This window comes from Anabrus simplex, chromosome 3 (genome assembly GCF_040414725.1).
Source record: "Anabrus simplex isolate iqAnaSimp1 chromosome 3, ASM4041472v1, whole genome shotgun sequence".
Classification (NCBI taxonomy): domain Eukaryota; kingdom Metazoa; phylum Arthropoda; class Insecta; order Orthoptera; family Tettigoniidae; genus Anabrus; species Anabrus simplex.
This window is the reverse complement of record NC_090267.1, coordinates 302,202,748-302,274,836: the sequence shown is the minus strand read 5'-3', so window position 1 is coordinate 302,274,836 and position 72,089 is coordinate 302,202,748. Positions and strand designations below refer to the sequence as shown.

At 41.2% G+C, this 72,089-nt stretch overlaps 1 non-coding gene across 1 annotated transcript; it reads left to right on the top strand.

Moving 5' to 3' along the window:
- Positions 1–28,244: 28,244 nt before the first annotated feature.
- Positions 28,245–28,318, top strand: TRNAP-CGG (transfer RNA proline (anticodon CGG)). Its single transcript has one exon. It is a non-coding gene; the product is annotated as a tRNA-Pro (tRNA).
- The last annotated feature ends 43,771 nt before the right edge of the window (positions 28,319–72,089 follow it).

Below are 72,089 nucleotides of genomic sequence, written 5' to 3'. Positions count from 1 at the left end.
CAGCTGCTTTAGCAGCAGGTAGGTGATAGTTAGTATCATCGAACCCTAACTAGAAAATGGCTTTCTTACATACAGTGATCGAAATAACTTTGCTGCTTGGTATTGATTGCTAATTAGTTAGTATTAATTATAAATATTATAGGTCAATTAACTTAGTGAGGAAGTTTGTATTGCCAGTTTTCACTTACAAGGAAACCCTTCCATGTGCTAATTTCCGATCTGATTGAGGTTTGATACAAGAACTTCAGTAGGAATGTTTTATTCAGTACCTGTTTTGGGGTGTCAAAGTTTGTTCATTTAAGCACCGCATAAACAAGAGTTCTTTTGAAATGAAGACTGCTAAAAAACCTTGATTAATTATGTTTCAATGGACCATGTTATTGTAATATCGAATAAATAGTATCTATGAATGGAACCGACATTTTGAAACGAAATCTTCGAACTTGTAGCTCATATGTTGACCGTCTGAACGAGCTAATCTGATTCAGTGAGCTTCCGGTCGCCCAGAGTGGAAGACACTTCAGGCCGGTTGACAGCAGCCTGCTGTTGACGAGAGTGGACGGAGGTTGCTCCACACGAAGTGTCTCGTGTGAATGCTACCGGCCTTTCTCTACACCTCTGGTGGAGTGGAGTGGCGTGGAAAGCAGTGGATCGTGTGAAAGGGCCCTAATTAAAGCCACAGCCACTTCCTTCCCAATCCTAAGGGCCCTTTCACACTGTCCACATGCTTTCCACGTCACGCCACGCCACTCCACTCCACTTCTCAGACACTTGCTGTCCACTTCCGTCAACTTGCCGGCAATTTCTCGTCCCCACCACATATTTTGCGTTTCGGTTTGAATCTGGTCCATGGACGCGCAAGTTATCCTTGGGATTTTTATTCTTACGAAAAGAAGTTTGAGGTGAAAGAAAAGTACTCAGGTTCATTGGGTCCATCCATCGAATTCATATCACCTAGAACGAGGAGCTCATCGTTCTTCTAGATGGACGTACCAGTGATCTAAAAATGTTCCTTAATTACTTTAGTATGAGTGGGAATTTGTTTGAATTGTTGTCAATCATTGATGCAAGTTTACAGCGTCAGGGCACCAACATGAGAAAATGAATTCCGCCGATATTTTGAAACAAAAACTTCAAACTTGTGACGCACACAATGTTGACCGTTTGAACGACTGATTTAGTGAGCTAGCAGTATGGCCTTGTTACCTACACCTACCTTCTGTAAATAAAACACTGGTAGTTCTCACGAATAAGATTGTTTTTTTTTTTACAAGTTGCTGTACGTCGCACTACACAGATAGGTCTTATGGCGACGATGGGACAGGAAAGGGCTAGGAGTGGGAAGGAATCGGCCGTGGCCATAATTAAGGTACAGTCTCAGCGTTTGCCTGGTGTGTAAATGGGAAACCACGGAAAACTGTCTTCAGGGCTGCCGACAGTTGGGTTCGAACCCACTATCTCCTGAATACTGGATAATGGCCACACACAAGCTACTGAAGCTACTGCAGCTATCGTATTCGGTCCGAATAAGAACATGTTATTACGTAATTTAATTGGAAGCAGTTCTTTTGAAATGAAGACTGCTAAAAAACCTTGATTAATTATTTTTGAATGACCCATGTTATTGTATTATCGAATAAATAGTTAACATTTAACACATATAGCCTATTACTGTAGTTATAAACTTCTCTCTATTTGGAGTTGTCCAGTTCGGCAAAAAGTGGAATCACTTCATGGGAAACTTCATTCCACATTTGAAGCCTTTTATTCGTTAATCCCACTGACAAGGACGATTTGGTATTTCTATTATTAACTTTGCAGTATCTGTGAATGGAGCCGACATTTTGAAACGAAATCTTCGAACTTGTAGCTCATATGTTGACCGTCTGAAAGAGCTAATCTGATTTAGTGAGCTTCCGGTCGCACAGAGTGGAAGGCACTTCAGGCCGGTTGACAGCAGCCTGCTGTTGAGAGTGGACGGAGGTTGCGCCACACGAAGTGTCTCGTGTGAACGCTACCCGTTCTCTACACCTCTGATGGAGTGGAGTGGAGTGGAGTGGCGTGGAAAGCAGTGGATCGTGTGAAAGGGCCCTAACGCCTTCCTATCCTTGCACAGCAAAAAACCTTCTATGTATCAATGCGACGTTAATCCACCATTAAAAACGTTTTCTACGGCAATAATTGTTGTTTTCCTTACCCGGTAGTGTGTCGGTGTTTACATACTATGTATATACTTATGTACGCAGGACCACGCGGTCCCATTCACCGCAGCGCCAGTGATTGCCGAGGCTAGGGAAGTAATGTTTATGTGTGAGAGAACGTGAAAGCTTGACACATGAACCGGCCGGCCGCCCCGCCGCTACTCCTGTCTATGCGGTGCTTAAATGAGCACAATTTGACACCCCGAAACCGGTGCTAAATATACGACTGGGCATCTGATTTTAATTTCATTGAATAAAACATTCCTACTGAAGTCGTTGTACCAAATCTTAATCACATCGGAGATTAACAAATGGAAGGGTTTCCTTGTTAGTTTTAATAATAATAATAATAATAATAATAATAATAATAATAATAATAATAATAATAATAATAATAATAATACACATAAAATTTAATCTTTTGGGATTTTGCCTTGTCAAAGAAAACAAAGGGAATATTTTACGTTTCGCGGAGACATTGCTCCACGTGTTCAGAAGAAGAAACATGCCTGTCCTCGAGGAATACTCTTTTACCATGACGGTTTGAACTTGACAGTACTTGACCGTTGGTCTAGTGGTACTCTCTTTCGTCGCCTGGTGACTCACTGTGTACTAGCCTTCCGAGTGGGAAGCGATGACTCCATCCTAACTCAAAATAAGATGTTTCCTGTTCAGTACGTATTTGTGTTGCAAAATAGACAGCAAAGTCGTCAGATTAATCAAAGACGATGGAGCAACAGCATGGTAGAAGAATTAAAATAAAATAACGTGCAACACGATACTGACAAGGACAAAAGAATAGAATAGAGATGAAGATGAAGATGAAAAGAAAAATGAGTAAAGAAGGAAAACAGAGAAACAAGTGTGTGGGAGTCGGGGATGGGGAGGAGGGGGTGACTTACTGCAGCAAAATTGAAGGAACGAGAGTAAAAAGAAGTAAGAAATTAGACAGTAGCAGATGCACACATTTTATGAAAGTATAACTCGTTATCAACAGCGATGCGATGTTATGCGTCAGACGTTGATCGAAACAGCCCTGTCATACACTAAACCATCTGAGATAAACATTGTGATGGGCGATTTCAATGTTAAAGTTGGCCATGGCCGACGGCCTGATATAGTCCGTGACTACGCATTAGGAGCAAGTAATCCCTGAGGTGATCGACTGGTCCAAGTGTGCCAGGAGGAGGGCCTCGTTATAGCAAACACATATTTCCAACCACTTCCACGTCGCCTCTATACGTGGACCTCAAATGCTGACAGCAGTATTAGGAACCAGATTGATTATATCACAATTAACAAGCGGTTCAGAAATTCTATCGGATGTGTGAAAACATACCCTGGAGACGATATCAACTCAGAACATAGCCTACTGTTTGCTTCTATGAATCTCAGGCTGAAGAAATGCCATTTACAGGGGAGGTTTGGTCGGAATGAGACTCAGAAACTTCAAGATCAAGCACTGAAGGATGAAGTTCGGTCAGCCCTATGTGTAAAACTTGCGGAAGTTCAAAACAGCAATGATGTTGAAGTCATTTGGAATCGCATCAAATGTGCAATTAACGACAAATGTCAAGTAAAATTAAGAGATGCTGGAAGAAGGAAAAGCAAGCTGTGGATGACAGAAGAAATTCTGAAGCTGATAGACCAGAGAAGGTTTTTTAAGAACAAAGATCCTGTAAAGTACAAAAGTTTGCAAAAGTTAATACGACAAAAAATAAGAAATGCGAAAGAACAACAACTCTCTGAGGGATGCATCGAAGTAGAATTACAGAATTCAAAACATGATTTTTTTCAACATGTACAACTAAGTGAAACAAGTAACCGGTGCATACAACAAGAAGGGTAGTGGAGTTCTCCTTAATAAGAATGGTGACATCTTAGCGAGCACAGAAGAGAAAGTAAAGGAATCGATGGAATATGTATAAAATCTCTTCTTAGACAGTAGAAATGAGGATTATGGTGTCTGGACAGACGATGGTGTGGATATCACACCTGCAGAAGTAAAATATGTCGTAAGAACAGCGAAGAATGGGAAGGCTCCAGGCCCTGATGAGATGTATGCTGAGATACTGAAACTGCTTGAGAAAGAAAAATCCCTTTCATTATTATTTGACCTATTCAACGGTATTCACCGCAGTGGAACCATTCCTCGCGACTGGCTCAAATCAATTTTCGTATTATTGCTTAAGAAAACCAATGCAAAATTCTGCAATGAATATAGAACAATTAATTTGATGAGCCATGTTCTGAAAGTATCTAAATATCTTGCATTCGAGAATTTATCATAAATGTGAGGAGGACATCGGAACCTCACAGTTTGGCTGCAGACATGGTTTTGGTACTAGAGAGGCATTATTCAGTCTGCAGGTATTAGTCCAACGGTGCCGAGATGTCAATGTCGATGTTTTTGCTTGTTTCATCGTCTACGAAAAAGCCATCGATACAGTCTGCCATGACGAACTTATGAACATTCTTCGAGAATTAGGACTTGATGGGCGGGAAATCCGTATTATTGGTAACCTCTACTGGAACCAGAGGGCTGGCATAAGAGTTAATGGTCATGTCCCGGAAGAAGACTCAATTATTAAGAGAGTTCGCCAAGGCTGTATCCTTTCACCCGTGCTTTTCAACATCTATTCAGAAAAGACTTTTCGAGATGCTCTTTACGGAAAGACTCAACGAGTTGTGGTTAATGGTTTCCCCATAAATAACATCAGGTATGGCAATGACACTGTGCTACCCACCAATCTCCAGGATCTACAGGAACTATTTAATGCTGTCAATGAAGCCAGCAGTGTCATGAGCTTGAGGCTTAATGTAAAGAAGACCAAGTGGAAAGTTATAAGCAGGAAAGAAAATGGCATTCGAGGTAATCTCACAGCAGCAAAGGACCAGATCGCAAGAGTGGCAACTTTTAAATACCTGGAATGTCACATCAATGATGACTGGGACCTTGCTCATGAGATCCGATGCAGAATTGAGCAAGCCAGAACTTCCTTTCAGTGACTTAAAAAACTTTCGACAAGCAGTGACCATTCCATTACACTACAGACACGACTACTCCGGTGCTACGTTTTCAGCATTCTGTTATACGGCGTTGAGGCATGGACACTAACTGAGACCATGTGCAAGGAGGTGCAAGCATTTGAAATGTGGACGTACCGAAGGATGCTGAAGATATCTTGGACAGCTAAAATGACCAATATAGAAGTTTTGCACCGTATGAACGAAGAACCAGAAATTCTCACTACCATCAAGACAAGGAAGCTAGAATACTTTGGTCATATGATGCGGAACAGTAAATACCACCTTCTGCAAGTAAGACTCCAAGGGAAAATTAATGGAAAACGTGATACTGGGAGAAGTAGGACATCGTGGCTCGGAACTTGAGCCAGTGGTGACAAAGTTTAACTCTGTTCAGAACAGCTATGAACAAACAACAGATCGATGCTACTGATCGCCAACGTTCTGCGAGCACATGGCACATGACGAAGAGGAGCAGCGAACCATGTAGTGATGATGAAAGTAAGAATTTGGAAAATCCAAAGTAATGACAGTCAAGGGCAGGGAAGAGAACTGCCAACGTAAATCGTTAATAAATGGCAACCACGCATTGCTCAATTGGTAGCCAGTGTCCCTGTTGAAAGTATTAGGACTTGTATGTATTTCCACCGCTTCCAATATAAACACAGATCTATAGTATTTTGTGTGAGTACGAGTTCCAACATCTGGGAAAACGACATCATGACCCAACAATAAGGCGTGCTCAGCTATTGCTGTCTTGTCTGGCTGACGGAGACGGATATTTCTTTACTTTTCCTTCATACTGGTACCAATGGATTTGTATATTTGGCCAATGTATACCCTGCCGCCAAGTACAAGGAACTGCGTACACTGCAATTTTCCTTGCCTTCAGCAGAACTCAGACCAATTTTTGTGACGGTGCCAAACACGGTTTTTAAATTGTGATGGCGAAGGATCTTGGCAATTCGGTCTTCGGTATTGTGGATAAAAGGAAGGTAGGCAGTTTCTTTCACTTTTTGTTTATTTGATGTTTGTTTAGTCGTCCCTCTGGGGTGCAGGACTCTATAAATCTGTACATCGTTGTAAGAATTACCCTAAAACATGACTTTGGATGTGTCTGTTTCTACCTGGACAGTTGATGCCTCACAAATTCGGTTTTCCCTCGTGGTGAATGTTGTGAAAATACTCTGGGTTTTTTTTGTGCTGGATGGTGATGAGAATCTGTGTGGAAATAGCAATTTGTGTGAGTAGGCTTACGATAGACGGTGTGCCCTTGGAAGCCGTCTGCTCTCTTTCTCACTAGAACATCCAAGAAAGAAAGATATCCGTCCGACTCCATCTCCATGGTGAAATTAATTAAAGGATACTGCTGATTTAGGTGGTCTAAAAAGTGAAGTTTCTCGGGACCATCTGCCCAGACCACTTTAATAGATAAGGACTCCATCTCAAGATTCACAAGAAGTGCACTGGGCCTGTCATATTTGTTATTATATAAACATGTATAATTACTGCTGTGGGGAGGTAAAATTGGTACAATAAACATTTATTTCAGATGAAATTTCCATTGATTTTATACTTATTAACAGCCAGGCACTACGCGAATGTTTCTTGTACGTAGGCACAGAATCTAAGATATTTTCAGTTACAGCTTACTTAAGTGAACTTTATACCTCTACTTGAATAACGTGGAGTTATTCATGTGCTAAAACAGTGATGGGCATATAATCAGAAAGAAGAGTTTCCCAGAGCTTACACACAACACACATCAAGCTGACTGGCCTCTAATTATCCGCTTTAAGTTCAGCACCCTTTCTTTTGTACAATGGGGCTGCTACAGCAACTGTCCATTTATTTGGTGTAGCTCCTTCGTGTAAATAGTAATGAAATATTTCAGATATGACACTAAAACTATCCCAACCCATGACCTTTAGTACATCCGCAGAAATTGCATCAGTCCCACGTGTTTTTCTAGCTTTCAATTTTTATATTTTTTGTAAATGTCTTGATCATCATAGGTAATTTTCAGTACTTCGTTAGTATTATTCACCTTTTCTACATGGACATTACCCTTATGTCTATCTTTACATACTGCTGACTGAATACTTCTGCCTTCTGTAAATACATATACACTCCCCTTGTTCATTAATGATAATTGAAATGTCCTACCTGGAACTGTTTCTGCCTTAAAGTACCTGTACGTATCCTTCGATTTTTTCCTTTAAAATCCATGTGACTGTCAATTATGTTTGCCATCATCTTATCATTAGATTAATATTTTGCTAAATGCAATTTCCTAAGTTCCTTCAGTCTTTTCTCTACTTCCACAAGGATTCCTAACTGTATTTCCTTCTAACCTTCATCTCCTCCTCAATCCCTTTTTTCTCTTTTATAATATAAGGGATCTTTACCATTTATTACCACCTTTAAAAGGAACATGTCCGTTTTCACATTCCTCAACAAGTGTCTATGACATTAGAAAGATGGTCATAACATCATTTACTTGAAGTTCAAACGCAAAATAACTACAAAAGTATTTCAATGTGGATCAGATTTGATATTTGAATTCATCTCACATCCAATATTATGTTATTCACCGCACAAGCTAAAAATTGGACACGTATATCTTACACAAAATTCAATCTTAACTATTCATACATATCTCTTACTCAAGTCCCAGGTTACTCGTTGTTTGCTATTTGTTTTAAGTCGCACCTACTCAGGTAGATGTTATGGTCAAGACGGAATAGGACAGGGCTAGGAGTAGAAGGAAAGCAATCGTGGTCTTAATTTAAGCATTAGCCTGGTTTGAAAATGGGAAACCACCGAAAACCACCTTCAGTGCTTCCGACAGCCCGGTTCGAACCCACGGTGACTCAAATGCAAATTAGCTGCTAGACGCCACGAACTCGTTCGGCATTATTCATTACATGTAGTATGTTGACGAAGACCAGCGTGTAGAAAGCGAAAGTGATCTCTGTTTTTCTACTAACACGTGATTTACTCTATAACAAAAATGGGCTGAACTTTCAGGTTATCATGGCCTTTGTAGCTCCACCTCAATTGTCTATGACGTAATCGCTTTTTGCGGTGCTATCCACGTCTCTCGAAGCGAAAAGAGAATTCGTCTCTCAAACGGATGTGAAAACAGGGGAAGCATTCTTCGATTATTTGGAAGTTTAAGACATCCCTCAGTTCTAGCTTACATATACACCCAGGTACACCAAAAATAAATCACCTGAATACCTTTGATAACAGTTGAACAGTAATATAACAATACTACAATCTCGGTTATTTTTTTGTTTATGTTCCAAGGTGGTCTACCACGATTGGTGGTATAATTTTAGTCTCATTCAGAGGCAAAAGAGGAATTTATTTAATTTCCATTTATTTATTTATTTATTTATTTATTTATTTATTTATTTATTTATTTATTTATTTATTTATGTAAACAAGCTTGTATTTTTACGTAGCTGTTGATATCGTGGGTCAGCCCCGTGGTACAGGAGTAGCGTACCTGCCTCTTACCTCTTTTTTTTTTCTTGCTATGGGCTTTACGTCGCACCGACACAGATAGGTCTTATGGCGACGATGGGATAGGAATGGCCTAGGAGTTGGAAGGAAGCGGCCGTAGCCTTAATTAAGGTACAGCCCCAGCATTTGCCTGGTGTGAAAATGGGAAACTACGGAAAACCATTTTCAGGGCTGCCGACAGTGGGATTCGAACCCCCTATCTCCCGGATGCAAGCTCACAGCCACGCGCCTCTACGCGCACGGCCAACTCGCCCGGTGCCTCTTACCTGAAAGCCTCAGTTTCTATTCTGGAACTGAGGACTGGACCAATTGAGGAGCTTTCTGATACGAGAGTCAGCGGACCTGGTCGTGAAAGCGACGTAATTCGGCCGAGGCTGTTGTGACGCTGACCACAGGGCAAGCCAGTACCTGCAGCAGTCGTCTTAGCAGGCCAAGTCCTTTAATAGGCTGTTGCGCCACAGATTTTTTGTACTGCTTTTGTTGTTGTTGATATCGTGGTCATAGTCACGGGACCTCCAGTTTTACGCGGAATGTGAACTGCAGGGACGTGACTCCTTATTTCAAAGATTCCGCACGCATTGTGCAGGATTCAAACACCGACAGTTTGGGTGGAAAGTAAGCTACTATGCCACTCGTCTAACACGCCCTTCCCAATTTTCTGTTTCATATCAGAAACAAAAAGTGATCGATTTTCGTTAACAACTGTCCATTCCTCTCCCTGTGTATGGGGGCGGTAGAGTGCACCTACGGTATCTCCGACCTGTCGTAAGAGGTTAATGAATCGAATATCCAGGGGCTCTCAACCTAGAGCGGGAGTAGTGACCACGAATTCATTAGCTGAGTCTGACATTGTTTCCATTTGCATGTGCCAGAACCCTGACTTTCATCTTTCTTGTCTGACCTCCCTTGGTGAACTCTTGATCCCTCTCAACCCGGCGATATTAAGTTTCCAATGCCTAAGGAATCCTTCATTTTCTCGCCCTTCGTTGCCCGTTTTTTTTTTTTTTTTTTTTTTTTTTTTTTTTTTTTTTTTTTTTTTTTTTTTTTTGATACTTTTATTCCTCGAAGTATCGGATCTCTTTCACTTTTCCTCCGATTAGTGTCAAAAGAGGATGATTGCCCTGTTAGACTTCCTCTTACAACAGCTATCACTAACCCCACTAATGCGACAATTTCGCGCCGTTGGCGTCCGGTATGTTAAAGGACTTCCTATGGGACAATTTCCGACATCTTAAAAAGTATAGCAATTGAAAGAACGTTATTAGTATATATGTAACATCAATCGTGGACTGTCATCGTCCAATGTGCAACTTATTCACTGCTATCACTCACCAATAGTTTAAGATAATATTTTCATGTTCCAGCAAGAGTAGCAATTTTAATGGTTGTGCTAATTTCCATGAAACTGCACGATTGAGGTATTGAAAATGAATATACACATTTTTTACTAATAGATTTTGTTACTGTTGCCAACTGCATTTTCAGTACATACATTTTCTTTATGTCAATCACTTGTTCAATTTCAGTCAAACTTAGTTTTGAACCTCCATGATGTACGCCAGCCTGCGTCGCTCAGACGGTAGAGCGCTGGCCTCCTCAGCTCAATTACATCAATCCCAACTCATGTTGGTGGTATCTGACCATGTTCAAGTACGTCGGCCTCGTGTCGGTAGATTTATGGCACGGAAAAGAACTCCTTTGTTAAATTCCAGCAACTCCGCATCTTCGAAAACCATAAAAGTAATAGTTAAGGAGGCGTAAAGTCAACAAAATGAGTATTATTATTATTATTATTATTATTATTATTATTATTATTATTATTATTATTATTATTATTATTATTTCGTATGGCAAAGAAAAGGACACGTTAATAATAATTATACCCATGCTTAAACAACAAAAACTACAGTCAGCAAATGTTCAAAGCCGCACATCCAGTGAGGATATCCAGTTCACAGGTTCGTCGGTGGCTTTGTGTAACTTCTGTATGGTCCCATTGAACTTACGTAAACCGAGCTCGATAGCTGCAGTCGCTTAAGTGCGGCCAGTATCCAGTATTCGGGAGATAGTGGGTTCGAACCCCACTGTCGGCAGCCCTGAAGATGGTTTTCCGTGGTTTCCCATTTTCACACCAGGCAATTTCTGAGGCTGTACCTTAATTAAGGCCACGGCCGCTTCCTTCGCACTACTAGCCCTTTCCTGTCCCATCGTCGCCATAAGACCTATCTGGGTCGGTGCGACGTAAAGCAACTTGAAAAAAAAAAAGAAACACTTACATAACGGACATTTCATTGCCACAAAACATATAATTCTGTGCCGTATTCCCACACTCGTCCGCCTCTGTGGTGTAGTGGTTGGTGTAATTAGCTGCCACCCCCGGAGGTCCTGGTTCGATTCCCGGCTCTGCCACGAAATTTGAAAAGTGGTACGAGGGCTGGAACGGGGTCCACTCACACTCGGGAGGTCAACTGAGTATAGGGGGGTTCGATTCCCACCTCAGCCATCCTCGAAGTGGTTTTCCGTAGTTTCCCCACTTCTCCTCCAGGCAAATGCCGGGATGCTACCTTAACTTAAGGCCACGGCCAATTCCGTCCCTTTTCTTTGTCTATCCCTTCCTATCTTCCCATCCTCCCCCGCAAGGCACCTATTCAGCATAGCAGGTGAGGCCACTTGGGTGAGGTACTGAGCATCCTCCTCAGTTTTATCTCCCGACCCAAAGTCGCACGCTCCAGGACACTGCCCTTGAGGCGGTAGAGGTGGGATCCCTCGCTGAGTCCGAGGGAAAAACCAATCCTGGAGGGTAAACGGATTAAGAAAAAGGAAGGAAGAAAGAAAGAAAGATTCCCACACTCACAATAGGGATGATCGGCTGTATTCCAGTTACGAAGCCAGAATTCTGACCTGCCATGATTTGTCCCTATTCATTTGAGGGAAGGTCAGGTTCTCCTAGGTAGATATATAGGCTGTACATTATTTGATTAATATACAGTGACGTAGCAATAATTTACGGTCCAAAACAAAAAATGTCAAATGTCTCCGTTAATATTAGCTGTATCGAAAAACTATGCATTATAAAATTTGTGAACTATAATTACCGATATTTTATAGTTTATGTACTTTTACCTTTCGAATAATAATTACACATAATTTCGTGATTATTATATTTACCGATACAAACTTTCAAGTATCTCCGGAAATATTTGTTCTATCTGAAACCTGTACTTGATAAAAGTTACAGAACTGCAACTAGTTAAATAGCTATGACAGTAGTTGTTGTTGTCGTGATTGTTTTCACAACATACAAAACCGCTTGATCATCAACCCAAATTGGTGAGGAAGATAATTAATATAACAACAAAGGAGATGGAAAACGAAGAGAAAAATACGAGAAAAGGGAGTCGTGACAGGAGGAAATGAAAGACTTCCAGACCTCGGATGCCCTAATATCGCCGAGCCGGAAGAAAACAAATGCGGTAATCTACATTTCCTAAGCACATAAAACTGAATAACATGGCACTGGCTGTTGTTGATTTGAGATGTGCTCTCTGCCTTCGGTTGCCATTCATCTCCTCTAGATCGCATGATCGTAGCAATTGCATAGAAACTAACGCGTCAATGACAGGTTCAACAGCCAGTTATCTATAAGAATATGTTTGTAACCATCGTATTATACTCATTATTGCCAACAACACGTGTTACGGCAATTTAATTTCATGTTCCACATAATGTAGTTTCTCATTTGATTTTGCTTTACGTCGCACCGACACAGATAGGTCTTATGGCGACGATGGGATAGGAAAGGCCTAGGAGTTGGAAGGAAGCGGCCGTGGCCTTAATTAAGGTACAGCCCCAGCATTTGCCTGGTGTGAAAATGGGAAACCACGGAAAACCATCTTCAGGGCTGCCGATAGTGGGGCTCGAACCCACGATCTCCCGGATGCAAGCTCACAGCCGCGCGCCTCTACGCGCACGGCCAACTCGTCCGGTAATGTAGTTTCTCGAAGTTTGTTTTAATTGCTAAGTAACTTTATATGTTGAATCGTTCACGGTTCCCAGAACCTATGCGGAAGGAAGCTGTCTGTATGTGTCTATATGTGGTTGTTAATGCATATGCAGTTTGTCTGAAATTATTTAAGAACTTATAACTTAATGTGGTATCAGATGAAACAGAAAAACAGAATATGTGTACCACTGTGTTGATTTAGAACTGAAATACAAAACAAATGGTAAGTAGCCAAAATATACCAACCCTTGTCCAATATTCTCCGACGGGTTTAGAAAATTTAAACCTAAATGTGCCCGATAATTGTAGTCCTTGGGTAAATGGTCAGCGTAGTGGCCTTCAGTTCAGAGGGCCCTAGGTTTGACTCTTGACCGGGTCTGGGATTTTAACGGCATATATCTATAGTTAAATCCTTGCACTCAGGGGCTAGGTGATTGTGCGTACCATAATTTACATCGCGTTACAAATCAGCAAAGAAACGCGCAATAGTGAATGCATTCCTTCATATAGGGTTGGCGTTGGGAAAGGCATCTGACCGTAAAACGATGTCAGTAGTTTAAACTACTGCAAGTGCATACCACGCATAAAACATGCATACATACGTTACAGAGAAATGAGACAGAAGTACTTCATACTGCTTCCTTTACCACATACTTTAACTTCAATAATATTTAAGATTCTATACACTAAACGAGAAGTAAGTGCATTTAAACAAAGGTAAACTGTGTGTACGAAGAATACCCTATTCTCATTTTCTGCGAATCTTGATTATTTTTTATTTATCCAAAAGAGAACGGTGCCTGCTTTGCATATAAGGGGATCATGGATTCCAGGATGACGATAGACGATAAAGAGTAAGTTAAAAGAAAACAGTTCCCAACCACATACATCGACAGGTCAATAAATTCACGCTATTGTTATACAAATGATTATGCACGATATTCACAGAATCCTACAAAATTCCCTTTATACTTTCCTTATATTGCTAGCCACAGAAGAACCCAGTCTTTGAAGCTGCTCCGTCTACAAAAAGGATGTCCCATGTGCACTCGAGAGGATGCCCCTTACCTTCTGTGCTTTATACAGTATCTCTCATTTAGCTGAGCAGAACGCGGAAGACAAATGGTCCGTTTCTCATTATCTGCTTCTGTAGCCTGCTGAACGCTCGTTTCGAACCGAAAAGTGGGGTCTAGAATTCCCTGCAACGAACATTCGCAGATGTTAAAGGTAGATTTGAAGCTATAAGTTCTATTAATAAAATCCTGAAACAATGAAGTAATATACTTGGAAATAAATTTCACTGATGAATAGTTCAACGACAGGGTATTTCGTACATAAAGTCAGATTAGAGAGCATTAAAGAGGAACATTAAATTTTAGTCACCTTACAAACGGGTATATGTTACTCCACTGCTATCTCCATCTTGCCCATCCACGAACAAGAACAGTTCTGCAGTTAGGCATTAGACAACAACGTGGCAACTATCGATGTTTTCTGATGGTTTAGCGTCGCATTAACTCAGATACGTTTTCGGCAACAATAGAATAGGAAAGAATGAGGTCAGAGAAGGAAGCAGTTTGGCATAAAATAACACACAGCCCAGCATTTTTATGGTGTGGAAGTGAGAAACAATGGACAACAAGTTTTAGGGCTGCGGATGATGGAGTTCGAACCCACCAACTCCCGAATGTAAGCTCACAGATAAGCAGTCTGTCCACACAGCCAGCTCGTTCAGTAACGATCTATCTACTTAAAAGATAAGAGGGGATTTGATTTCGACTCTATTTGCATTTCCGCTGCAGAACAAAAGGCAAAGATGGTACACTTCTGAGGACTATGACGGTCTCTAACTCAAGCGCAATTGTATTTACACACATGTCTGTCTGTTAGGTCATCAGCCCAGAGGCTGGTTGGATCCTCAAATAGCACCACCAAAGGTTATGCGGTTATAAGGAAACCCCAAAAACCAACGGCAGCGCCAAAATGAGGCGTACTAGGCAAGATGAGGAGTGAGGTAGTTTGCCTTTGCTTTCCTCACTGGGTCAGAAAGTACTATTGCAGCATGACTGACCCTATGAGCAGCACCTTTCATAACACTCAGATGCACTAGTCATGCTCTGAACGTCATTACTCAGCACTACCCATACCCCAGCAACTTCCATATTGTCACAGCCATACCCATCAGAATTCCGCCTGTTGCCATTTCTTGATGGATGCAGTACTTTAGTATATCACTTGGCACAGGCCAGAACAAAGTGTAGCTTACCACCGAAGTCCTAGTCTCATCCATGGCTTTGACAAGTCTGAGTAATCAAGGTCACGGCCGCTTCCTTCCACTTCCTAGGCCTTTCCTATCCCACCGTCGCCATAAGACATATCTGTGTCGGTGCGACGTAAAGCAAATAGAAAAAAAAAGTCTGAGTGTTATGAAAAGTGCAACTCATAGGGCCAGTCAACCTGCAAGAGCTCTTTCTGGCCTATTCAGTTAAGCAGAGAGAAACTACCTCACTCGCTTTTTGTAGTATAGCTAATTCTGGCGTGCCATCATTTTTTTGCGGTTTCCCTATAACCACATAACCTTTGGTGATGCTGTTTGAGGATCCAACCAGTCTCTGGGCTGATAACAAACAGACAGAATCAGTATAAAAATATACTTCTCAGGAACACGACGCTAATGTTCCTTTGGGATTTTGCTGTGCCAAAGAAGATTTTGTTCCGCGTCTCCAGAAGAGAAACACGTCTGTCCACGACTACGCAGTGAAACTTAATGTCTACACTTTGTTTCCTTTAGCACGTTAAAATCCCGAACGATCATCATATCTATTAGTTATTATTGTTATAAGAGGAAGAACAACTGCTAAACCATCCTCCCCTAGTACTAATCAGATAAAAGTGTAAGAAGAACCCTTCGAAGAATGAAGGTATTGCTGAAAGAAAGGGGAAGGTGAAAAATGAGACTCCTCAGGTTATGGTGGTGGTGATAATTGTTTTAAGAGGAAGTACAACTAGGCAACCATCCTCTATACAACACTAACCAGAGAGAAAAAATGGAAGGAATCCGACACTTCGAAAAATGAAGATATAAGCCAAAGAAAGACAAGGGACACGAAGGGAGTGAAAATTAAAGACCCCATAGCCCTCGGAAACCTAATATCGTCGGAGTCGAAAAAAAACAAGAGTTGACCAAGGAAGGTTGGGTAGGCTAGATGAAAGTGAGGAGCCTGGCACAAGTAGTGGAAGCAATGCCAGGACTAAGCTAAGTGCCCCTTGGTCGCCAATTCACGCTCCAAAGGTCAAAGCCCCTTGTGGATCTTTTAGTCGCCTCTTAGGATAGGCAGGGGATACCAACCCACAAGGAGAGACTCCTCAAGTCTCAAAAACCAAATACCGTCAGGGTCGGAGGAGAACAAAATTTGACAAAGGGAGGTCAGAATGGAAAGCTGAAATGAAGGAGAATAACACAAGTGAATTGAAGCAATAACAGGCACAGCCACGGGCCCCGTGGCCGCCAATCCACGCTTTCCAAACTGAAAGCCAGTGAGGAGTCCCTCTCTCAGTCTCCTCTTGCGTCAGACAGAGGATGTCGCGGATGTATTCTACTGCCCTCACACATAGGGGGAAATCCTGAGTGAAACAACACTCAGCACTAAACAGATTCAGTCTAAGCTGACGCACTGGAACCTGCTGTGGAATACACAAGGTAACTTCTACCGAAACGACTGTCTAGAAGGGATAACGAACTTCCTCTTTTTTCCCGCGCTGGTCCTCTTTTATGGGGCAAAAAGGAACATACAGGTCGGATTTTAGAACATTTCAGTTCCTTTATTAGCATGGGTGCATAATTTTAATTTAAATCGCGAACTTTGCCTCCCACCATCGATATATCGATATATCACAAGCACCAAATGTAGGAAAAGAAAATTCTATCATGGTTAGAGACGTTAGTATGCTCTTTGGTCATAGGGTAATACCGCTTTTAGTCTTCTAAAATCTTTGAAACAAATGGCAAAATATTCATAAATGATGTTTGGTGCAATTACTTAGCTTATCTGCTGTCTTCAGAGCTGGATGGCTGAGGTTCAAAACCCGGGTTGGAACTTTCATTTTAAAAAATCACGTGTTGTCAGGAAGGGCATCCGATCTTAAACCCCCGGCCAAAAATAAAAACCAGCCTGGGTGGCTACAGCGACCCCAGGAATGACTGGGATTAGCTAAATAAAGGAGACTAATAATTCTCGAGAAATATTGAAAATTGCAAATTTCTGTCAATGTAAGTATGGAAATGCAGTTTTCTTTAGTTATTATCCAATGGAGAAAGGAAAACAAACAAAACAATCAATAATAAGCTAACCGGACAAAAAACGTGTCACCCTATTGCGGACACACAGATGGATCGTTCAGCCAGTAAGGATGGCGCAGCGAACGAGTCCCCTGCTCATCCGCAAGCGCACTGCCTCTGCGTGAGCATAAGGCAGTAGTGATCAGTGAGAAATTGCTGTTTCAAGCGGACAGTGTATTTCAACATGGGTAGATGTAAGGATGCAACAAAGTGGCAAAAAGGGGCAATCGACTTTGGCCGTGCCCATGGTCATACGATGCGTGAAGTTACTGGATTCCACGAACCTATTACGCTGGCGTTGCAGGGGGAGATGTTATACTCCCACGTGGCGCGGCCCAGGTGGCGGATAGGGGGTTCCTAACCGGCTCGCCGGCGGACTTGAGGGAAATCAAATACCTCTCGCGGACCAAACACACAACCCCCTGTGGGTGGGGGACGCAAACGAAGAATACACCCACAGTATCCCCTGACTGTAGTAAGAGGCGACTAAAAGGGGCGACCAAGGGATGATTGGATTAGAACCATGAAACTACTTGTTATTAGTACCACCACGTGGGGAACACCATGGGTCGCTATTACTTGCGCGAAGTACCACTATGTTAGGTACCAAATAGGTTTTTGATTAGTAGCAATCAGGAGCACCACGCGGTCAGGCTTTTACGGTACCTGTAATAAGTAGCACTATATGAGCGACACCAGGATTCTCGCTTGCCTATGATTAGTACCCACTATATTAGGAACACCACGGGATAGTTCCCTGTGGTTAGTACACTTATCTGATGAAAACCATAGGTTTGCGTTGCCTGTGGCGCCGCTATGTGTGAAACACCATAGGTCTGTATTACTTGTGCGAATTGCATTACCTGTAAGTAGTACCATAATGTGTGGAATACCGCGAGTCTACGATACTTTTGATTAGTACCGCACCATGTCAAATACCATGGTTCTACTTTCCAAGTGATAAGTACCATTATGAGAGGCCGATGACCTATATTTTGGACACCTTTAGCTTGCAAGCATCATCGATTCAATATTTAGCTATAGAAGCAATCCCTTGGTCAGTATTACTATTGTTTTCCGTCAGTTTCTGAGACTGAGGCATTGCGGGTCGTCTCCACTGATTGTTTTAACTTCATATCCTTCCGTTCATTTTTCGTCCTCACGTTTTGAATTCTGGTCAGTGGAGAATTTTGGATTTTTATTTCCTCATTGCACTTCGTCTCATTTCGTACCATCAGGGGCCGAAGACCTAGATGTTAGGCCCGTTAAAACAACAAGCATCATCATCAAGTTACTGGATTCCGGACTCTTCAACGTGTCTATAAGCAGTGGTGTAGTACACGTGGCTACAGAATTGAGGTCGGATAAAGATCATGACAGAGAGGGATCGGAGACGCGTTTCACGGTTTATGAATCAAAATCGCTTCCAAACCCGACAGGAATTGCTACAGTCAGTGAATGAAGGTCCATCCCAACCTGTTAGCGAGAGAACATTGCGACGGGAACTGCATGCGTTGAACATTTTGAGCCGGTCACCTCGCAAGAAGCCATTGCTCACATAGAGACATAAAACTGCGCGTTTTCAATGGACTAGAAATCATCGAATGTGGACAGTAGCTGACTGGCGCAACGTAATTTTGTCTGACGAATCACGTTTTTTGCCTGTATTCCAATGACGCACATCGTCGAGTGCACCGAAGGCCAAATGAAGTATTTCATCCTGGATGTGTGCAAGACGGAGGTGGCTCTGTGATGTTTCGGGAGTGTTTTTCGTATCATGGATTGGGCTCGCTCACTGAGGTGACCATCAGCATGAACCAGCATGTTTAACATTCTGGATGATCAGGCGTTGCCTTTCAGTCAATAACTCCATGATAAGCATGCTATTGATATTGTGCCCTACAGGACCCTATGGTTCCGGCCAGGCGAAAGCCGGTCTCGAACCCAGAGTACAGTAGTGAAAGAACTCTCACAAACGTGAGCTTGTGCACATAGTCTTACCTGAACACATATCCATGCTCGGCCGCACAATAGCGCACTTCTCAGAGATAACATGGGTGAACAAAAGGCAATATTACGATAAAACACTAGGATATGTGACTAATCAGGTAAGAATCAGCTAAAATAAAAAAAAATCTAACAGAAAACATCGCTGCATTCAAAGTTTTACAATCAGGGATTTATTACATAAAAGAATACTATTTACAAATATAAGAGCTTTCAAATATGATTGGGGTAAAGATAATGTTGAGCCGATGACAACCAGTTCACTGCCTTCACGAAACAGCTGTGCTGTAACAAGCATGTTACAATTGTGTAAGTAATGAAATCTAGAAAAATGGATATCTGCTGAAACACACATCTAACAGTAATTTCCATAAACTTTACTATGCCTCGTACCATCGAACCCCGGTGCAAACAAATATAAACACATAATGTACCGTGTCCTGACTCGGTCTCGAACCCTGGTCCCATGAAGAGTAAGGCGTAGAATATTCATATACAAACAATATAAAAAACCACAACCCACATGTCCAAGGGGTCAATATCAAACGGGCCAGTGCTAAAATTAAAGTAGAACAAACAGAACAAAATCTCTCCCTGCGTTCAAAACATCAAGGTCGTTTTCTCCCCCTAACACACTCGACAAGCTGCAGACAGCCATATAACCAAGTTTCAAGACTGTGACGTCAGGCACAATAACCCTCACCAGTCGAACACTTGACAAGCGGCAGCCCACACAATTTATGAGTCCAGCTGACTGACAAGTCGTTGAGTTCTAAGAAACTTCGCCTTTCAAAACACCTCACATAATCTGGCTGCTAAAAGCACTCTTTAAAATACACATGGGCTATATGCCCTCATCTCAATATCACCAGCAATATAACAAATCTTATTTCCGCCTCCCATGGGCTCAACCTTGATAATACAAAGGCACAAATCAGTAAGCTATAGTCATCTGGCCATAATAAGGCGTCTCAAATGCATCCAATACACTCTCAAACTGTGCTGGGGCTTTCTCATATCAATTCATACAGTCAGCTATATGCATAATGCTCACATCTCTCAAACATTCGGACTCGCTCGCCCTGTCAGTAAAGCTAGGTGAATTACGGGGTAAATCCTGGTCTCAACTATACAGCCTACGTCTGCAAAGACAAATGCCTAAACGCGACACAATAAATAGTGCTTGCCTGTTAGACTAACCTACCATGACCAAGGGAGTTCGACCTGACCCATGAAGATAACACGTACGCTAATATAATACTATCAAAATGAAATACAAACACACCAACAAGGAATCTGCAGACTATCATCTACCCTAATGTACGGGGTTCGAGCTTGAGGCCTAGCTCTTTATTAGCAAGAATTTTCCTACCATAAACTAACCTTTTGGCTGACGGCCCCCCTATTCCTATCTAAATTTAAATGACTTGCTTGAAACAGAATTGGAAATCTCTGACCTTATATGATTGATGACATGACGGAGCGGCCCTTCCTGTGGACCACTGAATTTACCACATCATGACCAACTGCGACGCTTGCAGCAGATACTGGTGAACAATTGGAGACATTCTATCTTGCGTGAGTCCTTCGTACAGCTCCTTAGATGGTTGGAAGATGTCCCCTTCGACGTCGCGCTGATCAGGTACGCCCAACGTTCATGGATCGATTCCCGATGTCGTGCCGGCTTCAGCTCCCGTTGTGGCTTCCTCGCAATGATGATGTAGAAGCTCGTTCTGGCTTGATGCAGGGGTAATTCCTCGCAGGTTCAGTAGTACTAGTTGTATGTGCAGCTCGAAGATAAAATGTTGTTCGCGGTGCCGACTTGTAGCATGACGACTTCGTTCAAGCAGCCTTACGGTCAAAGAATGAGGCTGATGTGCCAGGCGGCCTTGCATTTATAATCAGGTTAGCGTAGCCACGCCGCTTGATCGCGTGCAGGATACGCGCGCCCGCGACTCGAAGTTTTCCCGCACAAAGCACGTCAAGTACCCTACTTAACGAATGCATTTATGATTGCAGCCCTAATGCATATCAAAATTAAGCAGAAATTATGCAGGTTGCAATTCTTGTATCAGATCCAATGCATCTCTTCCGTAACCAAAGATATTAATTTAATTCTTTCTTCCCTCCGAAGGTAAGTTTTGCCGGGATCCGGGAAGCGACCCAATCTTCATTAAGAGGCTTGGCTTGGGACATAACTCCCTTTAATGAGGTTCTGGAGATTTTCATAATGACGCTCTAGCTCTCTTCACACGAGAACGCTTCTTCTGGAATCTTTTATGAAATAGACTATAAGACAATGACTTCATGGGTGGTCTTATGTAATCCCAATATCCAATACTAAAATCTATACTATTGATCCATGAACAGAATGGTTCAATATTGATTTTCAAGATGACAACAGAAAAGTTCTTCGGGCTGGACGCATATGTGGCGGGTTTTTATGAACACTCCCCCACCCTATCCCATCTCGATTGGCCTCCAAATCACCTGGCTGTGGGACATGGAACAGCGCGTGAAACGCCGACATTAGCATCACCACAATTAGGTGAAATTGCGCGATGAAATCCCCAGTGAGTGCCTTAACCTGGATACGACGTACCTACACAACCTTGTGGGCTCACTTCCCAACCGAAACCAGGCGATTATCAAGTCCATAGGCGGAGATAAACATAATTAAATGAAGCTTGTAATGATTTCTCCAGGGGTGACTAATTTTTTGTGCTGTGAGCTTGCAATGTCAAACCGTTAATCTGTTTGGAATTTCAGGTAACAAAGAATTGCTTAAAGAAATAGGTTCTTTAATTAAATACTCTTGGTATCGAAAGAAATATAATAATGAAACGTGTCATAATGGAAGTTGTGTCACTATTGAATAAGAAGAAGAAGAATGTAAGAATACCTTCTTCATCGCTTAATTTGAAACTACAATCATTTTTGTCAAATATTTAACTTTGGGAGCCTTCGTGTCTCAGACGGCAGCGCGTCGGCCTCTCACCGCTGGATACTGTGGTTCAAATCCCGGTCACTCCATTTGAGATTTGTGCTGGACAAAGCGGAGGCGGGACAGGTTTTTCTCCGGGTACTCCGGTTTTCCCCGTCATCTTTCATTCCAGCAACACTCTCCATTCTCATTTTATAGCATCTATCAGCCATTAATAAATCACTTTTGGAGTGGCGACCCCATCGTACTAATAGCTTATATCTGCTTCATTCATTCCATCCCTGACCCGGTCAATGACTGGAAAACAGGATGTAGGTTTTCATTTTTAACTTTGGAATTCTGAAGGGGAATGACTATAACTCGTTGGTCTGATAGGAAAAGGAATGAGGAAGTATTGAAGAGATAACGAGAAAATATATCTGATCAGTCAAATAGAGAATAGGAAGTTCAAATTAATAGGGCACGTAATAATAATAATAATAATAATAATAATAATAATAATAATAATAATAATAATAATAATAATAATAATAATAATAATAATAATAATAATGATAATAATAATAATAATAATAATAATAATAATAATAATAATAATACTCTAGCACACGAAGAAACTTAAAGAATAAATAAATTGCAGTTCTTATGAAGAGTTGAAAGTCCTAGCCAGTAACAGGGAACTATTGTTAGAGAGACAAGGCTTAGCAGTAATAATGTTATTGTTTATACGTCCCGTTAACTTCTTAATGGTTTTCGGAGACGCCGAAGTGCCGGAATTTTCTCCCGCATGAGTCCTTTTACATGCCAGTAAATTTACCGACATGAGGCTGGTGTATTTGAGCACCTTCAAATACCACCGATCTGAGCCAAAATCGAACTTGCCAAGTTAGGGTCAGAAGGTCAGCGCCTCAACCGTCTGAGCCACTCAGCCCGGCTCAAGACTTTTAGCCTTCAGAAGCTAACATGACTGTTCTATCTTATAAACCATAATACGAGGGTGGCTCAGTAAAAAAAGTAGCAAATTCTTCCACTGCCATACTTTATTCAAAGTGCACTATAGATATCAGCTATAGTATGGCCATAATACAGAGAACTTGTCTTTATAGTCATCGTGCATGTCTAAACACTCGTTCCGCTCGTGTAGCGCTCTGGCCTAGCATGTTCTACTTAAACGGCCATATGACACAGCTGTCCTCACCCTGTTTTGATCAGGCGGAACATGTTAACACTAGAGAGAATAGTACACCCAGGAACGGATCTATTATCTCACTTATAGAATTACTATCGAATACTATTTTAAACCTAAATAACAGTAATATAGAAGTTACGTGTCGTATACATTTTTCATGAGAATTAGATTGATTTGTGTTGATTAGGTCTGTGGTGCAAGTGTCCTCTGAGCTCTTATCCAGTATATCTGAAGGCGGTGAAAGGACATCCGCGTCACTCATTAGCGATGACGACAGAAGAAGAATAGTATACATAAAGAATGAGAAGTTATATCTTATCGCTTACATTGTGATCAAGACTTGTCCACTTCAATCCTGAGGTATCGAACAGAAAACAATGGAATTTTTATAATTTTTTCGACGAAGCGTGAATCAGCCAGTGTCTTGGCGCAGAGGTATCAAATATTATATGAATCTCTACACTGTATCTAACCTTACCTCTTGGTGCTATGAAGTACCTGATCATTCTTCTGTATTTCTGCTCCTTCTGTGTTCTTATTCCCGTATTCTCAAGCCATCTCCCACTTCCTCCAACCTTCTACCCGGAGGCGTTCTCGTTTTTTTTTTTTTTCTTCCACCGTCTGATTTGCCTACAAATGTTTTATTCACTCTTCCATTATTTCATCTTGTCCTAACCAATTAATTCACTTTTACTTGATTTATGTTATCATATCTGGACATATCCTGAGCACTTTCTTTTCCCAACTATTTGCTCGTCAGATACTAACGTTCTGCTCCGTACTGGTCGTATCAAAAATAAATATAAAATTTCAATTCTAATCCTCTTTAAATATATCCTTAGCTTGATGTCATGGTAAGTTCTGCGAGGTCAAATGATCCTAAGTCATATGCCGGTGATAGCTTAGCTACTGTAGGACCTACAAGGCTGGACTGGTCGAAGATATCACAGTAGAACAGCCTAGTCCTCCCAATTAGAAACTGTGTGTAGGGTCAACACCCCTACCTCATAAAAATAGAATCATTACAAAACAAAAAATCACCATTTTACTGTCGTTTATTACTTTTGATTCAGTCAACCGATATCAGAGTTGTGGAAGTGGTGTAGGGGTTAACGTTTCTGATCTTAACCTGCAGGCCCTGGGCTCTCCCTCTGTGGACTGGACTGCAACATGTCCTGCCCGACGTAAAAGGCGACTAAAAAGGAGACCACAGCGGCTGTCACCTTGGGAGTGTGGGTTGACGACTTCTAGCTGTGCCTAGTATTGCTTCCATTACTTGTGTCAGGCTCTTCACTTTCATCTTTCCTTCTGATCTCACTTGGTGAGCTCTGCCGATCCCGGCGTTGTCAAGTTTGCGAGGTCTAGCGAGTTTTTCACTTTCATGCCCTTCATGTTCCCTTGCCTTTCTTTTCTCGACATCTTCAATCTTTGAAGGATCGGTCCTGTTCCATTTTGGCATAAATATGTCTCATGGGTCATCTGAAAATTTGCGTCACAAAATTAGTGATACGAAATGTGTGACGCTGTTACCTAGCAACCGTGCAGGCTGTGATGTGAAGTAGGCTACTGATGGATGGTCATGACTGAGAGAGTGGTGGTGGTGGTGGTTATTTTCGTTTTAAGAGGAAGTACAACTAGATGTTCATCCTCTCTGAACAAATTAAGTGGAAAAGAAATTTATAATAAAACATTTAAAGTATTTATTCAACGAATGTGGAAACTAAGTACAAAAAAATTATTGAATTAAGCCGAAAAATTACTAACGAATCAAAGCGGAACGTGCGTTCCCTGAGTAAAAGTACACTTGTAATTTACATACCCTTGATTAATCCACTGTCGCACATAAAGTGGATGACGAGGTCAGCAGTAGTCGCGTCATCAGCAAATATGCGTTCGAGAGTTTCCTGCAGGCCGTGGCTCCGTCTTAGGCCAGAGAGAACGGCGCAGTCTGTGAGGATGTGGGCCACGGTGAAGTCGGCACCACAAGTACACACTGGGGTGGGAGGGGGTCTTCCCTCTTTAGGAGATAAGAGTGCATAGGTCGTCCATGACCTATCCTCAGCCTACACAACACTATGGCTTCCTCCGTGAAGGCTGGAAAGAGGATCGGCACACGATGGTTGTCTTCTTAATTGCTCTCAGCTTGTTGAGAGTTAGGATAGCTAGCCACTCCAATTCCCAGGACGCCAAGGTGGTTTGACGTAGCTGAGAACAAATATATTTAGCAAGCACGTTAATAGGTCTTGGAGGTAAAAGTACCGCTTCGTTTGCAGCTTTATCCGAAAGTTCATTTCCCGCAATCCCAACGTCGCTGGAATCCACACGAAAGTGATTCTGGTGCCAGCATCACTTAACGCGGTTAGAAGGTCATGAATCTTCTGCACCAGCGGGTGATGCGAGAAACAGGTTTCAATAGACTGCAGAGAGCTTAACGAGTCCGTACACATAAGAAAGTGGTCTCTTTCGTCACCCAGTGCAAACTGCAGAGCTTCTAAGATGGCGTAAAGCTCCGCAGAATACACGCTACTTACACTAGGAAGCGAGGTCTTCGTGCTCATATCATTGGTGACGAGAGAGCAAGCAACACTATCTCCGATTTTAGAACCATCCGTGAAGATATGTCTCGCAGCAGGACACTGGTGAACGAAGTCTTGGAAAATACCTCCGATAAACGAAGGAATCCGTGTTCACCTTGGGTTCACGGAGTAGATCTAGACGTATATCCGGTTGCGGAAGTAACCCGGAGGTACCTCGCTAAAAGTCTGTTCAAGACAACCACCGATATCTATATTTAAATCACTACACAAGCTATCAATTCGAAACCCGTCCGGCCGTGTGGCATTTGGCCGGTCTTAGTACCTCGGGTGCCATTGGATACTAAAGATCCATTGACAGCTTGGATGTAGCGGCATTTCACGAATTTTGGCAGCGTACGTGAGAAGTAACTATTGCCTCCTTATTCGTAAAGATGGAACTCCAGCTTCAGCTAGCAGGCTAGACATGGGGCTACTACAGAAAGCTCCCGTTGCCAACCTATCTCCACTATGGTGAACACTGTCTAAAAGTCTCAGCGTATATTTTGATGCTGAGCCATAAGCCGCATTACCATGGTCCATTCGGGAGAGGCCCGTCGCCGTATATAAACGTAACAGCACCGCACGTACAGCCTCCCACGAAGTGCCGCTGAGAAACTTAAGCATGTTAAGTCCAAAGACTTTAATATTACTTAAGTTTCTTCATGCAGGCAACCTTCAGCTGGCGGATGTGCAGTTGCCACGTTAGTCTCTTATCAAAATGGAGGCCAAGGAATCTGCAGGTGTCTACCACTGCTAAGACACGGTTTCGCAAGCGGAGCTCTGGTTAAGGATGCACAAGCCGATGTCGACAGAAGTGTACAACTGAGGTTTTCGCCGCTGAAAAACTAAAACCATGTTGCAGGGCCCCATCTGTCGACTCGGTTTATAGCTTGCTGTAGCTGTTTCTCAGCAAACGCCACCCTTCCGGAGGTGTAATGTAGAGCTAAATCGTCTACGCACAGCGATGGGACGATTGCGCGCCCAGCAGGGGCAACTTTGCCGTTGATGGCGATTGCGAATAGCGTGATACTCAGTAGAGATCCCTAAGGTAGTCCATTTCCTTGAAGGTAATATTGAGAGAATTCGTTCCCTACTCGGACTCTAAAGAGCCGGAGGGACATGAAATAATAAACGTTGGCAAATTTCCCCGAAATCCCCACTGGTGTAGTGTGGAGAGAATCCCATATCACCAGGTAGTATCGTAAGCTTTCTCCAAGTCAAAAAACACGGCGACTAGCTGTTCCTTCCGGAGGTCAGTGGCAGACCGATGAGAGCGAAAACCACATTGGTAGTTAGACAATAGGCCTTTTTCCATGACCCAAGCAAGACGCCGGTTAATCACCCTTTCAAATAGCTTACAAAGGCCATTTGTAAGGCAAATTGGCCTATAACTACACAGAAGTTTTGGATTTTACCTGGCTTAGGAACTGGTATCACAATTCACTCACGCCATTGAGATGGAAATACTCCCCCACTTCATATTCTGTTGAATAGGGTGAGGATGTCCTTGAGATACCGGTCACTCAAATATTTAATCATTTGATTGTGGATTTTATCCCGCCCATGAATTATCAAAGAGGGACGTTAGAGTACAGATGATAGATGGGGCATTACAGGCTATGATGTGAACTATTAATGGATGGCCATGGCTGAGAGACATATAGAAAGTTCTCTTGTCAAAGAGGCCCCATTACATCATATGCTCTAAAAACAGATTATTTCATTCGTGGTAGTCTCATAGGTCCTGAGTCAGTTTTACCCTTTCGATGTACTGAATCCTACACTTGCCGACACAAAATTTTATACAGACGTCTTTCAAAAAAAGCGTTAGGTAGAAATAAATGAATCGTCATCAATTTGAATTTCATTTATTTATGATAATTTGTTTTTTCCAAAGGGAATTCAACACCATGTTTTTCTCTTATTAGTATCAAGAGGCGTAATTGCCCAGTTGTACTTACTCTTAAAACAGTAATTACAACGTCCCGAGTTCGATTTCCAGTCAATCAAGGATTTTAACTCTGAACTGAGGACTGTAACGGGGTTCACTCAGCCTCATGAGACAAACTGAGGAGCAATGAATATTGAATTTTCACGACCGCATTGTAATCGAAACCGACATTCAACCTATTAGTCGTGTTACGTACATTTAGTATGTGTTGAAGAGATGTTAAAACAAAAACAAAAATGGCCAACCAGACACCAGTGGGATCCGAACCCACAACCTCCTTTAACATCCCTTCAACACGTACTAAATGTACGTCACACGACCTAATAGGTTGAAAGTCAGTTTCGATTACAATGCGGTCGTAAAAATTCAATATTCATTGACTTGGCCCTCAACGGGCAACTTAAACGCCCTCTACAGTGTGATGGTAGTACCAGACCTGTAGCTCAGATCCTTTCCAACTGAACAAGGATGGCCTGGGCCACCATAGCTCAATTGGTAGAGCAACCGACGCGGAATCGGGAGGTTGTGGGTTCGGATCCCACTGGTGTCTGGATGGCCATTTTTGTTCTGTACTTTACATCTCTTCAACACGTACTAAATGTACGTAACAGGCCTAATAGACTGAAAGTCGGTTTCGAAAACTGAGGAGCACTTGATATAAGAGGTAGTGAAGCCGGTCATGAAACCAAGCAATACGTTCAAGGACGTTGTTACGCTGACAACATGAAACTCCAGTAACTCAAGATCATCTTGCTGGGCAGGAGTCGTCTTCGAAGGTGAAGTCCCTGGATAGGCTATATCTCCTTCAAGCTTTTTATGTTTGGTATTGTAACCTACATGCCTCTGCTGGCAGGACCTAGTGTTTAAAGTGCACTATGTCTTCTGGTATAGGCTAGAGCAATTTTGTTACTTTCATAGACCTGTCTCTGTCTTATCCTTGGCTTTGACACTATGAAAGTGACTGAAGTATGAGCGATGCTAGTAATGCCAATCCTTATGCAGCCAGTCCTTGCTATGAATGGTGTGAAAATGTTGCTCATAGGGTCGGTTGGTGTATGAATTTCAGTGGGCTCGGCAGACTGATATGTAATAGCAACTCTGGCTCGGCGAGGAAAGCAACGGGAAACTACCTCACTCCTCATTTCCCTAGTACGCCTCTTCAGTGATGCCTAGGCCATCTATGACAGCTGATAGCAGAGCTGTTGAGAATCCCACCAGCGGCATCGCTGACGGACTGAACATACATACATTATAACCTATAACTACAAAACTAGGTGTCTTAAATTTGGAAATTAAATAATATCATAATATTTAATTTGGGGATATCAGGTCGCGCAATGCCAATAATTTGCTGACGCGTTTCGATCCTGCTACCACGATCGTCTTCAGGGTAATAACAAATAATGTATTGGCAACTGTCACTCCATAGTAACTAAGCTAAAGACAGAAAGGCCCTGTTAAAAATATAGTTAATTCCGGGGCCTCCAGAATCAAGGAGAAAGATGTAGACGAGTTAACTATGCAGGGTAACCATGATCTACTCAGTATATAGCCGTCACCTTTGTTAAAATTATTCGGGTGTTTAGAAACTTCTATCGCCTCACGAATGATTCTAGGTATAAAATATTTCTCTTTATAAATGACAGAAGTTGCATCAAAAATGAATTGATAGTCATTTTGCATGGCAACTTCTGCAAAAGCAGACTTCTCTAGCTGGCAAAGACGTAAGGCCTGAGATGTTCCTTAACCCTCGTTGCTACCTTCCTACATGTTTGGCCAACGCGTCAGCAAATTATTAACATTGCGCGACCATTCCCAAATTAAATATTATTATGTCATGTAGTGGCCGTGAAAATCTACGTATTAAGATAAATAATGTAAGTTAATGATGAAATACTATCTAGTAGACCCAGAGGTCTTTTTTTTCATTAGTAATTCACAAATAGATATTCCTTGTCTTTGTGCCATATCAGGTCTCACCGACGTAGGCTATCAGTTTGGCAACTTTGTTTCAGGCCCTCGAAATACTGACATTTTGTTCAGTGGTTTTGAGAAAATCATTGAGCCAGGACATTCATTCTTCGTCGTTCATCTCTATGTCGTCATTAGATCTTGTCTTGATGGTGAACTTAGTCACCTTAATCCATCTACAGGAAAATAAACATGGTATCTGCATTCAGATAACGAACTGTTACAGAAGTTATTCTCAGAACTGCAAAGAGATACTCATATAATCTATAACAGGAAAATTCTGAGATCTCTTAAGACGTTTACTTAGTGTAAAAAGATAAGATACAAGTTTCACTACAAGTATTTTGATATCATAGGCTGATAAGCGTGTGAAGTTTGTACCTGTACACTGTTCGTACGCAATCATTTCCTTTGCCAAGATTAAACAATGAACTTTTATAAAATTTCAGGGAAATGAAATCACCTTTAATGATTACATTTCTTCTTCTTCTTCTTCTTTCTTGGTCTCTTCTCTCACATTCTGTGTCGTGCATTTGTGTTTATCCCTCTTTCACCGCCAGATGCCCTTCCTAAGTAGCTAAGTCGGGATATATTCACTATTGCATGTTTCTGTGGTAGTTGGTAGTGTTGCGTATCATATGTATATGAAGACAAGTGTATTGGGACAAATACATTACTCAGTCTCCAAGAGAGAGAAATTAACCAGGCGCGGTTAAACTCCTAACAAGGTCAGGAATCGAACTCAGTACCCTCTGAACCGAAGGCCATTAAGCCAAGAAGCCAATCATTTTTAACATTATTGACATGGGTTAAGTATTATTAAGTATTATAATTGTGTTGGTGGATGATTAACCTGGACAGTCACTCATATTTTCAACTGAAGGAGACAGAAGAAGAATTTTCAACTAACTAATTACGACGAAGTGGGAAGAGAATGTTACGATGATGGTGGTGGTGGTGATTATTGTTTTAAGAGGAAGTACAACTAGGCAACCATCCTCTATATAACACTAATCAGAGAGAAAAATGGAAGGGATCCGACACTTCGAAAAATGAAGAAATCGGCCAAAGAAAGGTAAGGGCCACGAAGGGCGTGAAAATGAAAGACTCCCTAGCCCTCGCAAACCTAATTGCGTCGGGGTCGGAAAAGAACAAGAGTTGACCAAGGGAGGTCGGATAGGGTAGATGAAAGGGAGGAGCCTGGCACAAGTAAGTGGAAGCAATGCCAGGGCTCAGCTAAGGGCCCCGTGGTCGCCAACCCACGCTCCTAATTTCAGAGCCACTGGGGCCCCTTTTAGTCGCCTCTTACGACAGGCAGAGGATACCGTGGGTGTTATTCTACCGCCCCCACCCACAGGGGGAAATGTTGCGATGAAGGGAGATCGGACAGGAAGGACGACAGGCGAAGTGGTGGTGGTGATTTCTGCTTTTTTTTTTTTTTTTTTTTTTTTTGCTAGGGGCTTTACGTCGCACCGACACAGATAGGTCTTATGGCGACGATGGGATAGGAAAGGACAAGGAGTTGGAAGGAAGCGGCCGTGGCCTTAATTAAGGTACAGCCCCAGCATTTGCCTGGTGTGAAAATGGGAAACCACGGAAAACCATTTTCAGGGCTGCCGATAGTGGGATTCGAACCTACTATCTCCCGGATGCAAGCTCACAGCCGCGTGCCTCTACGCGCACGGCCAACTCGCCCGGTGATTTCTGCTTTAAGAGGAAGTACAATTGGGTAACCGTCCTCTCTTAACGTTGACCAGAGGCAAATTAAAGAGGTCCGACACTTCGAAGGTTATCGAAGAATGAGGATATCGGCAAAAGAAAGGGATGGGCCACGAAAGACATATAAATGAAAAACTTCCCAGGCATCGGAAACCTAATAACGTCCAGGTCGGAAAAGAACAATTGATATCAGATAGGAAAGAGGATCCTGATAAAGTGAAAGAAATACCAGACTCGGGAGAAATCTAGGAGAAATACCAACCACTCACAAGGAGAAGCGTTAACAATGAAGACAGAAATGTACAAGCGGGGGAAAAAGGAAGATCATGAATACATTTATGTTCGAAACTTTATTCAGGATTGCTCTAATTCGGTTTCGGAAACTGAATGCACACTGCACGCACGATTGTGTTGGCTACACGGTACTGGTCGTATGGCTGTTAATTTCCAATCGGAATATAGCGGGTTCGAGCCCTATCGACGATACTCCTGAAGATTATTTCCATGGTTTCTCATTTCTATATCAGGAAAACGCTCAGGCCGTACCTTAATGAAGGCCATGGCTATCTTCCCACGCAGTCCTATCTATCTTCCATCCAGGCGTCACGGAAAACCTATGGGTGTTAGGGTAACGTTAAACCGTTAGAAGAAAGTGTAAGTTTAGTCACCACCACTACGAGTACTACGAGCATTACTAAACGCGGACTTTCTAAACGGTAACGCCACCTCTTCAGGAACGGCAGATCTCTCCCCTATCGAACATAACTGAAACATGAGTGGCTGACGGCTGATACATTATTTCAGACAACCTAAGGTTTTGTAGAAGTACAGCAATTGATGTAAGGTGCTTAAAACAATGTTACGCAGAAAAATGTTTGCCGCTATTAAGATCATCTCTATCAATAAACTGTGTATTCTATTCTTCATGAGCATCAACGCACGTCTGAACACTTGTGTATCTTACTTGCTGTACTCTCTTTCTTATAGTGAACCACCTATTCCCTCCATCACCTATTCGTACATATGACATTGTAATATCTAAAAGTAGAAAAATATTTTCTCTTCTTTTTTCTTGTAGGTGTTTATTCTTAGCCTACTGTATGTTTGTCCAACCCTTGTCCCATTTCCCAGCGTGGTCGGGTATCTTCGTAGCGAAGTTTTACAACTGGATGCCCTTTCTGACGTCAGTTTCATCAGAGGAATTAATTTAGATGACGTAATATGTGGTAGTAGGAAGGGAGGAGTTGAAACCTGGCGCCGAAACATAGCCTACTCCTGTCGAATAGCAGCAACGGGTCTGCTCAAAGCTTAATGTCTCCATCCGACGGACGAATGACCATCAAGAGTGGCATACGCTCTCACTCCATACGAGGGGAGGACATAAGAGAAGCCTCCACGGAGGTTGCACATCACTTTGAGATTGTACTTCCGAGTGTCTCCTGGGCAACGGACTAGGACATTACCAAGACGGCTGATTCTCTCACACGATACTTTTTAGAGCCAATCTTAGATGTAATATCTATTATTAACATCGTGCAAAGAACAATTACTACATGATTTATGTCGAAACAAGAAGTGCGATGTATTGTGTATTCAAGAAACCCATAGAGATACACATCAGAGACGTCCTAAAATACCTGGAATGAAACTTGTTACCGAAAGACCCCATGCTCAATATGGCAGTGCCATTTTTGTAAAACTCGAGCTCCATGTTGACAGTGCATTTCAAAGAGATGGCAATAATATCGAGATCATCTCTTTAGAACTCAATAGCTGTGTAGTCACCTCTAAATAAAAGCCCCCTGCAGCAGATTTTTTGTTTTACTCCTTCTCAGAACTTACAAAACTGTAACAAGGCATCCATCATTATTGGAGATTTTAATAGCCGTAGTCATATTTGGGGATACAGCAAAGATAATAAAAATGGAGAAGAAGTTCTTTCTTGGACTGAAACTTACAAACTTTCTCTAATCCATTATAGCAAACTCCCTTCCTCTTTCAACAGCGGAAGATGGCAAAGAGGATATTATCCAGATCTTCTGTTTGTTGGTGAAACCGTGGTTCATAATCTGTATGTCCACCGATTTCAAATACCCAACACAAACGGATAATGTGTCGATTTTTTCCTATCATAAGGCCACAAGAAGTGAATTTCAAACGCCGATACAACTTCAAAAAGGCAGGGTGGACAAAATTATCTAACTTGTTAGACGAGAAGGTACGAAGTGTAGATCCAGAATTACGACTCCTTTGTTGATTTAGTGAAAACCTGCTCAAGGGCATCAATTCTTAGAGGATTCAGAATAAACTAACTACCTGCCAGGAATAACATCTGAAATATCTGCCTTACTAGATGAACACCATAAACTCCATCAACAAAACCCTTTTCGAGAAGAAACCAGTTGTGCAGCAGACAGCGTTATTGCTTCCATCTCTGAGGCAAAGTGGGAGCAATTGATGAAGTTGCTATCAGAATACAATATGCACAGGAGTGACCAGAAAGATTGGAGGCTTCTCCGAAGTGTTGCTAACGATCCTACCCAGTCAAAAACGCAAGCCAGTATCAAAGCAGATCAAATTGCATATCAGGTGCTACTAATGGTAAACCAACTAACTCTTTTAAGATAATAAAGAAGCCGTTGATACGCCAACAGGTGCTGGAGAGTTACAATCTTTCCCAACCTTTTAACTTCTCCTGAACTCAAAAATGTTTTGAATAAATTCAAAATTGGCAAGGCAGGTGGCGTTGATGGCATACGAATTGAACAAATTAGAAACTTTGGTCCTACTACGAAGCTTTGGGTCTTGCAGTTAATGAACAACTGCGTCCAGTCACTCAAGATACCAAACGTTTAGAGGAAAGCTTTGAGATTGTACTTTCGGGTGTCTCCTGGGCAACGGCCATCGTTAAGCCTGGTAAAGACAAGAATGATCCGATGAATATAGGCCTATTTCATTACTATGGCATCTCTATAAGCTGCTCTAAATACTCATCCTTCAAAGAATGATGGACAAAATCGAACCTTGTCTCATTCCTCAACAAGCAGGTTTCAGGGAAGGTAAGAGTTGCACATCACATGTCCTCAAATTAACTCAATAAATCGAAGATTGTTTTGAAAGGCGGAAGATAACAGGTGCTGTTTTTATCGATATCTTCGCAGGCTATGACACTGTCAAATATAATCTCCTTGTGATAAAACTCTAAGAAATCGCACATGACTATCAGCTTACCTGTATGATCATAAACCTTTCTTTGTAAAATTCCAGGGAAAGAGAAGCAAGAGGAGAATGCAGAAAAATTGATTACCTCAAGGTAGTGTACTTACGCCAGCCCTTTTTAACATCTACACAAATGATCAATCATTACCCAAAGGAACACTGAGTTTCATCTCTGCTGACGACGTTGTTCTTACTGCTCAAGCTGACAGTTTTGAAGATAGTGAGATGGCTTTAACCAGCTCCTTGAAAGATCTTACCACATATTACAGGAATAATCAATTGACGCTAAATCCTGCAAAAACTCAAACTTGTGTTTTCCATTTGAAGAGTAAACAGGCCGCTAGATACCTGAACATCACATTCAGAGGGATCAAGCTGTCACATTGTGAGACCCCAAACTATCTTGGGATTACTTTAGATCGCACACTTTCTTAGAGGAAACATTGTATGAACACCAAAAACAAAGTGGCTGCCAGGAATAATGTGGTACGGAAGCTGACTGGAATAACCTGGGAAGCACAGGCAGACACAGTGAGAACCTCAGCACTAGCATTATGTTACTCGGCAGCAGTATGGTACAGATTTTGCCATACCAAAGAAGTAGACGTGGCAATCAAAGAAACGTGTCGCATCATTACAGGTTGTCTTAGACCTAAACCGCGAGAAGAAACTGTACAGTCTTGCAGGCATCGCACCCCCTGATATCCAACGTGAGGTAACAACCCGTAAGGAGAAGACCAAATCATTAAAATCCCAAGCTCATCCACTGTATGGACATCAACTAGCACCATCACGGTTAAGATCAAGCTAAAATGTTTCTTGAAGACCACACAGAAACTTGAAGGAACACAACAGCACGCAAGACTCACTTTGTGGTGAGCTAGGGTTGAGCATCTTAGACGATGAAAAACACCTTGTGAAGAATTACCAGCTGAACATATGGAGTACTGCAAGACCAAATTGCACAAGCGGGGATATTCTGTGGATTCTGATTTGTGTGACTGCGGTGTAGTACAGACTACGGCCCATCTACTAGATTGTCGTCTTTGTCCTGCCACATGTACTGAGAAAGAGCTGCTTGAGGCGACAAGGAATTCACTCGACGTTGCTAATTTCTGGTGCACCATAGTATGGACCTTTGATGCACAATTTATTTTTATTTTCTATAGACATTTTTGTACATCTCTTGTATGTAACTTTGTTTCTGACACGATATAAATAAATAAATTGCATATGAACACCGCAGAGAGGTTCCTTTCTTATCTAAAAATCATTATTCTTCCTCTAACTCTCCCTACAAGGTTTCGCAGTCTCTTCTATATTATTTTTCTAGAAACTTTAAACTATGGAAGAGAAGTATTATTCCCCGGAATTTCTCACATTTACTGTTTCGTTTCTTAAATAGAGGCACTATCGCACAATTAGACCAGTCATCTGGGATCATATTCTCTCGCAATATGATGTTCAATACTCTATATAGCCACTACATTCCATTCACCCCAGCAGCTTGTATCATATCTGCATTCACTTCATCATATCCATCGAACTTAGTTTTCTGCGTTTTTCAAGGTATCCTCTACCTCAGCCCATGTTATAAAAAGTGATCCCGCATGATCAGAGGTACAGAAGGATATCGCTGCAGTAGATACATCACGACTTGGTCCAATATGTTACTTTTTGAGGTTACCGCGCAGACATTATTTGTTAATTATTATTACGTAAGTAAAGAAACTTGTCAGGAAATTTACATTCTGGTATGTGTTATCAATATGAATTTTTGTTTTAATTATTTTTTGGGTCAAAATGGGTCAATTTATGTTATAAAACACTAAAGAGCTCCATTTATAAAATCAATCATTGTTATAATATTACTTTTGTTACCAGTAGGTTTATCAAATCAAGTCTCGTTTCTTCGATTCAATAGTTCTTGGGGAAAGTTGACACTTCATGCCCACATGTTTCTGAAATTGTAGGGAAGTAGAAATTAATTAAATGAGTGTCGGAGGAGTGATGTGTTTATTGCGATGTACAGGACCCGACCATCGCACCCCCAGATGTACATTTACTTTTATAACCTAATGAAGAGCATTACACCCCATTTTCATTGCTGAACTAGCTACTCACATTCCTATTGGCCAACGTAAAGTGGCACGTGAAGCCATTCCCGTCATTAATGGTAATGAAATTCCGTTACCAACCCAGGTAGAAGAAAAGCACAAGTAAATCGAACATGAGAAGGAAGAAAATCGAATGCACTGAAGTAGATCACATAGAATGCTGTGCTTTCGCCCTAGGCTAAAGATAATGCACTCTTATCGCCTTAGGACAATCTGCGTCATGAAGGAGGAAGTAGAAGGAACTTGTCTCTGTCAGGAAGTACGGAAGGAACTTGAATTCTCCTTTCCACCATTAGCCCACATAGAATGCGCTGCAATCTCTATCAGGAAAAAAAAATACGAAAGGAGTCTATAATTCACTTTCCACCACTAGCCTACATAGAATGCGTTATACCAATGTAGACTAATGGTATTGTCCAGGCCCTACCCTATTCAGTCCAGACCAATGGTATTCCCGCAGGAAATTAGAGGCCCAAGGCCTCTTTGCGGCTCTAACCTAGGGGCTTACGCCCCCAGACCCCCTTTGTTTGTCCCCATACCACTGATCTTGTTCAGGCCCTACCATAACCTATCCAGACCATTTGTCAAGTCCAAGCTCTACCCTAATCTATCGAGACCAATAGGCTTGTCCAGGCCCTAACCTAACCCATCCAGACCAATGGTATTGTCCAGATCCTACCATAACCCATTTAGACCTATGGTCTTGTCCATGCCCTACCCTAACCTATCCAGACGAATGGTCTTGTCCAGTCTTCGCGGCTCTGACCTGGGGCTTAGTTCCTAAGTGAACAGATTGGCAGCCTTGTGAACCGCTCGAGTACGTCCTCCGCGAGAAATAAACAAAGGGCAGTCGTTCCGCGTGGTGAAAGTTTCGTAGTGATGGAGCAAAACTTTGGTAGCGACGGAGCAACTATTTTCAGTTAGAGGAATACCTGTTTATACATACTGTGAATACTTTAAAACCCAACACATACTACCAATTCCTTTATCTTGTACCACCATAAGCATTTCAATCGTTCACAAGTTTATACCTGAGAAATGCACTCGCTGCCAACTTCAACTTGAGGTAAGTATACTTGTACTTTTCCCATTGGAGTGTTCAGGGGATAATATGAGATATAAGAGTCGTTCCTCATTTCTTGTCTTTGAATATTATATTTTAACACATAGAAGAGAAGACTGTGGATTAACAACTTAAAAAAATACATTCGTTCTAAGACAAAATATATACATTTGTACACGTAGTAAAACAAGCGTGAAATACATGCTATCAAAATTTCAGTATTACTGTAGTGGAGTTATCTTCAAATGTGAGGTTTGTCTCAATTTCTCCAAGTTGATAAAGAAGGTTTCAGTTTCTGAACAGATACGGCTTTAATTCCCAACAGAATTTAACATTCTGAATGTTCCATAATGTTCTTGACAAGGTTTTAAGTGAGTGAAAGTGGATAGAATTAAATGTCAATCGAGTAGTGATAGTAGTGATCTTAAATAAATAAACAAAAGAAATAAGCAGTTGTTCATAACAATAACCGAAGGTGAAACTTCCTTCTTGAAGTATGAGGTTATCAGCGAAAGGAAGGGAAGTGCCATACCTAAAACTATCGGTAATGAAGACAAAACGAGTTGGATAGGAAATACGGAAGACATGACTGCCACAAGTAAGTGAAACACTATCCTAGTCAGTTCGGGTCGCGATAAAGCATACTTCAATCTAAGGAACAATAATATTTATTTTATATCGACACTTCCGTCTTTTGTCATAGACTGGTTACTCTAACCTATAGCAAATTGATTATGTAAACTGGACGTACGAAATAAACCCAAGATCAAAATAATAATACTACGCTTCCATCTTTGAAGTTTATTCGGGCTCTATAAATGTCTATAACTGCATTTCCCGTTAACAGACTGAATTCATGGTAGTGATGGTGGTGATTATTATTTTAAGATGAAGTACAACTAGGTAGCCAACCTCTACTAACACTAATTAGGAGGAAAATGGAAGATATCTGACACTTCGAAGAATGAAGGTATCACCAAGGGAAGTTCCACGAAGGGCATGAAAATGATTACTCCCTCAGCTTCGCAAATCTAACACAGTCCGGTTCGAAAAACAATAAGAGTTGTCTGAGAAAGGTCGGATAGTATTGGTCAAAGCGAGAAGACTGGCACAAGTAATTGGATGCAATATTATACTCAGCTAGGGGATTCATGGTCGCCAAACAACACTCCCAAAATGAAAGCGCCAAAGTCCCCTTTTAGTCGTGCTTTACAACAGGCAGGGAATACCATGGATGTATTCTACCGCCCCAACCCACAGAGGATTACACTGAAGTCATTACTACGACAGATAATTCAATATTTCTTCTTCTCCTTCTTCTTCTTCTTCTTCTTCCATCGCTTTTCCCACACCCTGAGGCGCGAACTGTGTCGCGCATGTGGACTTGACCCCGTTTTGATGCTAACCCTGTGCGAACAGATGTATTCATCATTGCGTGTTTCTGTGGAGTTTTATGTGTATATGAAGAGGTGTGTGTTGAGACAAACACAAACACCCAACCCCCAAACCAGAAGTGACGTGGTTGGCCCATGTAAGTTGATGTTTGATAACCATAAACTGCCTCATCGTGGTAATGACATCTTCAAAGACACCGATGTTCGTTCGACGGCCCTACCATTTTTTTCAAGAATGTCTCTAAAAATAATATATTTGTTATGCATTGTGCTTTGTAATCACGGAGGAAGTAATAATTCTCCTTTGTAACATGTGAATCTTAATGTTAAGAGAGGATGGTGACTTAGCAAAGAGGGCAGCTAAGGATAACATGATGGCAAGCATAATTGGCAGTCATACAAAAATTTTAGCGAAAAATGGAAGGGTTTATATAAGTATATCAAGGCAGAAACAGGTTCCAAGAAGGACATTACAGGAATAATTAATGAACAGGGGGAGTGTGTATGTGAGGATCTTCAAAAGGCAGAAATATTCAGTCAGCAGTATGTAAAGATTGTTGGTTACAAGGATAATGTCCAGATAGAGGAGGAGACTAATGCTAAAGAAATATTAAAATTTGCATACACTGACTGACAGAGCAAATGCAACACCAAGAAGGAGTGGTTCGAAAGGGATGAAAGTTGGGGAAAAAACAGAGACGGCACGGACGAATATTTGATGTTTATTTCAAACCGATATGCAGGTTACACAATGCGCACGGCATCGACTCAGTAGGATGTAGGACCACCGCGAGCGGCGATGCACGCAGAAACACGTCGAGGTACAGAGTCAATAAGAGTGCGGATGGTGTCCTGAGGGATGGTTCTCCATTCTCTGTCAACCATTTGCCACAGTTGGTCGTCCGTACGAGGCTGGGGCAGAGTTTGCAAACGGCGTCCAATGAGATCCCACACGTGTTCGATTGGTGAGAGATCCGGAGAGTATGCTGGCCACGGAAGCACCTGTACACCTCGTAGAGCCTGTTGGGAGATGTGAGCAGTGTGTGGGCGGGCATTATCCTGCTGAAACAGAGCATTGGGCAGCCCCTGAAGGTACGGGAGTGCCACCGGCCGCAGCACATGCTGCACGTAGCGGTGGGCATTTAACGTGCCTTGAATACGCACTAGAGGTGACGTGGAATCATACGCAATAGCGCCCCAAACCATGATGCCGCGTTGTCTAGCGGTAGGGCGCTCCACAGTTACGGCCGGATTTGACCTTTCTCCACGCCGACGCCACACGCGTCTGCGGTGACTATCACTGACAGAACATAAGCGTGACTCATCGGAGAACTCGACGTTCCGCCATTCCCTCATCCAAGTCGCTCTAGCCCGGCACCATGCCAGGCGTGCACGTCTATGCTGTGGAGTCAATGGTAGTCTTCTGAGCGGACGCCGGGAGTGCAGGCCTCCTTCAACCCATCGACGGGAAATTGTTCTGGTCGATATTGGAACAGCCAGGGTGTCTTGCACATGCTGAAGAATGGCGGTTGACGTGGCGTGCGGGGCTGCCACCGCTTGGCGGCGGATGCGCCGATCCTCGCGTGCTGACGTCACTCGGGCTGCGTCTGGACCCCTCGCACGTGCCACATGTCCCTGCGCCAACCATCTTCGCCACAGGCGCTGCACCGTGGACACATCCCTATGGGTATCGGCTGCGATTTGACGAAGCGACCAACCTGCCCTTCTCAGCCCGATCACCATACCCCTCGTAAAGTCGTCTGTCTGCTGGAAATGCCTCCGTTGACGGCGGCCTGGCATTCTTAGCTATACACGTGTCCTGTGGCACAAGACAACAGGTTCTACAATGACTGTCGGCTGAGAAATCACGGTACGAAGTGGGCCATTCGCCAACGCCGTGTCCCATTTATCGTTCGCTACGTGCGCAGCACAGCGGCGCATTTCACATCATGAGCATACCTCAGTGACGTCAGTCTACCCTGCAATTGGCATAAAGTTCTGACCACTCCTTCTTGGTGTTGCATTTACTCTGTCTGTCAGTGTATGATAACAATGACATTTACAATAAGATACAAAAGTTGAAAACTAGAAAAGCGGCTGGAATTGATAAGATTTCTGGGAATATACAAATGACGATGGGTTGGAATATAGTACCCTATATGAAGTACTTATTTGATTATTGTTTGCTTGAAGGAGCTATACCTAATGAATGGCGGGTTGCTATATTAGCCCCTGTGTATAAAGGAAAGGGTGATAGACATAAAGCTGAAAATTACAGGCCAGTAAATTTGACATGCGTTGCATGTAAGCTTTGGGAAGGCATTCTTTCTGATTATATTAGACATGTTTGTGAAAATAATAATTGGCTCGATAGAAGGCAGTTCTGTTTCAGGAAAGGTTATTCCACTGAAGCTCAACTTGTAGGATTCCAGCAAGATATAGCAGATATCTTGGATTCAGGAGGTCAAATGGACTGTATTGCGATTGACCTGTCTAAAGCATATGACAGGGTGGATGATGGGAGAGTACTGGCAAAAATGAGTGCTATTGGACTAGACTAAAGAGTGACTGAATGGGTTGCTATATTTCTAGAAAACAGAGAATTAGAGTAGGCGAAGCTTTATCTGAACATGTAATAATTAGGAGGGGAATTCCTCAGGGCAGTATTATTGGACCTTTATGTGTTCTTATAAAATAGCTTGTTCTGTGTCGGTGCGACGTAAAGCCCCTAGCAAAAACAAAATAGCTTGTCCTGACTGACTGACTGACTGACTGACTGACTGATTCATCATCGCCGAGCCAAAACTACTGGACATAATGAAATTAAATTTTGGGGATACATTCATATTAAGATGAAGGTGCTCGCTAAGAGAGGATATTTGGATATTCCGTTGCTAAGGGGGTGAAAAGGGAGGTGAAATTTTAAAATGAGTGTATCTATATCTCAAAACTTTAAAAGTTTACAAATGTAAAAATTGGTATTTAAAGTCTTCTTTAAAAATAAGGAAAGACGTATTTTTTTGGTTTTCAGAAAATCCCAAAAGGACGGGTGGAAAAGGGTGAAAAAGGGGTTGAATGCGTTTAATCAGGATACCGGTACTTATATATCAGAAACTGTAGATGTTACAGACCTGAAAATTGGTACTTTTGATTTTTTTTAAATAAAGAAACACGTATTTTTTGTTTTTGGAAAATCCAATTAATGGGAGGGAGAAAAGGGGGGTGAATTTTTAAAATGAGTGTTTTTATATCTGAAAACTTTGAAAGTTTACAGATGTAAAAATTGGTATTTAGAATCTTTATTAAGAATAAACAAACACGAATTTTTTTTGTTTTCGAAAAATCCCAATAGGAGGGGTGGAAAGGGGTCAAAAATGGGTTGAATGCATTTAATGAGGATACTTATATCTCAGAAACTGAAGATATTATAAACCTGAAAATTGGTCTTTTGGATCTCCTTTAATAATAAAGAAACAAGTATTTTTTGTTTTTGGAAAATCCAATTAATCGGGGGGTGAAAAGGGGGTGAATTTTTCAAATGAGTGTATCTATATCTCAAAACTTTGAAAGTTTACAGATGTAAGAATTGGTATTTAGAATCATCATTAAAAATAAAGAAACAGGTATTTTTTTGTTTTCAGAAAATCCCAATAGGACGGGTTTAAAAGGGTGAAAAAGGGGTTGAATGCTTTTAATCAGGATACCGGTACTTATATCTCAGAAAATGTAGATATTACAGACCTGAAAACTGGTACTTTTGATCTCTTTTAAAAATAAAGAAACACGTACTTTTTTGTTTTTGGAAAATCCAATTAATGGGAGGGGGAAAAGGGGGTGAATTTTTAAAATGAGTGTACATATATTTCAAAAATTGAAAAGTTTACACATGTAAAAATTGATATTTAGAATCTCCTTTAAAAATAAAGGAACACGTATTTTTTGTTTTCTGTAAATCCGAATAGGAGGGGTGTAAAATGGTGAATAATGGGTTGAATGCCTTTAATGAGGATACATACATCTCAGAAACTGAAGATATTACAGAACTGAAAATTTGTATATGGGATCTTCTTTGAAAATAAAGAAACACGTATTTTTTTGGAAATGCCAATTAATGGCGATTAAACAGGAGTGACATATAGGGGTGAAGTTTTTGAAAGACTATATCTACAGAATATCTGAGAAACATAGAATGATACAGACGTAAAAAGTGGTATTTGGAATCTCCTGTAAATGTAAAGAAACATAGGTGATTTGTTTATGGAAACACCTCTTAAGGGGAACTAAAAAGGGGGTGAAATTTTAAAACGAGATATACAGTGTATCTCAAAAAAACCTGAACATGTTACAGAAGTGAAAAATGGTATTTTTTATCTCTATTAAAAATAAAGGAACGTGTATTTTTAGTTTTCAGAAATACCCCTTGGGTGGAGGGGGTGGGTAAAGCGACTGAAAAGGGTGTTGAATTCTTTTAATGAGGCTACTGTTATCTCAAAAATGAAGATGTTACAGACGTAAAATTTGATATTTGGAATCTGCTTTAAAAGTAAAGAAATACGTATTCTCGGAAAATCCAATGAAGGGGTGGGGGTGAAAGAATTGAAAAATTAATTGACTTAATTGTATGAGAATACTTGCATCTATAAAAACTAAAGTTGTTAGGGCCTACAGACGTGAAAATTGGTATTTCGATCTCCTTTAAAAACAAAGAAAAACGCGTTTTGGGGGGCAAATCATCTTGGAGGCGGGAGTGAAAAGGAGATGAATTCAATTCATGAGCACACATAAATCAAAAACTGAAGAAGTTACAGAGTTACAGTCATGATAATTGGTAATTAGAAGATCCTTTACTATTAAAGAAATAAGTACGTTTTGCCGGAAATTTACTTGGGGGCTGGGGGAGTAGAGTGAAAGTGAAAAAAGTGCATTATTTTAATCTCAAAACTGAAGGTAATAGACGTGAACATTAGTGTTTGGAATCTCCTTTAACATAAAGAAACACGCCATCTTTTAGGTTCTTTTGGGGGGGGGGGGGGTTGGCTAAATAAACTTAACGGCGGTGGGGTGTAAAATGAGGTGAGACCAATTGATTTTACTGTTCATAATGTATTTATAAGGAGCCTCCGTTGCTCAGGCGGCAGCGCGCCGGCCTCTCACAGCTGGGTTCCGTGGTTCAAATCTCGGTCTCTCCATGTGGCATTCGTGCTGGACAAAACAAAGGCGGGACAGGTTTTTCTCCAGATACTCCGGTTTTCCCTGTCATAATTCACTCCAACAACACTGTCCAATATAATTTCATTTCATTTGTCATCCATTAATCATTGCCCCAGAGGAGTGCGACAGGTTTCGGCTGCCGGCACAATTCCTATTTTCGCCGCTATATGGGGGCTTTATTCATTCCATTCCTGACCCTGTCGAATGACTGGAAACAGGCTGTAGATTTTCTATGTACTTATTCTGATCATAAACCGATCATTTTTAATCTTTCCTGGGTTCGTTTTCAAGAGCCATCTTTTCCTTCGGAGAACGTTCTTAGATTACAGTAGATTCTCCTGGCATATAAATAAAAATTTAAACACATTTGAAATAAACGATAGGAATGAGATTGACCATCCAATTTTTCACCTCCATAATAAGGTCAATAATGCACGGAAGTATGTCATTCGTATGGCCAGAAATCCAGCACACTTGCCTACGCGCGACAATGGTGTTGGTCACATTTTCAACAATGACAATGGCAGCAGATGTAATTTACCGCCAAGTAGCGGTCTTGCATCTTGCTGTGGGGTCCACAACATCTATAATAAATATAATAATAATAATAATAATAATAATAATAATAATAATAATAATAATAATAATAATAATAATAATAATAATAATAATAATAATAATAATAATAATAATAATCATAATGTTCTGGACCGTCGTCAAATGTGCGGAAAGCGCTGAAAACGGTTCCTGGATGGGTAATGACTAAGAATGCAGTCTGGCCGCGGGTTCAGTATCGCCAAGGCACCCAAGACGACACCACGCTGGATCTCCTGAAGGATTTGACCCATATTAAAAATGCTTATAGGAAAAGATGGCAAAGATTATGGACCCAACTGACCAGGTGGAATACCTGGACTTAGCACGGGAAGTACGAAATCGATTGCTGGAAAGAAAGATTGAAAAATGGGAGGAAACTTGCCATAATCTATTAGAAAACGAGTCAGATCAGGAATTTTGGCGGATTCTCTCAGAAAACGAGTCAGATCGCGAATTTCGGCGGATTATATATAAAACAATAAGCATTCAATTCTAAATTTCAGTATAATACCGTAGCGAAGCACGGGTATCTTGCTAGTAAATGATATGAGTAAAGAAGTGGAATCAGAGGTAAGGCTTTTTGCAGATGATGTTATTCTGTAGAGAGTAATAAATTATAAGATTGTGAGCAACTCCAACGTGACCTTGATAATGTTGTGAGATGGACAGCAGGCAATGGTATGTTGATGAACGGGGTTAAAAGTCAGGTTGTGAGTTTGACAAATAGGAAAAATCCGCTCAGTTTTAATTACTGCGTTGATGGGGTGAAAGTTCCTTTTGTGGATCATTGTGAGTATCTAGGTGTTAATATAAGGAATGATCTTCATTGGGGAAATCACTTATATGGGATTGTAAATAAAGGGTACAGATCTCTGCACATGGTTAGGAGGGTGTTTAGCGGTTGTAGTAAGGATGTAAAGAAGAGGGCATATAAGTCTCTGGTAAGACCCCAACTAGATTATGGTCCCAGTTTATGGGACCCTTACCAGGATTACCTGATTCAAGAACTGGAAAAAATCCAAAGAAAAGCAGCTTGATTTGTTCTGGGTGATTTCGGAAAAAAAAGTAGCGATACAAAAATGTTGCAAAGTTTGGGCTAGGAACAACTGGGAGAAAGAAGGCGAGCTGCTTGACTAAGTGGTATGTTCCGAGCTGTCAGCGGAGAGATGGCGTGGAATGACATTAGTAGACGAATAAGTTTGAGTGGCGTCTTTAAAAATAGGAAAGATCACAATATAAAGTTGGAATTCAAGGGGACAAATTGGGGCAAATATTAATTTATAGGAAGGGTAGTTGGGGATTGGAATAACTTACCAAGGGAGATATTCAATAAATTTCCAATTTCTTTGAAATCATTTAAGAAAAGGCTAGGAAAACAACAGATAGGGACTCTTCCACCTGGGCGACTGCCCTAAATGCAGATCAGTGTTGATTGATTGATTGATTGATTGATTGATTGATTGATTGATTGATTGATTGATTGATTGATTAAGTGATTGATTGATTGATTGATTGATTGATTGATTGATTGATTGATTGATTGATTGATTGATTGATTGATTGATTGATTGATTGATTGATTGATTGATTGATTGATTGATTGATTGATTGATTGATTGATTGATTGATTGATTGATTGATTGATTGATTGATTGATTGAACTCTATTTGGAATTCCTCTTGAAACCGTAATATCTACCACAATGTGAGCAGATATTTCTAAGGTGGACTTTTTAGTCACGGTTCTTTCAGACGGATAAGCAGACCATGCCAACTATTTAAAAGAAAAACACAGTGAGGAGCAGTTCTACTTTTTCCATGTGAACGCAAGTGGTATAAGTGGTATAAGTCTTCTTTCGTACATGTTATAGGTCTACTCCACCAAATTTCACTGAGAAGTGCTCCTTTGAAAGAGATTAGACAAAAGAAATGCTTGCCCGGTGGTCGGAGAGAGGAGTGGAATAAAATCAGGGCCTATTTATCTCGATTGAAAATAGAGTATCTCATAGTTCCAACAATCACATATACTTTTTTAATACAGTGAAACCTGTCTGAGAGACCACCCCTATTAAGAGACCAGCCCTCATGAAGACCGACTGTTAAAGGGACCAGGTTAAAATCCCGTTAGGATAATGTAGTTTGTGCCTCTATTTAATAATTGTTTATTATTATTTATTTATCGTATGATGAATCTATGTACACACATGCATATAGTTCAGGATAAATGTGCGTATTCACAACTCCGTACAATACTATAACTGCCCTACACGTGTCCCGCGGGTGGTGCTAAGAAATCAACAGTGATAAGATGAAACCGAACTGTCGGAAACGACCTCTCGGTCAAAGAGCAAACAAGAAGGAGATGTGTAGTCCTTTTCAGGACCTTCAAGTTCGTAGAATTGGACCATCGATGCGCATTTGTCAATTTAATAATAATAATAATAATAATAATAATAATAATAATAATAATAATAATAATAATAATAATAATAATAATTGCTTTACGTCACACTAACTACTTTGACGATTTTCAGAGACGCCGAGGTGCCGGAATTGAGTCCCGTAGGAGTTTTTTTACGTGCCAGTAAATATATCGACACGAGGCTGACGTATTTGAGCAACTTCAAATACCACCGGACTGAGCCAGGATCGAACCTGCCAAGTTGGGGTCAGAAGGCCATCTCTAGGTCACGTTATTCAAATGTTTTCAACATTATTACTCCTAAATTGAAGGAATAAGTAGGTAGGCCTATGCATCAACAACTTACCAATCACTTATCAATAACTTACCAAGGGAGACGTTCAATAAATTTCCAATTTCTTTGAAATCATTTAGGAAAAGGCTAGGAAAGCAACAGATAGGGAATCTGCCACCTGGGCGACTGCCCTAAATGCAGATCAGTATTGACTGATTGATTGAAGTTCGACTGTTTCTCGTTCCCTTCCCTGGTTTAACTCCCCACCCCAAAAAAATAAAATGCAGTGTATTACGTGTGTACATCCCGGAATTTCGGGAGTCAAACTGTGATTTCTGTGATTTGATAAGGGTCGTTATTTTATGAAATCAAGGATATCGAAGAAAAGCCTGCATAGATACGAATTCAGCATATGTTCTGCTATTGCATGTACGTCGCACGGACCGAGAGAGATCTTACAGTGCCTAAGGAATAGGATAGGAAAGGAATGACCGTGGCCTTCAGATACAACCCCAGTATTTGCTTGGTGTGAAAATGGAGAAACCACGAAAAGCCATCTTCAGGACTGTGAACAGTAGAGTTCGAATCCACCATCTCACGAATGCAAGTTAACAGTTACAAAACCCGAAATGCGCGACCAATTCGCTCAGGACTTTTTCTTTTAACAATTGGCTTTACGTCACACCGACACAGATAGGTCTTATGGCAACGATGGGTTAGAGAACGTCTAGGAGTGGGAAGGAAGCGGCCGAGGTCTTACGTAAGATACAGCCCCAGCATATGCCTGGTGTGAAAATGAGAAAACGCGGAAAACGGTATTCAGGGCTGTCAACTGTGAGGTTTCAAATCCACTATCTCCCGAATGCAAGCTGACAGCTGCGCGCCCCTAACCACACGGCCAACTCGCTCAGAACACGCTCGAGGAGTTCAGTTTAAATTATACCGTCAGATACGAACGATAATGAAATGAGCTACTACAGGCACCTGAAGATGGCGGTAAGATGGTAAGTGACATTATTTTACATACATGAGAGGCCTTAAAGGATTTTGAGGAGTAAGATTCTTCTAGTCTCTACTGTTAGAGGTGGTGATTATCAGTTTAAGAGGAAGAAAATGAAGAATGACAACGAATAAATAAACACTTCTCTCTCGACTCTAATCAAAGGGGAAAAACGTGATCTGATCCCTCGAAGAATGAGAGCTTCACCAAGGAAGCAACCGTGGCCTTAATTGTACAGCCGCAGCATTTACCGATGCTTGGTGTGATAAACATGGAGAAACCAGGGACAACAATCCTCAGAGATGCCGACAGTAGGGCTCGAACCCAGCATGTCACGAATGCAATGACGGATGGTTGAAAATCGGAAACTCCCAAGGCCTTGCAAATCTAACACTGTCGGGGTCAGGAGAAGACAAAAACTGACCAAGCGATCGGATAGGAAACGTCAAAGTGAGAATTCTGACACAGGAAGCAATACTCGACTCAGCTGGGAGCCCCGAGCTCGAACACCAGCACTCCTGAGCAGACTGACCTCTAAATAAAGCATCAAAAACCATTTATAGTCAGTGCACATCGTTTAGGAATGAGAAGCAGATCTTCATGTTTCTTCTTACTGGCATTTTCATAATTAAATGAGTCGGCACTATATTTGGATTAAGTACAGCCTTTGCCGACGCCAGATCATGTGAAGAGATACATTCATTACTGCGTGTTTCTGCGGCAGTTGGTAGTGTCATTTGTTGTATATGGATGACTACGTGTATGAAAACAAAATGAAATGTCCATCCTCGAACCAGACAAATTAACCAGTTTCGGCTAAAATCCCCAGACCGACCAGGAATCCAACCTGGAGCCCTCTGAACCGAAGGTCACTACGCTCACCATTCAGCCAAAGGTTCAGATAAATGAGATCCAGATGTGATCAATCAGTTTCAGAAGACAAACTAATCCCTTGCTTAGAGATCTCCATTTGGGTCAAGTTATAACTAACCTGCTAACTCAATACAGTAAACATGTTAATATCAAATTTAAGGTTCCTATAATTCACATGATGTGTTACAAATTTTAGTCTCTCGCCTTGAATATTTAACTCAGTTGTATTATACTACAACTCTTACGCATTCATCATGAGACCGAAGCGAAGGTTGGAAAGGGAGACTTGTTGATTAAAACAGACCTCCCACTACGCTGCGATTAATCGCAATCCGCGAGAACTTGGCGGAATATTAAGAGCTGCCATCTGTTGAGTCGAAATATGTTCTCATGGCAATGACGATTATTAGCAAACCCTCACTCTGGAGCACTTTATTTCTCCTCGAATTAGTTCCAGGCTCCTACAAAACAGAAAATATGTTGCAGACATTGTAGAGGTTACAGGCTCTGTCATTATTGTGAATTACACAACTTCATGCAGGGTTATGAATGCAAAGCAGCTTAGACTAGGTCAGGCGTCGCATAGAGATGTCAGAATGTAGCCATAATATCAGAAACTTGTTTTAGTTGAATTTTAAAGAACAGACAGAGTGAGTAACTTATGTATATGTCTACGCTTTCATTGTAGGATTTAAGTTATAATTTAAACATATGTAATGAAAATTCCTACGTTCTGTACTGTACAAAAATTGAAATATTCAGCTATAATTTTTCAACTATTATTATTATTATTATTATTATTATTATTATTATTATTATTATTATTATTATTATTATTATTATTATTATTATTATTATTAATTTGTCCGCCTCTGCGGTGTAGTGGTTAGTGTGATTAGCTGCCATCTCCGGAGGTCCGGGTTCGATTCCTGGCTCTGTCACGAAATTTGAAAAGTTGTACGAGTGCTGGAAGGAGGTCCACTCAGCCTCTGGAGGTCAACTGAGTAGAAGGGAGTTCGATTCCCACCTCAGCCATTCTCGAAGTGGTTTTCTGTGGTTTCCCACTTCTCTTCTAGGCAAATGCCAGAATGGTACCTAACTTAAGGCCACGGCCTCTTTCTTCCCTCTCCCTTGTCTCTACTTTCCAATCTTCCTATTCCCACAAGGCCCCTGTGAGGCCGCCTGGACGAGGTACTGGCCCTCCTCCCCAGTTGTATCCCCGACCCAATGTCTCACACTCCAGGACACTGCCCTTGAGGCGGTAGCGGGAGGATCCCTCGCTGAGGCCGAGGGAAAAGCCAACCCTGGAGGGTAAACAAATTAAGAAAGAAAGATTATTAATTTCTCATATATACAATATATAAATATAGTGAAACTCAATATATACAAAATACGGATTATACAATCAAGTATCTCGGAGACTATAAATAATTATTGTAACAAAAACATGACACGCGTCCAACAAAACTGCTCTCTGCATTCTCACAAGATGTTTCACTCCTAGGTCTTCCAGACCAAAATCCAAAGTTGGAATATTTATTTTGAAAGAATCGACAGTCCGGCCGTCTAAATACCAATTCCACTCATGTCGGCTACAGTTAGAGAGCTCTTTTCATATTCTTCTACCGCTTTTCCCACACGTGTGGGGTCGCGGGTGCAAACTGTGTAGCACATGTGGATTTGGTCCTGTTTTACAGCCGAGTGCCCTTCCTGACGCCAACCCTGTGTGGAGAGATGTAATCAGTATTGCGTGCTTCTGTGGTGGTTGGTAGTGTGGTGTATTGTGTTGTTTGAAAATGAAGAGGGAAGTGTTGGAACAAACACAAAAACCCAGTCCCCGAGTCAGAATAATTAATCAGACGCGATTACAATCCCCGACCCGGCCTGGAATCGAACCCGGGAGTCTCTGAACCGAAGGCCTCAACGTTGACCATTCAATCAAGGAGTTGGATACCATTAGAGAGCTCTCTCTGAGCCCAAAATTGAGGTATAACAACAATTGCCCTACAACCCTGCCTGAGGGACAAAGTTATGTAGGGGGACAAAATGTGAAAATTATTTTTAATTTGCATCATATCGATTTTTGAATGTTGATTCCCAACCGTGATAGGTGTATCATTGAGTAGTCAAACTTATTTTTTTAAGATAAGATAATAACCGTCTCCCATAATCTCGGAAACTACAGATTAGGGAGAGGGTATTGTTTATTGTAATCTTTTCTTAATTTGTGATACATGCAATATACAAAAGTTAATAACCTTCAGCATAGTTATAAAACATAAATAAATCAAAATAAAGCAGTGTCCAGAAAACACAGATGATATAGAAAATGAACAGAGAAAGAATAGACTGGAGTGCATGTTGGAAACATTATGTTAATAAATGGAACTTTAAAAAGCAAAACAAAAACATAAAAGGAAAACAGGAGACTTATTAATATTGTCTTTTCCGACTATCGAAACAAACAAAGCACGTGCAGACTAATAGAACTACGACGATAAAATAGTTATATGCTATAACTCAAACCTACGTACCTAACGGCTCCAGACTTCAACGGAGTTATATTGTCTAGGTTTCCTTAGGCACAATTCTGTTACTAAGTGACATGTATTACTTCTCTTCCTTCCCCCAGTTTCCTACTCCACATTCCCTAATAATGTTGAATATTTTTTCAATTCTTCCCGGCTAGATCTATTCTCTGTTCAATAACTTTACACGTGTATACAGCTGACTTTCGTTTTCAATTTTTCTTACTATATATCCTCCTAATCTATAAATTTATCTTGTATTTGCCTTGTCTCTAAACAATCTTTCATAACGTGTGCCCATCCCATTCCTTTAGAACATAGTAAACATTTATTTTCATCTCTATTTTGCCTGTATGCTTTATTTTTGTGTATTCCCATTAACCACCATATTATACCTCTCATTCCCTTATTTGTTACGACCTCTATATTTATCCGCATTCCCCCATTTACATTACAAAATTCCTCTAGTGACCTCTTATTTTTAAATTGTGAAGCAGTTCGTTGCTTTTCAATATCTTTAACTCTTAGAACGTTTTTACATATTCCTAGCTTCTCTATGCAGTCCTTTCCCCGGTAGTATCACATTCTTACCGTTTCCAAAATATTCCGTACCCCATCCACCCAGTATCCTTGGTTCTGATATTTCAGTAGGCTATGTGTAATACTTCGCCACCTGATCCCAGCTTCAGTCTCAACCAATACTTGATTATGTTTTTAACAATATCCGCCTGCAGACTTATATCATTGCACATCATTCTCACTCCACAGTTAGCTGTACAACTGGGTTGTCCCATAATTATTTTACCAAATCTACTCGTAATTGCAGGAAGTGTATAAACTCTCCCTTCAACTCCCCAAATTTCCACTCCGTACAACACGCTAGATTTAACTAACGCATTAAAAACATTTTTATACACTCTGTAATCAGTATTGGGCTTCATTTTGTCCAATAAGTTAATAGGTGACAGTGCACTCATGACATTCTCAATGACTCTAAGGTCAGATAGAGATGTTCCCAAATTAGCTCCAAACCGTATGTCAGGGCAGGTAGAACCTTTGCATAGAATAGCGTCATGGCTGTATGTAGAGGCAGTTTAGTAGGTTCCTTCATATCATACATATTTTTGATAGCTGCCAATGACCTTTCTCTTACATGAATTCTAAAAGAAGTAGAAGAGGGCTGGAGCGTAATCCCCAAGTATTTGAATGAATTCACAACTTCCAGGGCTGTTTCACTGCTTGTTATCCTGTCATTTGCTGCTATTCTCCCTCCTTTCCGGAAAACCATTTGGACTGTATCACTTACTTAAGCATCACCACCATTTCTTAATCTCTTACCTACGGACCTCTTCCAGTCGTCTTCGCTTTGTTTAGGTTTTTTATATTTACTCACATTAAAACCCATGTTTTGCCACCACAAGACATTTTACTCACACTAATACTACTATTTGTATCATCACAATACATTTTCTCGTAATAATAATAATAATAATAATAATAATAATTTCGTGTGGCTATTTCTAGCCGGGTGCAGCCCTTGTAAGGCAGACCTTCCGATGAGGGTGGGTGGCATCTGCCATGTGTAGGTGACTGCGTGTTATTGTGGTGGAGAATAGTTTTATCTGAGGTGTGTGAGTTGCAGGGATGTTGGGGACAGCACAAACATCCAGCCGCCGAGCCATTGGAATTAACCAATGAAGGTTAAAATCCCCGACCCGGCCGGGAATCGCACCCGGGACCGTCTAAACCGAAGGCCAGTACGCTGACCATTCAGCCAACGAGTCGTACATTTTCTCGTTAGAAAAGTAACTACATCTCACTCTTGTCCCTCCGCTCCAGTTGACTGAGGCATGTGGGAAAGCCTCTTATCTTATTAACTGTACAGTTGATTCTCAAGGTCCTCAGATTTTTGTGTGTATTTTGTTGCTTACACGTAAGCAACGGTGTATTTGGACAGACAAGGAACTATCTCACAACCACAAGTAGTGCACAGGATTGCTACGAGATACCAGCACTATGCTAAAACACGATAAACAAATTTGTGAATTCATGTGGGTTAGCCCCTTCTCTTACTCAGGCACTCAACTGTACCATTGCGGTAAGGAAAATCAGGAAAATTCGAAAATTACTAAATGTTTTGAAACAGTATCTTGTTTGAAATCGTTGGAAAGAGGAATTCGGATAGGATTAAACTTGCCATTCTCAGTCTTCACAAATTATAACCAGACGGAATTATAGACTTACATTAGCGTACGCGCCGACTGGCACGGAATGTTACGGAGTGGTACGCTTCGCGCATGTTCTGACTGTATATTAGCCGTACGTGTTGCTAGGCAACTATCCAAATAGCAACAATAACATAACAGCCGTAGAGAGAAAAGCAGTCTCTTACCGTAGTTATCATCGGCCACTTGCAAATAAAATTGTATTGAATTGACTTCCTAACGCGTCTCTGGTCAGACATGCGTTGCGTGACGTTGTTACGACAGCGGGACACTTCCTCGCCTATCTCCAGCCGTATTTTGTCAGTCACATGCTAGCTGACTCTTTGGAAAGGAGAGTTTCTGGAATCGCTATACAAGGGAGCACAAAGCGAATCGGTATCATAGTCTTAAATTTGAGCCATAAACGGGTTGTATACTGGACACAGTTGTGAGGTTTGAACTTAATTCAGACCAGTAACAGGAGGTTGACAATGAGGATAAGACCATCTACGAACTTACAGTGCCCTACTTTAAAAATAAATGCAACCTAGAACATATTGAGGTAATCGGATTTATGGTGGGTACTCGTGGAACCATCCCAAGCCCTTTTTGTAAAGACCTGAAAAACGCTAGGCATCCCAAATAATACTATCACAGAAATTGCAGTCTCGGCAATCAATGGATCCTGTTTTTCGATTTTACGAAATCACTTATCTCTTCTACTATTTTCCTATATCTTATCAGTATTTATCTGTACCATAGTGTTTGTCCTTGTTACGCTTTGTCCTTGTGGCAGCCTTGATAATTTTCAGGAAGTTAATAAAGTGAAATAAAAGTAATATTTCTTGGGTATATCCTTGTCTCTTTTACTACAGAATTGGAAACCAATAATGATATTATCTCGACAGAACACCAATATATAATGATATGATCTCTAGTTTCCTAGAGCTGCGGGAGCATACGCGACGTCGTACACAGGACCCGTTCACCTGTATAAAGTGTATAGTTTCGAGGTTATGACACGGGATTAAATCAACGACCCATATTATACTACATAGACTGGCGGAAGACCTGCCATCTTTTGAAGCAAGTTGAAAGCTGCTGCACCATGTTCTGTGAGTGGCAGCAAGGTACTCACTTATAAACTGATATATTTCTTCTTAGATTCCCTCTATTCGTGCAGTTAATTGAAGAGCATTAGGCATCTTACCTTGTGGACAACTAACAGCCGACGAGTGCCACCAGGAAACAGGGCGGATGTGTTGCAACTGTATGTGTTGCGCTGTATGAGCCCGTCCAGCCAGACTATGTAGCCTAGTATAACGCAGGTCATTGGGTTAGATTGCAGACGCAGAGGATCATGATTAGCTCAGCGGCTGCTGGCTTCCCACCCAGAAGGCTGAGGTTGGAATCCTTGTCGATTCTGAGTTGAGATGTTCATCTCAAAACTCACATGACATCAGGAAAGACATCCGGCCGTAAAACCCCGGCCAAAACCAAAACGAGCCTGGCGGGCTCCAGCGACCCCAGAAATATCTGGGATAAGCGTAAGAAAGGTTGTAAATTAGACTGCATACTCAGAGACTGCTCACGGCTTAACTAGCCATTAGATCGACTATCTTCAGCCGTCACAATACTGGCCATTTAAAGACGTGTTTGGCTTGGCTTTCAATTTTATTTCTTTCCTACAATTTGCTTTACATCGCACCGACACAGATAGGTTTTCTGGCGATGATGGGAGAATGAAACTGGGTAAGGATGAGGAAGGATTCAGCTGTGGGCCTAGGAATGGGACCTGTACCAGCATTTGCCTGGAAGTTAAAATGGGAAACCACACAAAACCATTCTCAGGAAAGCCGACGGTGGGATCCGAACCTACTCGTCTCCTGAACGCAGAACTTCGCTCCATAACCGCAGCGCGTTAACACGCGCATCCACTCCGCTCCGTATGTAACTATGAAAGATGAACGTATTTACTGCCAAGCAAGGTGACGGAAAATTAAATGTCCTTTCACTCAGCCTTGTGAGCTCAACTGACTAATAAGACAGTAAGAGGATCCAGCCGAAAAAATCAAGCAATGTACCAAAGGAAGTCAACGCGTTCGTCACGAGGCACTCAATCTGCCAGGACTGCAGTCATCTCCCTTAATAGGCTGTATGCACCTCGGGTATATTTTGTTAGAAAATAAAGCAGAGAAAATCTATATATATAAAATAAGAATTTTGTATAATGCTCAGAATTTAAAAAGGTTGGTATTCCTGTATCAGTCGTGCCCACAGTAACAAGGAAATTCCCTTTTTACTTTTCCGTAATGTCTGTCTGTCTGTCTGTCTGTCTGTCTGTCTGTCTGTCTGTCTGTCTGTCTGTCTGTCTGTCTGTCTGTCTGTCTGTCTGTCTGTCTGTCTGTCCACGCATCACGAGAAAACTGCTGAAGAGAATTTAATGAAATTCGGTATACAAAGTCAGGCAATAAGTCGCTACAATCTAGGCCATAAATAATTTTATTCACGCTGACTGAAATGGTAGTATAGGGGATGGCTTAAAATTTAATTAAGCTGCAGTCGCTTAAGTGTGGCCAGTATCCAGTAATCGGGAGATAGTGGGTTCGAATCCCACTGCCGGCAGCCCTGAAGATGGTTTTCCGTGGTTTCCCATTTTCACACCAAGCAAATGCTGGGGCTGTACCTTAATTAAGGCCACGGTCGTTTCCTTTCCACTCCTAGACCTCTCCTATCCCATCGTCGCCATAAGACTTATCTGTGTCGACGCGACGTAAAACAAATAGCAAAAAAAAATTAATTCTCAAATATGTATGTCATTAGTGGTCATATCTTAATAAAAATCGGTATACAAAGTCGGGGAATGTCGCTAAATCCAGGCCATAAATAATGTTACTCGCGCTGAATGAAATGGTAGTTTAGGGGAAGGCCTAAAGCTTAATTCTCAAATATTTATGTTATTAGTGGTCCTATCTTAATGAAAATCGGTATGCAAAGTCGGAGAATAAGTCGCTATAACCTAGGCCATAAATAATTTTATTCACGCTGAACGAAATGGTAGTTTAGGGGTAGGCCTAAAATTTAATTCCCAAATAATTATGTTATTAGTGGTCGTATCGATAAATACTACGTAACTAAAGTTATATAGTATTATATTTCCGATCATTTATGTCTTATACATTGTTACCATACCGGCTATGATCAGAGATATTCATGAATTTGGATTTTTGTTACTAACTCCTTATCAGCGCCGAGTCACGAGAAGATGGATAGAGTCATCATCCCACTGTTCAAACAGGGCAACCGACGGAAATGTGGAAATTACAGAGGGATCACGCTGTTGTCACACTCACTGAAGCTGCTGGAAAAGATCATAGAAACGGGACTTAGGAAGATAGTGGAACCCTTGCTTGAGGAAGAACAACAAGGGTTCAGGAAAGGTCGAAGTACTGTGGATCTTATCTTTGCAGTAAAGATGCTGACAGAAAAGTACTGTGAATACGAAAGAAATCTTGTGATTGCATTTGTGGACATTGAAAAAGTTTATGATAGTGTTCCTCGAAACAAGATATGGGAATGTCTGGAAGACCTAAAGGTGCCAAAGTACTTAATTGACCAAGTCAAGATGCTATACCAGAAGTGCTACAGCTGTGTCCAGATAGGCAACGGACGATCAAAATGGTTTGAAACAAAGAGAGGTGTCCAACAAGGAAGTGCTCTGCCACCACTCCTGTTCGTAATAGTAATGGACAAGGTAATCAAATCTATCAAGAAAATGGACAATGAACCAAACGCCCTGATATTTGCTGATGATGTGCTTTTATGGGGAGAGACGGAAGCTGAAGTTCAGAAGAAAATTAATGGAACTACACATTCAAAAATTTTGGACTGAAGATGAACAAAACAAAGACAGGGGAAATGACCATCAACAGGGAAGGAACAAGCTCAAATATATTTTTGGAAGGAGCAAACATCGAATCAGCTTCCCACTTCAAGTACCTCGGAAGCACAATCTCGAAAGACAACACTGTTAGGCAGGAAATACTCAGCAGGACACAGAAAGCATCGAACTTCTACAGTCAAGTCAGAAATCTTCTCTGGGACTGCAAAATACCACAGAAAGTGAAAACAATCATGTGCCACACTTACTTCGTACCAATCCTCACGTACGGTTTAGAGACATGTACGCTACTAAATAAAGACTTCAGTAGAATCCAAGCAACTGAAATGAGATTCATTTGAACCATGAACCAAACTACCAGAGAGGACAAGATCAGAAATGAAGTGAATAGGAAAGTAGCTGGTATTGAGGTTCCTATTACCAGTGTCATAAAGCAACGCAGACTTCAGTGGTATGGGCACATAATGAGAATAACAGGGAAAGACCTGCCGGAACATATTTCGACCTTAATCTCATAGGAAGAAGACCACAGGGAAGACCAAAAAAACGTTGGATAGAGACTGTAAGATCAGATGTGGAGGAGAGAGGATACAAATGGGAGGATGTACTGGATCAGAAGATGTATGAAGACAGAAGGCGATGGCGAGCGCTTGTACACCACACCCGGGAAACTGGAGTTGGGAAATGATGATGATAATGATGAGGATGATGATGGTATGTAAAGTCGGAGAATAAGGAACTACAGTCTACGCTATAAATAATTTTATAAGACGTCCTAAGATCACAGAGTCGAAAGAAAACTAAATGCGAAGGCCTACAATATAGAAAGCTCATAAAAATGATCAACAATAACATTACATTGACCATCGTTTGTTGTGATGTGCTTTGTGTTCTGTTGCCACTCGTCTCCGATAGATAGGATTACTGCTGCGTACCGAGTATTTTTTTTAAATTTGCCTTACGTCGCACTGACACAATTAGGTCTTATGGCGACGATGAGATAGGAAAGGTCTATGAGTGTGAAGGAAGCGGCCTTGGCCGTAATTAAGGTATAGCCCCAGCATTTGCCTGGTGTGAAAACGGGAATCCCTGGAACAACATATTCAAGGCTGCCGACATGAATCCATTACCTCCCGGATGCAAGCTCACAGCTGCGCGGCCCTAACCACGCGGCCAACTCGCCCAGTCGTACGAGTGTAACAGCCTGTCTAAATATTAGCGGGAAGTAGCTGAGGAGTTAGGTAACTTTCTTCTTTAGCATGCCATCCCTCTGTTTCATAAATTTTCCGGTACTATTGGTACGTAACACACTGGTTCATCATAGCATTCGAGCTATTCAATCCCTACTCTGAGGCACTGTTTGGAATGAGAAGTGTGCATATTTAACGGAATAATGGCAGAGAAGTGTCCACGGCTGTCTGCTGCCTGGTCATTCCAGCTCTGGAACTTGGGACTGTTAGATCGGCACCGTAGTACTGTTCGTTAAAAGTGAGAAAATGTGCAGTTTTTTCATTTGATCGGGTATTTCATATGATAACATTGCTTTTAATCGCTACATTCCTATTGACGTTTTGTAATGACGTATGCTGGTTTGAGTTAGGAAATCCACAAAGTCAGTCTTTCTGAGAATCCCGTAGCGAAGCACGAGTACATCAGCTAGTGTTTCATAAAAGTTACTCTTGAAATGACATTTCTTTCGTTTACTCTAAGCCGGAGCGATAAATACTTTTTTTTTTTCTCGGCTTGTATTTAAACTAACAATAAAAAAGAGCAGGCATAGCGATATTTTGACACTTAAAATACTAAAAGCACCTGCTGAAATCCTCTGAAACAATTCGTGTGATCATAGCACACCAATGGTCATATTTTAAATTTGAAGTAGAATTTAAAAAGAAATCTATTTTTTCCGGGCGTCGACCTAGAAATATATTTTGCCCCTACTTGCACCATATGTGAGGAACCTGCGTGTATTTTGTAAATGACCGAGCTCGATAGCTGCAGTCGCTTAAGTGCGGCCAGTATCCAGTAATCGGGAGATAGTGGGTTCGAGCCCCACTGTCGGCAACCCTAAAGATGGTTTTCCGTGGTTTCCCATTTTCATATCAAGCAAATGCCGGGGCTGTACCTTAATTAAGGTCACGGCCGCTTCCTTCCAATTCCTAGGCCTTTCCTATCCCATCGTCGCCATAAGACCTATCTGTGTCGGTGCGACGTAAAGCAAATAGCAAAAAAGAAAACAAAAAAATTGTAAATGGTGGAGGTGTAAAGTGTTAAATGTGAGGAAAGAAACGTTAAGGACGACACAAACACCCAGTCCCCAAGCCAGGGATATTAATCTTACAATTAAAAAACCCTGGCCCAGCCGGGAATCGAACCCGGAGCCGCCGGGTGACAGGCGGAGGGGTTGCCCCCTATACCGCGCGTCCGGACTGAAATAAAATTACTCAGATTAATTTATATTTCAGTCACTTACTTTTTCATGTAATTATTTACAGAGGGTTACTAATATTCAGGAATCCTTTAATATGAGTGCTGTACGTCATATTTTTGCCTCACGAAGTTTTCCCAACATGTAATCACGTAATTATAAAGCCATACAAATATAGAGTTTGCGTTTTCAAAGGGTTCATGTTACATTATTGTGAAAGAGGGCGTGATTGACTGAACATACCCTCTTTTTTTTTCATACATATTAAAATATTTGGGTAACACTTCAAGACTTTGGTTCGAACATAACAATAGCTCGTGGAATCTTGTTTCGAAAACAGTGGGTCTTGGAAGAGCATTTCAGACATTTTCTAAAAACCAAACAACGTAATGAATATCTTGTGTTATTGAGCTACAATAATTCAACCATTAATAAATCCTTGAAATACAACCATAAGTAATGAAAAAATATAGGTGGGGACAACGCAATGAAAGTCTACGAGAGAAATGAAAGAACGTTAGACAGTCAATTGAAAGCAATACCCAGAGTATCTCAGCTTTAGCTTCACAATAAAGGCCTTGAGGAACAGAATTGATACGATTAGAGGCTGATATGATTTATAAGTAGGGAGAACTAAACTGAAAGTAGGAAGAGTCCAAAAAATGTCAAAGATCCCAAACCGTCAATAAATGGAATGCTGTGGTGCACAAGATTAGCTCCAAGAAAGTAAATGTGTCAATGGGAGGATCGGTAGAGGTTGAGAGCAAGTCTAATCGAGGAAGACCAAAGCAAAGGAAAGGAAGTAAAGTCATCTCCATACAGGCCATGAAGGCCCTTGGAGGTGTGGAAAGTAAAGGCTTCTACCATCCGTAACCTCGGCACGTGATGGGGTAGAGTGGTTAGCTCTACGCCCGGCCGCCTTTGCCCCCAGGAATTAACTTGGTACTCATTTTTGGTGTAGGCTGAGTGAACCTCAGGGCCATACGCACTTCCGGAAGTGGAAATCTCGTTTCTTAAAATTTGCGACTCCCTGATGGGGATTCGAACCCACGTTCTTCCGGGCGAACCCAGCACGCATTTACCGCCTCGTCCAGGCAGCCCCTAATCGAGGAAGACCAGACAGGAAAAACTTCAACGATCACCTGGTATAAGTAAAATAAACAATGCACCCTCTCATGTAACGTCAACTGTACCTCCCTCTACTTAGAGAAACTTGATTGTCTGGTGGAGAGAGTAGGGTGGTGATTGTGGTGCTATTCTTTTAAGATGTTGGTGTGGTGTTATTGTCTTCAGGCGAAGTACAACTGGGCAACCATCCTTTGTTAACACTAATCACAGGAAAAAATTAGAAGGGTTCGGATACTTCGAAAAAAGAAAGTGTTGGCGAAAGAAAGGCGTGAGCCACAAAAGGCGTGGAAAAGAAAGTCTCCCCAGGCCATCGGGGTCAGAAAATAACAAGAGTTGACCAAAAGAGGTCGGATAGGATAGATGAAAGTGAGAAGCCTAGCAAAGTGGAAGGAATTCTAGGACTCAGTTAAGGGCCCCGTGGTCGCAAATCCCACGCTCCCAAGTCATTTTAAGAGGAAATACAACTAGGTAACATCTCCAACTAGAAGTGAAAAATGAAGAACTCTGATCCTTGGATTTCACCAAAGAAATATAAATACCACGTGAAAATGAACGACTCTTTAGAAGTCACAAAATGAATACCGTCGATGTTGGATGAGAATAAGAATTGATCAAGGGAGGTCGGATAGGAGCGCTCAAAGTGAAGAAGCTGACACAATATGTGGAAGCTATGTAAGACTCAGTGAGAGACACGTATGATCATCGATCTATCATGAGAGCCTCTACGGGTTACTCCTGTCATTCGCCTCTTACGACAGGCAGGAGATACCATCGGTGTATTTTATCACCATCATCCGCAGATAGTACTTGATTTTCTCGGGGAGAGAACAATCACAATCCACCGTGAGATAAACCTTAACTAAAGTGATTCGACAACCCTCTGTCTTATAACTTGGCATGCGGAAGCTTCCGACTCACTCCGTTTCACGTCAATCCAACACGCTCTATCGAATTAGACAAAAGAAATATTCATTATTTTGATTTTGAAAGAAACATCTACAAGGATATTAATTTCAGAAGCAGTGAAAGAGTAAAATTACAAGAGAAAAATAATACCAAAGGAACTTACAGTATCATATTCCTTTTTGGGAATCAAAATACATTGGATAAAATCAGGAACACTTTATCATTAACAAATAACGTTCTCATCAGGGAGATTAACCTCTTTGAAGTTCACGAGCGAGATGGTGAGACCACGTTTCCACTTGCTGTTTTCATTAAGAACTGACGCACGGGCTCGTTCATTAAAATAAACATCAAGAACTCGTGTGCAGCGCGCTTGTAACGCATGGAGTTAGTATTTTACAGTATTTTACGGAGTTAATCAAATCCTATGCGAAATACGATTTATTTTCTCTGATTTCCATATTCAGCGCTCTTATGTGCTTTAGCTGCTTCTTTAACAGATCGGAGGCGATACAATCACCAGTTCCGTTTTCTAGTGCTTGCCAGACAGAGTGACTTAATTGGCCGGTTCGATCCCAGCTCAGTCCGGTAGTATTTGAAGGTGCTTAAATACGCCAGCCTCGTGTCGATAGATCCATCGAGATATCCACCGCCGAGATCAAGTCCGTTTGTCGTGATATACTGTGTTATAAAATAGGAACTCATTTCGTAGCGAGGGACATGGTTACCCAAAATCTGAATCTCGCCTTGGTTCTAGTGCTTGGGCTCAGTGAATTACCACAAATTTAGAAAAGGTTTAGATATTTATAAAATGGATATATGTGAAATGCCACAAACGTAGGTCTGCCTGCGGAATGATAAATAAATTTCAACAAAGTTACCCTCTTCCATGTGTCGAAACAGTGTTGTACCAGTGGAGGGATACCTGAACATTCTTGGAATCGCCCCTTCTACATTTTTCATTGACTTCGAAACTGCTACAGAAAAAGCCATCGAAGTGATTATTTGCAGACAGTAAAACTGAAAATTATCACAGAGAAATGTACCAACCCGATCTTTCAAAAATGTTCGCCAGCGGTGTACGTGAAATTGGAATGTGATTAACTTAAGTGATCGTTTCATTGAAGATTTAATATCAGTGAAACTGCTCTGGAGAAATACAGTAACTATCTGTTGCACTCTTAAGTGAACATATCAGTTTTCCACTAGAAATGTTAGCATGGTTTTAGTATATTTACAGAATGCCTTCTTTATTTATTTCCACTCAAATTTGAATACGAACTTCTACAATATTATCATCCATATATAGGCCTATCAACTTCTAAGACAGAGCAAATTGGCTATGCGGTTTCAGTCACGTAGCTGTGAGTTTGCACTCAGAAGGCAGTGGGTTAAAACCCCACTATCAGCAATTCTAAAGATGGTTTTCTACGGTTTCTCATTTGCACACTTGGTAACTATACCTTAATGAAGGCCACGGTCGCTTCCTTCTCAGGAATAGCCCTGTCGTTGCCCATCGTTGTCGTAAGAGCTCTTTGTCAGTGTGTCCGACGCGTTGGCTGAATGGTCAGCGTACTGGCCTTCGGTTCAGAAGGTCCCGGGTTCGATCTCCGGCCGGGTCGGGAATTTGAACCTTCATTGATTAATTCCAGTGGCGCGGGGGCTGGTTATTTGTGCTGTCCCCAACATCCCTGCAACTCACACACCACACATAACACGATCCTCCACCACAATAACACGCAGTTACCTACACATGGCAGATGCCGCCCACCCTCATCAGAGGGTCTGCCTTATAAGGGCTGCACTCGGCTAGAAATAGCCACACGAAATTATTATTGTTATTTGTCAGTGTCACGTAAAACTAATATCTAAATTGAATTAACTTTACGAAGTGCTAAAAACCTTTCAGACGAACACATAAGTAAAAATAGGAAGTGTTATGCAAAAAATTACATGAAGGGGACCTATGACTGAAATGTTCAACTTCCACATTTTTGAAGATACAAGCGCCAATTTTTCAGCTGTAAATATTAGTTACTATGCCAAGTTTGAAAATAATAGGCTGATCCGGTTTTCTGTGCTTATTTTTAGTGAAATTGAGGTATGCCACATTAAGAAAACTTCGCCTTATTGATTGAGTGTCCGCGAATATTTGACCGATGCTTCGTTTGGTGCGGTTTGATGTTCTTATGGAAATGACTCATGTTTGTTTTAACGTATAAGGCATGCATAATACACCGGGGTAGTTACGGTTAAATGGTACTCGATACCAATGATACTATATCAAACATTGTATGCAAAGAAGCTTAATACGTCAGAAAAAATTTCAGCCTTCATACGGATTGGGGAGAAAGTGGGGGTGGGAGTGGGAGGCGTATTTCCACATGCGAGAGTTCTCGCACGGGTATGCTAGTACAGTATAACATATTTTGAACACCATGAGTACGTGAAATTGGGATTGACTGCCAAATGTAAACACAATTCGCCATAGCTGTCTTGAAACACCGGACCCCGTGAGATCTCCGAAGTTAAACAACAATAGGCGTGGTCGAGATTTGGATGGGTTGCCACACGGTGTTGGTGGGGGGTAAGGGAATGGAGGAGCGGAAAGGAACTGGCCACCCTACCGTACGTAAACTCCGACACAGGCACACCTCTTCGAAGGTTCGGACCTGCCTTCGGGCAGAATACACCCTTACCTTTACCTTGCTCGGTGATATACTATAATGTTACAATATTCATTTTATTCATGAACATAACAGGCGTTCAGCCCCAAATACATGTTCACAATAAAATAATCCAACCTAAGCCACCACACTCCACCATATAAACAAACACAAACAGAACAAACACCACATAATAACCTACCGTCCGGCCGAGTCATCACCCCTGGTGAGAAGAAGGCCGCCAACCCAATGATGACTCGACCGGCCCTTCCCGTGGAGACCTCCTGAAGGCCCCAAGATCCAACCAGATTACAATGCTTTCCCTTTCACCATTCCTCTCCTAATCGTAAGCCACCACGTTCACAACAATAAATAAAATAATCAAATCTCAATAATAATAATAATAATAATAATAATAATAATAATAATAATAATAATAATAATAATAATAATAATAATAATGGATAACTCCTATCACAAAAAGGGTAAGGAAAGATAATGTTACAATATGCTATTAGATATAATAACTATTGGATTTATCCATTTTATTGAATTAAATCGTACCGAGCTCGATAGCTGCAGTCGCTTAAGTGCGGCCAGTATCCAGTATTCGGGAGATAGTAGGTTCGAACCCCACTGTCGGCAGCCCTGAAAGTGGTTTTCCGTTGTTTCCCATTTTCACACCAGGCAAATGCTGGGGCTGTACCCTAATTAAGGCCACGGCCGCTTCCTTCCCACTCCTGGCCCTTCCCTGTCCCATCGTCGCCATAAGACCTATCTGTGTCGGTGCGACGTAACGCAACTAGAAAGAATTAAATCGTCGATGTTGAAAACAGATCGCCCAATATAATTCCAATTATAACCACAGTTTCATGTTATATTGGATGTTTAACAACTTGACATAAATGCGAACCTTGTTTAACCAGCATCGTAGCACCATTGACGTGTATATATATATATATATATATATATATATTTTTTATTTTTATTTTTATTTTTATTTTTTGCTACGGGCTTTACGTCGCACCGACACAGATAGGTCTTACGACGACGATGGGATAGGAAGGGAAGGGCCTAGAAGTTAGAAGGAAACGACCGTGGCCTTAATTAAGGTAAAGCCCCAGCATTTGCCTGGTGTGAAAATGGGAAACCACGGAAGCGTATATTTTAGGGTGGTCTCGTTGGTAAAAGGACCTGTAAAATGCCCTGAGTACAGAGACTCATGCCCCCGACTTGTACGGGTGTAATACGTTCATCCTATTTCAAACACGGGGATTTTGAAAGAAAGTGATATATTGCGACGGACAATTTTTGTGCAGTCGAGTTTACCTGTAGGCTACATTAAAAAACGGTCCTGCGCTATATGTATTCATATTTTTATTTACATTCAGCTTACCTGTGCAACTTCTCCTTCTAGCCCGCATCCTTCTTTATTGTCTTCTATCAATCAATCAATCAATCAATCAATCAATCAATCAATCAATCAATCAATCAATCGATCAATCAATCAATCAATCAATCAATCAATCAATCAATCAATCAATCAATCAATCAATCAATCTATCTATCTATCTATCTATCTATCTATCTATCTATCTATCTATCTATCTGTCTATCTATGTATCTATCTATCTATCTATCTATCTATCTATCTATCTATCTATCTATCTATCTATCTATCTATCAAACATTCAATCAAACAAAACTGATCTGCATTTTAGGGCAGTCACTCAGGTGGCAGATTCCCTAACTGTTGTTTTCCTAGCCTCTTCTTAAATGATTTCAAAGAAACTGGAAATGTATTGAACATCTCCCATGGTAAGGTATTCCAATCCCTAACTCCCATTCCTATAAACGAATATTTGCTCTAATTTGTCCTGCTCAATTCTAACTTTATCTTCATATTGTGATCTGCCATACTTTTAAAGACACCACTCAAACTCGTCTACTAATGTCATTGCACGCCATTTCCCCGCTGACAGCTCGGAACATACCACTTAGTCAAGCAGCTCATCTCCTTTCTTCCAAGTCTTTCCAGCCCAAACTTTGCAACATTTTTGTAACGCTACTCTTTTGTCGGAAATCACCCAGAACAAATCAAGCTGCTTTTTGGCTTTCTTCCAGTTCTTGAACCAAGTAATCCTGGTGAGGGTCCCATACACTGGAACCATACTCTAGTTAGGGACTTACCAGAGACTTATATGCCCTCTCCTTTACATCCTTACTAAAACCCTAAACACCCTCATAACCATGTGCAGAGATCTGTACCCTTCATTTAATCCCATATATGTGATTACCCCAATGAAGATCTTTCCTTATGTTGACTCCTAGGTAACTACAGTGATCCCAATATGGAACTTTCACCCCACATACGCAGTAATTAAAACTGAAGGACATTTCGTATTTGTGATACTCACAACCTGACTTTTAACCCCGTTTATCGAGGTCATTTTGTAGTAGCTCACAATCTTGTAACTTATTTATTACTCTATACAGAATAACTCCACATCTTGAATCATATCATTTATATATATAAGAAAACATAAAGGTCCAATAATACTGACTTGAGGAATTCCCTTCTAAATAATTACAGGGTCAGATAAAGCTTCGCCTACTCTACTTTCCAAAAATATAGCAACCCATTCAGTCATTCCTTTGTCTAGTCCAATTGCACTCATTTTTGCCAGTAGTCTCCCATGATCCACCCCCATCAAATGCTTTAGACATGTCAACCGTGATACAGTCCATCTGACCTACTGAATCCAAGATATGTGCTATATCGTGTTGGAATCCTCCAAGTTTGAGGTTCAGTGGAATAACCTTTCCTAAACCCGAATTGCCTTCTATCGAACTAGTTAGTACTTTCGCAAACAATTTTAATATAATCAGAGAGAATACCTGCCCAAAGCTCACATGCAACGCATGTCAAACTTACTTGCCTGTATTCTTCAGCTTTAAGTCTATCACTCTTTCCTTTATACAGAGGGGCTACTATAGCAACTCTCCATTCATTTGGTATAGCTCCTTCAAGCAAACAATAACGAAATAAGTACTTCAGATATGGTAATATATATCAGCCCATTGTCTTTATTATATCCCCAGAAATCTTATCAATTCAGCCGCTTTTCTAGTTTTCAAACTTTGTATCTTATTTTAAATGTCATTGTCATCATATATAGATTTAATACTTCTTTAGCAATAGTCACATCCTCTATCCGGACATTACCCTTGTAACCAACAATCTTTACATACTGCTGACTGAACACTTCTTCCGTTTGAAGATCCTCACATACACGCTCCCCTTGTCCATTAATGATTCCTGGAATATTCTTGGAAGCTGTCTCTGCCTTAGAGTACCTATACATACTTTTTCATTTTTCACTAAAATTTGTATGACTGCCAAGTATGCTTGTCATCATTTTATCCTTAGCCGACTTCTTTGTTAGATTCAATTTCCTAGAAAGTTCCTTCAATTTATCTTTTCTTCCACAGCCATTTCTAACTCTGTTCCTTTCCAATCCTCACCTTCTTCTTGTCCGACCCGTTGGAATCGAATTCGGGACCAAAGGCTCGGGGGCTGGATGTTTGCACTGTCCCCAACATCCCTCCACCTCGCACACCACACATAACACTATCCTTCACCATTATAACACGCAGTTTCCTACACATGGCAGATGCCGCACACTCTCATCGGCGGGTCTGCATTACAAGGGCTGCACTCGGCTAGAAATAGCCACACGAAATTAATATTATTACCTCCTTCTTAATCTCTTTATTTGTCTGTTATAATAAGGTGGGTCTTCACCATTCCTTACCACCTTTAAAGGCAAAAACCTGTTTTCAGATTCCTCAACAATTACTTTAAACCCATCCCAGAGTATGTTTACTTTTTTATTTCCAGTTTTTCACCGATCATAGTTACTTTTTTTGAACTCTCTCTTGCCTGCTTATTCAGCCATGTTGTACTGCCGAATAGTACAACTTTTCTATCGCATTTATTTTTAACTACGACAAAAACAGCTTCATGATCATTAATACCATCTATTACTTCGGTTTTTCTATAGAGCTCATCCGGTTTTACCAGCACAACGTCCAGGACATTCTTCCCTCTAGTTGGTTCCATCACTTCCAGAATCAGCTCTCCTTCCCATATTAACTTATTTGCCATTATTTTTCTTGTCATGCTTCCTGTCGTTCGCATTACCTTCGCAATTGACATTTTGGTAAATTAAGATCTCCCGGTACAATCACATTCCATGTCGTTTCCCACATAGCTGATTATCTTATCAAATAATTGTGAATCAGCGTCAGCGCTATCCTTTCCCGGTCTGTACACTCCAAAGATATCAAGTTGCCTATTATCTTTAGAAATGAGCCTTACACCTAGAATTTCATGTTTGTCATCATTAAACGTTTCGTAGCTTACAAATTCCTCCATTTTCCCTACAAAACCCCGTTTCCCTGAATGCACCTTCCTATAACCCTTCCAAACAAATTTCCTAACTTATACGTACCACTGCGATTTATGTGAAAGCCATCTGAGCGCAGATCCCTATCTCCTAACCGGAGGGAATATTTTGAACATCTTCTCAACGTAAAGGGAAAATTTCCGGGTGGTGTTGCGAACAGCCAAGCTCATGGGGAGGAGGAAAATAATGTTGATGAAATTACGCTTGCGGAAGTGGAAAGGATGGTAAATAAACTCCATTGTCATAAAGCAGCAGGAATATATGAAATTTGACCTGAAATGGTGAAGTATAGTGGGAAGGCAGGGATGAAATGGCTTCATAGAGTAGTAAGATTAGCTGGAGTATTGTACGGTACCTTCAGATTGGACAAAAGCAGTAATTGCACCTATCTATAAGCAAGGGAACAGGAAGGATTGCAACGACTATCGAGGTGAGTATCTCATTGATTAGTATACCAGGCAAAGTATTCACTGGCATCTTGGAAGGGAGGGTGCGATCAGTGGTTGAGAAGTTGGATGAAAACCAGTGTGGTTTCAGACCACAGAGAAGCTGTCAGAATCAGATTTTCAGTATGCGCCAGGTAACTGAAAAATGCTACGAGAGGAATAGACCGCTGTGTTTATGTTTTGTAGATCTAGAGAAAGCATATGACAGGGTACCGAAGGAAAAGATGTTCGCCATACTGGGGTACAATGGAATTAAAGGTAGATTATTAAAATCAATCAAAGGAATTTATGTTGACAACTGGGCTTCAGTGAGAATTGATGGTAGAATGAGTTCTTGGTTCAGGGTACTTACAGGGGTTAGACAAGGCTGTAATCTTTCACCTTTGCTGTTCGTAGTTTACATGGATCATCTGCTGAAAGGTATAAAGTGGCAGGGAGGGATTCAGTTAGGTGGAAGTGTAGTAAGCAGTCTGGCCTATGCTGACGACTTGGTCTTAATGGCAGATTGTGCTGAAAGCCTGCAGGCTAATATCTTAGAACTGGAAAATAGGTGCAATGAGTATGGTATGAAAATTAGCCTTACGAAGACTAAATTTATTGATTTCAGTAGGTAAGAAATTCAACAGAATTGAATGTCAGATTGGTGATACAAAGCTGGAACGGGTAGATAGTTTCAAGTATTTAGGTTGCGTGTTCTCCCAGGATGGTAATATAGTAAGTGAGATTGAATCAAGATGTAGTAAAGCTAATGCAGTGAGCTCACAGTTGCGATCAGCAGTATTCTGTAAGAAGGAAGTCAGCTCCCAGACGAAACTCTCTTTACATCGGTCTTTTTTCAGACCAACTTTGCTTTACGGGAGCGAAAGCTGGGTGGACTCAGGATATCTTAGTCATAAGTTAGAAGTAACAGACATCGTAGCGAGAATGATTGCTGGTACAAACAGGTGGGAATAATGGCAGAAAGGTAATCGGATGAGGAGATAAAGGCTAAGTTAGGAATGAACTCGAGGGATGAAGCTGCACGCATAAGCCGGCTTCGGTGGTGGGGTCAAATGAGGCTAATGGAGGAGTATAGGTTACCAAGGAGAATAATGGACTCTGTTATGGAGGGTAAGAGAAGTAGAGGGAGACCAAGACGACGATGGTTAGACTTAGTTTCTAACGATTTCAAGATAAGAGGTATAGAACTAAATGAGGCCACAGCACTAGTTGCTAATAGAGGATTGTGGCGACGTTTAGTAAATTCAAAGAGGCTTGTAGACTGAACGCTGAAAGGCGTAATGGTCTATAATGGTATTACAGTGTATGTATGTATGTATATATGTATGTATGTATGTATGTATGTATGTATGTGTGCTTTAGTTCGCACTGACACAGATAGGTCTTATTGCGACGATGAGACAGGAAAGGGTTGAGAGTGGGAAGGATGCGACCGTGGCCTTAATTAAGGTAGAGCCCCGGCATTTGCCTGGTGTGAAAATGGGAAACCACGGGAAACCATTTCAGGGCTGCCGACAGTGAGGTTCGAACACACTATCTCCCGAATACTGGATAATGGCCGCACTTAAGCGACTGCAGTTATCGGGCTCGATATTCTTCCTTTAACAGAATGAATACTCCCCCTCAATCCATTCGCATTCTATTTCTACGATACACATTCCAGTTCAGTGAGAAAATTTCTGCACCCATTATGTCATTTCTCAGCCATGATTCAACTCCTATTACATTATCGGGTAAGTATATATATCTATTAAATTATTAATTATATTCCTTTCCTTACAATACC